At 43.5% G+C, this 70,893-nt stretch overlaps 4 protein-coding genes and 1 long non-coding RNA gene across 7 annotated transcripts in view; 3 read left to right on the top strand and 2 right to left on the bottom strand.

Moving 5' to 3' along the window:
* Window positions 1–21,205, bottom strand: part of APLF (aprataxin and PNKP like factor) — a 22,629-nt gene extending 1,424 nt beyond the window's left edge. The window contains exons 1-8 of one of the 3 annotated variants that reach the window (XM_086631879.1): window positions 21,105–21,205; window positions 20,299–20,450; window positions 18,905–19,031; window positions 16,106–16,284; window positions 13,148–13,287; window positions 7,368–7,493; window positions 4,213–4,259; window positions 2,512–2,550 (exon numbers count right to left, since the gene is read on the bottom strand). In XM_086631879.1, the coding sequence (XP_086488005.1) occupies window positions 2,512–2,550; window positions 4,213–4,259; window positions 7,368–7,493; window positions 13,148–13,287; window positions 16,106–16,284; window positions 18,905–19,031; window positions 20,299–20,397 (757 nt within the window). In that variant the 5' untranslated portion in view covers window positions 20,398–20,450; window positions 21,105–21,205. The other 2 variants (XM_086631880.1, XM_086631881.1) reach the window with 2 other exon arrangements.
* A 565-nt stretch (window positions 21,206–21,770) lies between these two features.
* Window positions 21,771–24,798, top strand: FBXO48 (F-box protein 48). The gene is made up of 2 exons (XM_086631098.1): window positions 21,771–22,085; window positions 23,454–24,798. Exons 1-2 carry the CDS (start codon window positions 21,804–21,806, stop codon window positions 23,613–23,615), a joined length of 444 nt encoding a protein of 147 aa, XP_086487224.1. The 5' UTR covers window positions 21,771–21,803; the 3' UTR covers window positions 23,616–24,798.
* Window positions 24,799–27,799: 3,001 nt separating this feature from the next.
* On the top strand, window positions 27,800–29,386 carry LOC147529318 (uncharacterized). The gene is made up of 3 exons (XR_015223005.1): window positions 27,800–28,007; window positions 28,139–28,268; window positions 28,358–29,386. It is a non-coding gene; the product is annotated as an uncharacterized LOC147529318 (long non-coding RNA).
* A 6,507-nt stretch (window positions 29,387–35,893) lies between these two features.
* Window positions 35,894–55,639, bottom strand: PLEK (pleckstrin). Its single transcript, XM_009983215.2, has 9 exons — window positions 55,493–55,639; window positions 51,668–51,823; window positions 46,304–46,485; window positions 44,983–45,074; window positions 44,060–44,244; window positions 42,301–42,405; window positions 40,118–40,201; window positions 38,108–38,177; window positions 35,894–37,222 (listed from the first exon to the last, which is right to left on the bottom strand). Exons 1-9 carry the CDS (start codon window positions 55,538–55,540, stop codon window positions 37,083–37,085), a joined length of 1,062 nt encoding a protein of 353 aa, XP_009981517.1. The 5' UTR covers window positions 55,541–55,639; the 3' UTR covers window positions 35,894–37,082.
* An 8,583-nt stretch (window positions 55,640–64,222) lies between these two features.
* On the top strand, window positions 64,223–70,147 carry CNRIP1 (cannabinoid receptor interacting protein 1). The gene is made up of 3 exons (XM_086631097.1): window positions 64,223–64,401; window positions 65,103–65,247; window positions 69,983–70,147. Exons 1-3 carry the CDS (start codon window positions 64,223–64,225, stop codon window positions 70,145–70,147), a joined length of 489 nt encoding a protein of 162 aa, XP_086487223.1.
* The last annotated feature ends 746 nt before the right edge of the window (window positions 70,148–70,893 follow it).

Genomic DNA, 70,893 nt, shown 5'->3' with positions numbered 1-70,893 from the left:
CTACTTTTATACTCACACCCTTTGGAATCTGACAAGGCTTTTAATTCACATTCACTTCTTTCCCGAGCCTCAGGTGCTAGAATGGAATCTGCTAGATCACTCGCCTCCTACGTTCTCAACTGGGATCCGCATTGGATAGTCTGGACTTCTTCTGAACATGGATTAAGGAGACAATGAACACCAAACGCTTCTTTCCTCAGTGGGGTGCAGCCTACCTGTTTCCCAGTTCAGTCTACTCTATCACGCTGCTTTCTGATCTCCTGTCCATCCACCTTCTTCACAATTTACATTTTGTGATCCAATTGCCTTCTGCCACTCTGTATTGGCAGGAATCAAAGACTAAGAAACCTCTGTTTACAAGAAAAGGATGCTATTGGCAGCACGTTCCCAAACTTTTCTAGACACCTTGTCTGGCAGTATTCTTTTCATCCTTCAAATATGTTGGCACGTTTAAACCAGTTCCCAGAGGAAGAATAACTCTGCTATTTCAAGAAGCCTTATCTGTCTGACTTGGTAGCGTCTATACAAAGCTGCTGCCATGGCAGCATTGCCTTCGCTTTATTGGTAGCTTTGAACCTTTAATGACTTTATTTCCACTGCTTCCTCATTTTGCTCTACATTCTATGCTCTACAAGCCTACGCTATCTCCCTTTTCCTTACATGTCCCCAATTCCTAACTAGCCATGGGCTGTTAATATTCCAATCGTGTGCTATTCTGCCCTTAAGCCGTACCTCTGAATAAAACCTGTTCATTCCTCCACTTCCCTGCCTCCAATTTTGGCAGTCTTATCTCGTCTAGAGATAACCTGTCAATGATCTCGTACAAATCATGTATCTGTTGAACAGTTCTTCCCATCTTTCATAGGAAACTATGAACAGGTAATTTTTTTCCTCAGCTACAGATCCCAGTCCAAATCATCAACGGTTATATTAACCATAAGCATTTCCTAGCAACCTCTGGAAACCTCAGGTCAGAGCTCCAGGCACCCAAGCTACACCTGTGGGGAGCAAATGAGAACGCCGGTACCCCTGTCGTCAGATCACATCCTTTCTATCAGTTTCATTTGTTCATCAGTAGTAATGTTGCTATTCCAGAATTATCCTGTGGCCTGATTAACATTTTATACTCTATAGCAACTCTCACCCAAGCTTTTCAAAAGCACTTACAGCATCAGTCGAGTTGCTCAAAGATACACAATTTGTGACAAAGATGGGGCTGGTACTTCCGTCACGGGATTTGGCAATACAGGCAGCTGACAAACATGCCTTGGAACACGCTAGCACACAGGTACGACCCTACCAAGCCCTCAGTAATAGCAAAAGCGCACATGTACGTTATAAGGAAATGGGACAGAAAAGACATTTCTCAGAGGCAAGGATCAAAGGAACCTCTTGCATTCACCCACAACAGAAATGAAGGCCAAACCACTTTGCCTAGAAAACTAACTACACCTATTTGTATGTTGATTTATTTTCTCTAGAAGGCAGACCTCTCCGTTTTGAACATTTCTTTAGGAAATGTCCAGCAACACCCTGGAGATCTCAAGGAAGACAAGCCCGTTCCCACCTCCACTTGATATGCAGCACTTCCCACACTCATGCCTTCTTCAGGTTAGGGAAAGTGAAGACAGCTTATCATCAGACTTTCAGACTGCTCTTTCAAGCTCACTTTTAAATTGTTTTAGAAAGAACAGGAAGCTTCACATTTGGAAGGTGAGACACAGAAGAAGCCCAGAAACGGACCTAAAGGATAGTTAAAACTGGAGCCTCTGCACCCTCAATACCTCAGTGAACATTGCTGCCAGCAGTCAAGCGCGCCACTGGGAAATGGAGGAGATAGTCACACACAGCATTACAATTTACATGATCAAGAGAGACTACAGCCTGCCTGTGCTACTCCATGATCCTCACTGATGACTAGAAACTAAAGAAGGAAGGACACAGATGTAGTTTACAGTGAAAGCTGCCTCCAAGTCAAAGCCATCAACCTTCTGCTACGCTTTAGTCCTCACAAGCCAGTATCTTACCCATCGATACCTCACACTAAGTTCAAGGAAAGCTCATCAGCACATGCACAGATGTCACCTGAAAGTTATTTAAAGGTCAAGGCAATGCAGAAAGAGCAGCTCCATGTTACAAGTGCGATCAATCTTTACGGGGAAACCTCAACTAGTTGTGGAGGAAATACTGGGTTCCTTTCATCCTATTATCACCCCTGTGTAAGGAAGGAAGAATCCATTTAGCCACAGGTGTCTCTCCTTCAAACATTTCTTTCTTTTCTTGTCTCCTTCCAGGGAAGTACAAGTATGCTTATCCAGGAAGCCTGGCACAAATCCGATTTCAGCACTACTACTTGTAAAAAAGCAAGCAGGCTTTTACTAAAATAACAACTACTTTCTCCTCAGGTAAGGATTATCAAGCATCTCCAGCACTATTAAACACCCAAAACCCAAAGCACATCAGTCATGTCCCATGCTGATGTGACCATTCATAACGTTAGAAAATACTCACCGTTCTTTGACATGCATTGTCGAGTCCTTCTGTCAGTTACTAAAGGAAAGAAAGTTATCAGTCAGGACAGAGTACAACCTTGCACAAGGGTTATTCAGAGAGGTTGCTCCAATAAAAGACTGACCTAGTATAATAAATGCTGCAATGACTGTGCTGTATTTATGAGCATAAAAACCTACTCTCCTGCCCTAAAAAGCCTTTTTTTGTATGGAATGATTCCTGAAAGAATACCCAGATGAACTGTTCTTACAATTAGGAACCATTCCATCTGTAATTGAGGCTGGTATTTTAATTAAAATATTAAATTCTTTAATATTAATTCTAAATTATTTAAAGTATTAAATTCTGTTCCAATTTAAGCAGAAAATTGGAGTATTTCAAATCATTAAAATATTATTTTACACTGTTGCTTCCATAAATGCAATTTCTCCTTAACAATGTCATAATCCTGATTCTTTACATTAAAACACAGTATCATTGCATTTCTGTAATTCCTCTGCTCTGAAGTATGGTTTACTGCACTGGGATTTCAAGGGGAAAACAACAAAATGGAAAATAAGAATCCAAAGTAAGTATGAAATCTTAAGATATAAATCTATACACTTAAAACGTATTTCTGTGTATGCATTTTGCTATGGGGACGGGAGAAACGCTACAGAAATATTTCACTGCAATAGCCATTTGAAATGTTGAGAAATACTTCAGTAACACCTAAGTACGTTCCTAGTTTTCATCGTGATACCCCAGCTCTGAATGGGGGAAGTAGAATACAGAGACCCGCTAGCATCACCATATACCATGTTTGATGGTAAATATACCATGTTTTACTCAGTAAAACCCTTCACACTCATGAAAACAGCCACTTGCCACACAGCAGTTTTGTCAAGAGGCAGGAGGCAGAGCGCACATACGTCACTTGTGTCTGACCCAGCCCAACTCGCCTCGGCTGAAAACCATTTAGAATCACAGAATGGTTTGGGTTGGAAGGAACCTCAAAGATCACCTACTTCCAACCCCCCCTGTCACGGGCAGGGACACCCTCCACTACACCAGGTTGCCCAAAGCCTCATCCAACTCGGCCTTGAACACTTCCAGGGATGGCGCAGCCACAACTTCTCTGGGCAACCTGTTCCACTGTCTCACCCCCCTCTGAGTGACAAATTTCTTCCTTACATCTAATCAAAATCTCTCCTCTTTCAGTTTAAATCCATTGCCCCTTGTCCTATCACTACATGCCCTTGTAAAAAGTCCCTCTCCAGCTTTCCTGTAGGCCCCCTTTAAGTACTGGAAGGCTGCTATAAGATCACCCCGGAGCCTTCTCTTCTCCAGGCTGAACAGCTCCAACTCTCTCACAGCCTGTCTTCATAGGAGAGGTGTTCCAGCCCTTGGATCATCTTCGTGGCCCTCCTCTGGACCCACTCCAGCAGTTCCATGTCCTTCTTGTGTTGGGGAAAGCAACAAATTTGACAAAGCAAGTGCAAGTTCGCAGCAGCCAAGTGACCTTCCTCACCACAGACAAGGGCAGCACCTCGTACTTCAGCAGCACAAGGCTGCAGGGTGATGCAGTCAGCTGCAAATGTAAGCGAAAACCCTACAGGAGCTGAAAACACTGTAGGCCCCATTTTTGGCATCTGTTACCAAGCTTTGGGGGTTCCCCACCAATTCCCCCCACTTTGAGCTGGATCAAAAAACTTGGCTTACCTGGAGGTGCACTGTGCTTGTATTCTAGCTTGTGCTGTGGGTTCTTCCTGCAAAGAAGAACACAGTTAAAGCTTTATTTGCCACTTTGTTCCACACTTCACGAGCCCAGAACTCCTTGCTATTTTAGGGATAATTTTCATTTCTTTAGAAAAGAACATTCTGTGACCAGTGCCCTGCTGAACTCTCTCCGCTTATAGAATGGAGGGTGGAAAAATATCAGGTTAAATAAGAGTTCCTCTTGTTGCAGCATTAAAGAAAAAAACCAAAACAGATGGGTGGTCGAAACCTAGAGACAAGATGGTTTCCCAAGTTGCAGGATAAGCTGCATTTCTTCAGCATAAGAACTACTGATCCCATTATTCACTCTCACTAAAAATGAAACCAGAACATAACTTCTGGATCATTAAACACAATGCAAACACAGCACATCCCAGGTCTGAGGCATTCAGGCACAGCTCCCACACTCTGAAACATAAGGCTACAAATTAAATAGTTTGAGAAAATGAAAGAAGTCGGAAAGAACCGCTTGTCTTAAAGATCACAGGGAGAGGCCACGGAAGGATTCTTCAGAGAGATCACTCGCTTTTGCAATATGCTGCTGCACTCCAGCAAGTTCAGGTTACAAGTTTGTATGTCTTCTATAAAAAATAGCATCAAAGCAATGGAAGAAAATTTAAAGCTGACTTACTAATTGTGATAGTTTGATGTGTGGGGGGGTGTTCTGGTGGCAGGGGAGGGGATTTGCTCCCTGTGCCACCAGATCTGAGTCCCATCCCCCCCGGGGGAGGTTGAGCCAAATCGGCGCCTCTGCGAATTGCCCTATTTAAGTTGGGACAAAGGGGCGGGAAGGGGCTCTTTGCTCAGGGGCGAGGAGAGGGGAGGAGGGCGCTGCCCTCGCTCCCGGCTCCCGGCCGGGCGGCCGCTCGGGCCCGGGCCGGCGCCATGTGCTCAAGATGGCGCCGGGGGAGCCGCATGGGGGACTCGGTAAGCGCCGCACTCCCGGGGTGCCCACCGGGCCGAGCTTCCCCAGAGAGGATTAATATCTAAGAGAAGACAACCACAACGACCGGGTCAGCAAAGATGGAGCAGGAGGAGGTGTACTGGAGCTGAGGCTTCCCTTGCAAATCGGTGTGAGATGGCAGGCGGCCCCCCTGCAGCCAGGGTGCACTCGGCGGAGCAGCGACCCACTCGCGGCCCGTGGAGAAACCCACGTCGGGAAGGAGATGCCTGAGCCCAGGAGAGGTCGTGGAGCAGGGCATGCGCGACCAGGTACTGTTGATAATGGGGCATGGAATGCACGACGAGGTCGTGGAGGCATCTGGAGACCGTGGGACGACCCACGCCGACGCGAGTGGCAGCAGCTCCCTAAGAGGCCGAGACTGGTAAAGCCTGAACTGGTGCGATCCATGGGGAGGATTGCAATCCTGCGGGCAGGACTCATACTGGAAAAGTTTGGGGACTTTGTGAGTAGGGGATCCACCGAAGCAAGGGAAAAATGGTGTAAAGACTCCTCCTCCTTTAAGAAAGGAGCGGCAGTGAACAACATGGATGAACTGACCTGTACTCCCCCATTCCCTGTCTCCCTGCGCCGCTGGGGGGAAGGCAGAGCCAGGAACGAAAGGAAAATAGGGGGTGGGGAGGTGTTGTTTTAAGATCGGGCCTTGTTTTCTCTTTTCTCCTCTCAAGTAACCGGTTTCGTCCCCTTTTGTCTTTTGTTAAGTAACTGTTAATAAATTGTTTCGGTTTATGAAGAAAGCCTGAGTCATGTTTTGCCCGAGACCATGGTTGGTGGGTGCTCCCGCTCGGTTCTTGTCTCGACCCTCAGTCCAAAAAAAACACGACACTAATGCTCATCTGTGGTGTTAGCATATTAGAGGCTTTGCTGAGGGCTGCAGGTTAAAAAAAGTTTCAATTACATTTATTTTGGGGCAGAAAATTTTTAAAAACTCTAACTTTGGAAGAAAACCAGTTCAGTTGTTCTCATTTTCGCTTCTGAAAAGAAGCGACAATTAAAGCCCACTCTTGAAGAACAACATACCATGTGACATAGCTTGCCACTTGAGGTGAATTTCTGCATCTGCACAAGTTTTTGTATACTTTACAAAATACCCTTGCTGTGAAGGCTGCCTTGGAAAAATCAGTCCCTTATTTATGTTTTCTTATTCTTCAAAGGACAGAGTAATACAGCCAGTCTTCAATAGAAAAAAATCTTATTTTCATGTCAAAGAACTGGTCACAAATTCACACACTTCAAGTGGATTTACTATTCTATAGCTACTGCCATCCCAAAGTATGTCACGGGTGCAGTAGAAGTGATACCCGAATAAACAATGGAAATACAGCCTTCTCCTAAATACACTGTACTGGAACAAAAAGAATTGCCCATTTCCATGTTTTTCTACTATCGTCAGCACCAGACCACTCCATCCCAACTCAAGGCACAGCATTTAATTACGCTCCCTTCAAGATTCTGCCCAGGCTCAGCACCCATTAAGGTTCAATATGCCCCCACAGAAGTGCTATTGCCTCAAAACGTATCCTTTGGTCCATTGTGTCAGTCACACAGCGCTCATTAAACGCTGCTAAATAAAAGCGTAACACCTAGACACGGAGAAACCAAGTGGAATACAACCACCTTTTCAAGAACATCAACAGCGCTGAAAGGAAACTGCAGTCAGCCATAAACTGGGTATTATTGCTGTTACCTACATTAGGCTAACAAACCAAACACCAACTAAAAATCAAGAGTTTTAACAAAAGCACAACAAATGCTTTATCAAAATTTAAACTAGACGTTACATATCAAGAACAACACGGAACAATAAATCATTGTTCATCTAAAGAACAGTTTACTCCATGTTGACAAGTGTAACAGTGCTGGTCTCTAGGTCGCCGAATAGGTTCCAAAAGTCAAGTTTTCACGTTCACTGGCTGAAACCACTAACAAATATTTTGCACAGACGTTGGTGCTTCAAGGGTAGCAGCCTATCCACAGGAAATTTCAAAAGGCAGTGACACTTTACAAAGAGTCATAATGAGAGGCTACGCTCCAGATTCAACATCAAGAATTACTCATTATTCTATTGTCGTAATTCCAGGGGAGAACAGTCTTAACCTGTAAAACAAGAAAAGCCATTTTGTACAGTGTTTCTTACCTATAGCAAGCCGTTCCGTATGGACATTCTGGCCGGTCATCATCATTATCCTGAGTTACAGTCTCCGTTTCATGATAGTCATCATCGTGAGGGTGACTGAACTGCTGAAAGTGAATGGGATTCTTCCTGCAAAACACAAATACACATCGAGACCTGACTGTTCCATTTAAACACGACAAGTGAAGATAAGAAAGGTGCTACTGAATCAGTGACAACTCATTTTTCTGTGGTTGCCTAAAGAGGAGCTTTTAATGGTTAATTTTACGCAGAATGCAAGACCTACTTTCAGCACAACACAAAAAGTTTTGTCTCTGCACAGGCTGTAGAAGAGGTTAAAACATGAATTTTTGTATTTGCCATCAGCTTTAAGTTTCTGACCTCCAACACATACACAATCTACTGATGTAGTCATATAGCATTAATCTCACTCCGTGGCCAACTTACTCAGTTACGACTCTCTCTGGAGCTATCCAAGTATGAGAGAAACTTCTACTTGAAGTCTTAGCTCTAAGTTGGAAGGGCCAACACATGGCAGCCCAAGAACTGCAGCACTGAAGACTCCCCACACCCTTCAGTTATCGCATATGAGCTTTGGGCCATCTGTCTCAACTATTCTTTCTCTTTTGGATGCAAGTTACTGCTCACTTTAATACTTCCAATGCCAGCATATTATTCCAGATGGAGCAGTCTATTGGTCATTATGCTGATGAGTTTGGTTGGCTACCATGACATCTTATTTGAAATATCCAATTGTAACCATGTCAAAAGTTGTACCATCAGACACGGTAGTTCAACTACACCCATGTTAGTGACGTGAGCACATCAGCAGCATCCAAGGCTTTGTGCTCTACAACACTTGCCATTGAATCCAAGGTGAGCAAGCAGTGAAGACAAACATATGCATCACGGAAAGAACATTCCTTCTGCTTCTAGGCAGTATGTTTGCATACGCACCATACAACACAAGGCAGCTATAAACAACACTACTTAGGAAAACTTAGGAAAAAGTTGGCTTGACAAAACTTCTGCAAGCAATGTTAACAAGAACAAGGAAAACCAGGTTACAACTTGAGGGGAAATTCATATAACAGAGCAAAACACACTGCAAAAATTATGTCAAAGCAAACACACTAGTACCAAAAGCAAACATACTTTTTCCCCTACCATTTCTTTTAGAGACACTTTTTCCATCATAATATTTGAAAGCATAGACTGCAAGATATTTTCATAAATTATTTCCAAAATATCTCCACAGAAGACCTCAGTGGTTTACCACACTGATTCCCAGAGTACAAAATCTCCAATGTGTTTGTGCAAATTAGAAAAGTGAACTGCTTGCCTCAAGAGAGGGGAATGACAACTTTAAACAAGCAAGCTCAACGAGCAAGCTGCAGGTAAACTCTCCAAGGAGCTCCCACTTATCAAAGACAAAGTCGTGCTTGACAAACCTGATAGCCTTTTATGAGGACATGACCCAGTAGGTCGTTGATGGTAGAGCGGTGGATGTGGTCTATCTTGACTTTAGTAAAGCATTTGACACAGTCTCCTACGGCATCCTCACAGCTAAACTGAGGAAGTGTGGTCTGGATGATCGGGTAGTGAGGTGGATTGTGAACTGGCTGAAGGATAGAAGCCAGAGAGTAGTGTGCTCAATGGGACAGAGTCCAGTTGGAGGCCTGTATCCAGTGGAGTCCCTCAAGGGTCAGTACTGGGACCTGTATTGTTGAACATACTCATCAATGACTTGGATGAGGGAATAGAGTGCATGGTCAGCAAGTTTGCTGATGACACTAAACTGGGAGGAGTGGCTGACGCACCTGAAGGCTGTGCTGCCATTGAGAGAGACCTGGACAGGCTGGAGAGTTGGGCAGGGAGAAATTTAATGAAATACAACAAGGCCAAGTGTAGAGTCTTGCATTTGGGTAAGAACAACCCCATGTACCAGTACAAGTTGGGGACTGAACTGTTGGGGAACAGCACAGAGGAAAGGGACCTGGGGGTCCTGGTGGACAGCAGGATGACCATGAGCCAGCAATGTGCCCTTATGGCCAAGAAGGCCAATGGCATCCTGGGGTGTATTAGAAGGGGTGTGGTTAGTAGGTCAAGAGAGGTCCTCCTCCCCCTCTACTCTGCCCTGGTGAGGCCACATCTGGAATATTGTGTCCAGTTCTGGACCCCTCAGTTCAAGGACAAGGAACTGCTGGAGAGAGTCCAGCGCAGGGCCACAAAGATGATGAAGGGAGTGGAGCATCTCCCTTATGAGGAACGGCTGAAGGAGCTGGGTCTCTTTAGCTTGGAGAAAAGGAGACTGAGGGGGGACCTCATTAATGTTTATAAATATGTAAAGGGTGACTGCCATGAGGATGGAGCCAGGCTCTTCTCAGTGGTATCCAATGATAGGACAAGGCAAAATGGATATAAGCTGGAACATAGGAGGTTCCGCTTAAACATGAGGAAGAACTTCTTCCCAGTAAGGGGAACAGAACACTGGAACAGGCTGCCCAGAGGTTGTGGAGTCTCCTTCTCTGGAGATGTTCAAAACCCGCCTGCATGCGTTCTTGTGCGATCTGATCTAGGTGGTCCTGCTCCGGCAGGGGGATTGGACTAGATGATCCTTTGAGGTCCCTTCCAATCCCTAACATTCTGTGATTCTGTGAATGACAACTTTAAACAAGCAAGCTCAACAAGCAAGCTGCAGGTAAACTCTCCAAGGAGCTCCCACTTGTCAAAGACCCAGGATCCCTTGGATCTCTTTACACAGGTGACAGGCTTCTTGTCCTGCTCTTTTCTGCTCGTTTCAGCAAACTCCAGGGTGAGCAAATACAGTTTCACTAGAAATCATTGCAAGATTGCATTGACCAGTCACTTACTCCACCACAACTTCTCAGGAAGTGTCACTCACACCAAACCCGGGCTGGCTGCCGACTCCTTTTCCCCTTTAAAACTCAATGCCGGGAAACCCAGCCATTTTAGAGGGTACTTGCTTTGCTTTCTAAATGCACAGAGCCAGCTTAGGAGCAACATTAGCAAGAATTTCGGGTGACTTGAGACACAATTCATCTTCACAAAGGGATGCGGAAGCAACTAATGGTCTGTGGAGCCATGTTTAGATTTATTGCTACAGTAAGATACGTATCACATCATCGTCACCCAGGAAAGAAGGCCTAATAGCTGTCATGTAGCCAATCTGGTGTATTTCAGGAGACAGCTACTTCCTTCCAAAGTATTACTTTGAAACCTATGGAGACTACACCAAACAGCCCTTCTTGGAGGAAAAGAAAAGAAGAAAAAGAAAGTAGTAAGGGAGGAAGGAGGAAGAGAATCAAAAGGGTCTTGATGTACGCTCCCTATCACAAGGCTTCAGTATTCTTTGGGCCAGTGGATGACGCTCCTCAAATTAGCCATTACCTGGGAAGCCTCTTAAACCTGTCCTACTTCAGACACTCAGGACTAGTAGAAACATTGCATTTTATCTTACCCTTACCTGGATAAGTTGCACTTATTCCACTTCTGAGTGTTGTGGAATGATATCCAATAAATTAAATACAAGCAGAGAAGTGCATAGCTTCTATTAAGCAAGAATTTGCTCTTTTTCCAAAAATCTAAAGCTTATTCCTTTTATTAAGGGTTTGTTTTGTTTTGAGGTTTTTTACATTTTGTTTAGACCCAAAAGATTTGCGTTGAAAGAGCACAACATCTATCACACCATAAGTCACACTCCGAAGTTAAACAGTTTCACACCAAAACCTCACTGCGCAGGAACATGTTATCCATTTGATCAAAACAAAACCACAAAGCTTTACTCACACAAAAATTAATCAATTTAAAGCCTATTTTAAGGACAAAGTTTTATGAGAGAGTTGCCTTCTCATAAACAGACTTGCAGAGTTACTGCAGCTTTGCCTTCACAGAACCTCTGAATTTGTGTACTCACGCTTTATGACACAGAAAATTATGCAAATAAACCTGAAAGTTCTTCAGAATCAATGCAGGCGTCTCAAGCAGAAGTGGAATATTGCTCAGTGAAATCTTTAAGACAGTTTTTCATCTATGCAGCCACCAAAAGACACCTAAGAGCTTTTTCTAGAGCAAGTTGAACTGATTATGTCAGAATCCCTGGCTCTTCACGATCACGTGCAGAAGACCCTGCCATCTCCAGGGCTTGTTTTTGCAGCTACTAAAGAAACTGGTAGTGCAAATGTAATGAGTTACCAGCACTAGTTAAAAAGTCGTGACATTCAAACCGGAAGTTATGCCATAACTGTGCCTAAGATGATTGTTAAGCTCTAAAGCACAGGTCTTGCTAGAAGACAGGACTCGAGACCGATCAGCTCCCACACTGACAATCTTCAGGTGAAAAAGAAATAAACCAAAGAAAAGCAAAGTGTTCAGAAGAATGCACATACACATCCAAAGGCTGGTTGAGTGCGCCCTGCTTTGACAGCTATGAAAAAGATTTACACACACCCAGACAGCAGAGCACTGTGTTGCAGGCTAGCAAAAAGACATAATTGTGAACAAAAAATGGGGAGTTCAGGTCTACTGCAGCCCTTCTATGCAGGCCTTGAAAAGGGGGGCTGGCTCTGGACTTATTTTTAATTCCCTATTCTTCTAACTTTGGAAAAACAAGCAGCAGACAAGAAAATGAACATCAGACAGTATTCCAAGAGCACATTCCTTGACAACTCACACAGTCAGAACATGCACAGAGCACTTTGCCTCTGGGTGGGAACAGTAGCTCCTTTCTATTTGATAAAGCTTCAGGCTACCTCAGAAAGAGAATCTGCCACTGAAGGATAAGAAGAATCCCTGGAGCAAGAGGCGAGCATCAAGCTTGATTCATTCAAAAGCAGGGTTTTCAAATTCATAAAAGAAGAAACTGAATAATTTTTTGTTACAAAATTATTTCCTAAATGTTTGATACTTCATCCTTACAAATTTCTAACAAAGCAAGGTTTTTCTTACCTGTTATCTCAGAGCATTCTTTTGTCTTACAAAGCACTACTTTCCCAAAGTACTCATGCCAAACGTTTTACAACAAAGATCCAAGAGGAAAGGTGCACGTGCAGACTCCTGTTCCACAGGACCTCTAACTAAAACTTGCCTTCCTAAACATCACGAATCCTTCAACATCTCAGAGCATTACATCAGCTTAACCCCCATCCAGGGGAAAACTTGTCAGAGCAAAATTCAGAGTAACTGGAGCAAACTAGAGGCTGCATTTCTACTACTGGATCAGCTCAACTGCCTCACAAAACACCTTTGCATCCTATTCATTAAGGGCCAAAATTGAGAGATGGGAAAGAAAGCTGCAGGAGAACTGCAAGTCTGATGTGTTCAGCAACACAACAGCTTTAGGCTTTGGATTGACACGCTTCTCTGCGGCATTACGCACACCAAACATGTACAAGAACCCATTCACTTGTGCTTGCTTGTTTTCTAAACAACCTGAATGGTTTTCCTGCTGCTCAAGTCCCTGGGGCAGGGAGAGGGACAAATAATGGACCTTTGTTTCTTATTTCCTAGAACGTTTCACCTTTTAATATGCTGAACTACTTCACCCTTCGTTTGTGTTATCTCGGCAGCTAGCAAGACACCCTGGCTCCTCCTCTTATGCTTTTAAAATGCTTGTTACACTATTTGTTTCTCATCAGTCCCTTGTTTACCAGAAGACTTTTTTCAAATCAGAGCTTGTAAGGACTTCCCTGTTTTCTCTTCCATAGCTAATACATTTCTTCTCAATAAGAAGTTATCTTAAGCTAGTTTTACTTATGCTCTACCTGTAACAGCCTGTTCCATACATGCAAGGTGTCCTCTTAGGCTTGATCTGGTTGGAGCTTTCTGCAGCATCTGCACTTCTGGTTGAATCAGAAATCTCAGTCTCATCATCCAGATTTGCATCAGGCTCAGGAATCCCTTCCTGGGCACAAAAACATTGGCAATACACTCTGCAGAATTAGAAGCTTTAAGGTCAAACTCTGCCTCATCTCATCATTCTAGTTTTAAAAAAAAAAAAAAAAAAATCACACAATCACAGAACAGCCCCGGTGGGAAAGGACCTTAAGAGATCATCTACCTGCTCCAGCCTTTAACATCATCTACTCCACTTTCTAATCTCAATTTAGCTGCTAAATACAGCTGCTGAATGAAAGGCTCAAGTTGTAACACACACACTCACACACTTTAAAGAAAAACTTATCCTAGAGCTCTTCTTCTCAGCTTCCCTTCCCTCACAACACAGTCCGGCTCCTCTCTCGCCACCTCAGTCTCTGAATAGTCCACGGACTTCAGCTTCAATGAACTTTTAACTAAAAGTCCTGCTCCTGAAAAGGGCATGGGGGTTATACATGGGAAGATACAGTAGACTCTAGAAGAATATACATTCCTATACAAGAATCAGTTTTAATTCCTTAAGTATCCAGGTATATGGTATATATGTATCTCTCTCTAATATGGGGGATATTATATATATATTTATCTCTATATATATTTATCTATATGAGAGATATATAGGAATTCATGATATATACCTTGAGTTTAATCCCACCCCAATGTGTCTAAAATGCTTCAGCTCATGGCTCTAAATCATAAATAAGTTTGTCAGTAGATACCAATAGCCAAAGATTCCACTTTTGACAAATACTGCACTTCAAATTTAAGAACATGCATAGTTGAAATAAGAGACGTGCGCTTTCCAAAAAGAATGAGATACATAGCCAAGGCAGGAATATTGTCCTGAGAACTGAGACATTACCTGGAAGCACACCTATATGGAGTGCTGAACTACTTTGGTGCAGTACAGAACTATCCAAAGGTCTCACCTCTCTCAAGTTTATTACCTAGGTTCCCCCTCCACTAAATTTATACTTGGTTTACATGGATGTGTTTGACAGAGCTTGAAAAAAGTCACCTGGTGGTTTCTTACTTGATTTTGTTCCTCTCAATGCAAGCCTCAGAAAACATTAACCAAAACCAGAGACAATTACATTCGAGCAACGATGTGATTAAGGGCAAAGTCAGCATTAACATCAAATGTGTCTGACAGCAGCATATTTAGTAAGTCAGCTCGTAGACAAAGATGACTCTTATCAAGACTCCCAAAAGAAGGCTCAGCAAACAACTGCAGCTTAGGAAGTAAGCCTTCATTTGCAACAGGAGGACTAAATTACTCTAACTTGTCACTCCCACTTGTGACTTCTCTACCACATACTTCAATCCATTGCTTATATTGTATCTAATGAGAGTGAACACTTATTGTGACAACTAGTTAAAAAACAGGTTGCAATCAAGGAAAATCAGAAACAACAGCACTATTGGCTCTGGTTATAAACATCCATACGACCTCATCACTGTCTGGCAGCTGCCGGCACTTAGAAGAATTAAGATTGGTTTTACTTCCCACTGTACAGCAGATTTTCTCAGTAGCCTTAAATATGACAGCTTTTGGTTTTGATATCAGAATTTCAATAATTTAGAGCTCTCTATTACTTTTGCTTGCATGAACCCATTATTTTCTCTGCAAAGTTCTGAAGGCAATTTCTTACACTGTTCTCGAGAGAAAAACGATTTATGAAATTATTAGGAGAAAATAAGTAAGGCTTCATACTTACAAACTGCTAAATGAAATAATTCATTATATAGTCACTCACCTTAAAATCTGACAAAGAGAAGACAGCACTGCAGCCGGTATTAATGTACCCAGCCAACAAAGCTCACCACTCAGAACACTTTCTCAGATTAAAAGATCTGATCTACGTCACATCAAAACTACCCTGAAAGGTATGCTCTCCATGAGTAGGTCATTTCAACTAACTTTAATTAAAAACCAAAATCAACCTCCAATTGTTTTCAGTGTCAAAACCAAAGAAACATACTAAATAAACAGTCGTATTTTAGAGTATTTTATCAGATGCTATAACACATTCAGGCAATTCTAACGCTACAGATTAGGAACATCTCCCCAGGTTGTTCACTTAAAGGAAAAGTCAGTGAAAGCCTCGCTTTGCTCTCACTAGCAGATGTTTTTTCTTTGATAACTAATCCTCCCCTTTTCCTTATTAGCAGGGTGCTACCAGTAAGCATTTGACTGCCTATAAACGCAGCTGCACTTTAAAGACACACAGACACACTGAGCAGCTGGACTGAAGTGTCTGTTCACTCATTGCCATATCCAGTTCGAAATTTCGGATTACTTTATTTTCCTTTCCTGTTTTTGACTCAGATTTTGAGAGAGTGGAATAAGTGCACTACCTGCTATCTTTCTTCAAAACGTAGCAGTTGCTAAGCCACATGCCATAATTTTCTGACCATAAAACTTAACCAACTAGAATGGCACTAGTTTGGGTTATGCCCAGTGTCACATTACATCAGCGTCACACCATCACCTATCCCTGAAGGGTTCTCGGACAAAGAAACCACACACCGAGCCACTCCTAGGACCAGTACTTTGGCTCATGTCTTCCAGCCTCTTGCTGTAAAAGCTCAAAGTGTTACTTCTGTGGCACATTTAAGTCCTAAATCTCACATCCCAGGAAGGAAGTGCAGAAAACCAAGCCTCTAAAGGCTTCTAGGATCCTCACAACAGAACTGCCTAACAGACTGGCATTTCAAAACAAATCTTAAACAAGAAATCCTAAGCAGAACACAGTTACCTCGTAGACCCAACCTTCAACATGACATTGCCAACTACATTCTCATTTTTTGAAATACCATGGTTCTGCTCTGAGCCAAAAAATTACCTGAGATGAAGGGACAGGGATGGAAAGACAGCTTCTTTTCCCTTGATCTTGCTCTTCACCTCTGAAATCCTCCATAGTTTCTTCAGAAGCTAATCTTTTTTTCTGCTGCACATTTACTTCTGATTTTAATGACTCCACATTACTCTCTCCCGTTCCTTGGCCTTTTTTCATTCTACTACCTTAAAAGAAAAATAAAGATATGCTTTTGGAATGCAACTTTTACACTGAAATCCTGAGCACATTAGAAATCTAAAGCTACATCAAAGCAGAACACTGGGCAAAAAGCATGAGAAATAGCAACAACTGCGCACGTGCCGTTTCAACACATTTTTCACTTCCTGCTTATAGCAGTAAAAAGTATGTTTTAGAATGATGCAGATGCTTGAGGGGGAAATTTGAAGGAAAACCATAAAGACGTGGCAAAGAATATTCTGGACTGACTATATCAGTACAACTGACAATTTCATTTACACAACAGGAGCTGATCAAGTAAACCAAATGTCCTAGGATGACTTTTACCACAGATCTTTCACGTAAATAGCAGTTCAGACTATCAGATTATACATACAAACATCAATTAATTAGGACATGGCAAAATCAGGGTATGCCCACTTGCCTACTCAACCACACCATGGTTGATTATTCCATCAGCCAGTAACCAACAAAGATAGCAAACGTGCCTCTCTTTGGAAACCTTCACATCCCAGAAAACATTAATTTCTCTGTACTGAAGTAGAATTTTCTGGATGTACAGCTAGGAGGCAGCTGGGGCCATTGTTACAGCTTGATCTGCTGCAAAACACATCCAGAAGGAAAGCGCTCGATGCCATTTTGCAAGACTTCAAAAACTCTCCCTCTTGAAAAAATACAGACGTGCCAGAGACATCTGTAGGAAGCAAGGAACGTTTCCAAATGGTAATGTCTGACTTCAAAACAACAAATACGTGTTCCCTTTCCAGTAGGGAGACATATAGAAGAGAAACAAAAGGGCAGCCTTTTTACTTTACTCTCTACCTTTCCATCCAATTCCACCCTAAAAAGATGCAAACTATTTTACGATTTTAAGGAAATAGGAGATTTGCAGAAGAGATTGGTTGTTTTAGTAAAGTAGCCCATTCTAGGCTGGAATTATTATCTGACATAATGAATTTTTAAACGGATCTAACAGTGTTTGTGCGTATCCCTAACTCCCTCAAGGTCAGGCCTTCAACAACACACAGATACCCCTTGCCCACAGAGCTCCAAATCTCAACATCTACATGATCAAAATGTTCAGTCTTTGAAACAAACATTATATACATGTATATAATAAACATTATTATTTGTTTTTTTTCTCCACAGTACTATAAACTCTACTCCCCCACCTCACAAAAAAAAAAAATCAAAAAGCAACAAAAAAAACCCACAACACCAAAACATAAGAAAACAATCACACTAGTGCAGGACTCAACACAGCCAGCTGAAGTCCTCTGGTGCATGTAATTTTTACATTTGAGGGAATAAGACAGCAGGGAACAGTCTAGAGGGGGGGAAGGGCAAAAGTAAAGTTTCTTTTGCTTGCTATAATTTAATCAAAATTATCTTCTGAAGAAAGCAATAGGTAGGGTAGCAGATGGCATATGACAGAGGTGTTTAAAGCCACAATTGCCCAGGTCAATCCATCCAGACACCTGCGTTCACTGGAGAAGATAAGAAACAATTGGTCAGACACTACATGAAACACTTCTGCAGGCCTGCTCCCACATCAAGAACCAAATTTTTCAATTACACCATCTCAGCAGAAATAGTAGGTGAAAAAAAGCAGCATTAAAGAATAGTTGTTGCACACAGAGGAGCAAACACACACACACCAGTCACAGTTCATATACTTTGACTAATAAAGGAAACTCAGCAGTTAGCACCTCAACCACCTCCCACCCCACCACAGAACAGCAAGCAGTTCCATCAATACGAGTCATCAGAGCAGTAAAAGTCTTGTGAGGATTTTATCAGGGAACATCTAAAAGGCAGTTTTAGAAGTCATTACAAGCTCCCAGGACCAAAGCTGAGCATGCTAGAAAGTTTTCTTGGGATTGTGCCAACGCAGCACCCTTGTGTCTCCCATTGATAGTGACCAAATACAGTATCCCACTGCTGTTCCTGCTGATACACAGCGGGAGAAGTTTATCATATCTTCACCAGTTTCCTTTTGTGGGAAGGACAAAAGGGAATGCAACACTATTTTAGCCTCATACTTGTAAGAAACTACTATACTGCGATCAACTGCTCCTCCTAGGAAGAGACTTTGGATTAAGCGATCAAGTTTGATTCATTCACAATTAAAACACACACCACCGTCAAAAAAAAAACTCACCTTTAAAACCTGTGAAATTAGAAAACTCTAAATTTAGAAGGGCAATACATCAGTGACTTAAATGTGGAGAAGGCTCGGAATTAAAGGTACAGAAACTACCTAGAATTTACACACTAAACAAAACAGGCCAGTTCATAGCAAAGGGCTCCAGAACATTGGATGTTCAACTGTTTAGAAAAGAGTATATTACCTGGCATTTAAAAAAAAAAGAGACACAACCAAATAAACAAAACCAAAAATAAAATCAACTAGTCAGAAAGAGCTCTGTCACAACCAGAGGACTGATGACAAAGGAGACAACAGAAGTCAGTCTCTGTCAGTTGCGAGGCATGGAAAGAGAAGAAACAAGTTACTACTTTGTACCACCACCACTATAATTTAAGAAAATTATATCAAAACACATTGAATGTGTATTGGTGTGCAAACACACTACACAGCAAACCTACCTCCTTTCATTACAGGCTCAGAAATCCCCCGACCCAGGAGATCTCTTTCCAGCATCCAAGATGGAAGCACTCTCTTTCTTTGAATAGATTTTGACTGTTCGCTTTCATGATCATCAGAAAGAAGAACCTGAAACGATATTTACCATTTAGTTCCTTTTTCCAGCTACAAAAGAGGTGGAAAAACTAGAACATAAGTTTGTACAGTTATGTCCTTCAAGCACAGCATGAATTACTACCCACCTTCTGAATGGTGCCTGTTGCCTGAAATTTTTTTTACAGTTCCTACTCACTCAGAAAAACATCTACAGAAACCTTTATTCAATTAAAAAAAAAAAACCAAACAAAACAAAACCAAAAAAACAACCTCCCTAGACCTTTGGAATAACTAACTAAAAAGTTATAGACTGAAAGTTTTATAGATGAGCTTTATCAGCATCTTGCTATAGAGTTTCTGCACATAGAAACAAATCAAAGAGGAGATTTAACAAACAAATCACAGAACAGTTTGGGTTGGAAGAGACCTTAAAAATCATTTAGTTCCAAACCCTCTTCCATGGCCAGAGACATCTTCCACTAGACCAGGTTACTGAAAGCCCCATCCAACCTGGCCCTGAACACTTCCAGGGATGGGGCATCCACAACTTCTCTGGGCAACTTGTTCCAGTGCCTCACCACCCTCAGAGCAAAGAATTTCTTCCTTCTATCTAAACTAAATCTGCCCTCTTTCAATTTAAAGACATTGCCCTTTCTCCTATCACTACACACCCTTGTAAAAAAGTCTCTCTCCAGCTTCGAAAACTCCATTTTGCTAGACAGAACGCTGGCTGCCTTGGCAAAACTGGAGGGTTATTTATCTGTGTGTTCACATGGACCTTAACAACACAACCCCATCACAGCTGTACAGTTCCAATGACATAGGCTGCTAGTACACTACAGACAGAGCCAGCAGAAGGCATTTACAGTCCATCTGTAGGCTCTCCAGATATAAGTTTCAGAGGCTTTTAGGTTGGTTGAAGACGATAATTCATTCCCCTAGGCCTTCAGAGGTAGTTACTGATACAGACCAGAGACCCAAACTGGACTTTGTTCTGCAGTACTGAACCCAGCCACTGTATTGGTAGTTCAAAACATTCCTGTAGCAACAGCGATTTTTGTATATTCCAGAGAACCAGTTACTACAGCAGAGTTAACATAAATATACAACAGAAATATATTTATATACTTGTATAGCATGCAATTCCAATCAATAAAACAACAGATACAGCTAAAAACTTCACCAGTTTACTTCTCAAGGGGGAAAAAAAAAAAAAAGGTTTAGAAAACACAACGCCTTGACTTCATTTTCAACACATGCTTACAAATATTAAGTTTAATTAAAAAAATTAAGCACCCACCAAACCTCTGGAAGTAGCATCATTTCTTCTCATTTTTGCGGATCCTTGTATCTCAGAGTTGGAAAGTGCCGGTTCTGTTAACGATGGACTACAAGACATCTCAACAGGATGAACAGTTAGTCCTTATTCTGCATCAGCCTCCCGACTTTTTCCTGAGAAAAATTAAATTTTTGCTAGTCAAAATCATCACGAATATAAACATGTACTTTTTCATTTAAACGTAGAAGTTGGTCTGAACGTCTGCCACTAACACACTTCTAAATTGAATGTAACACACTCTTACATCAACTTCCAGACGAAATAAACGTGCCTTCCTTTCCACCTTCCACTGAAAGGATTTTGAACCAAAGATTCTCCAACTGCTGCTGACCCCTGCTGTACTGTGTTTTGTTTTCCTAAGTATGTAATTTGTACACTAGTCGCTGCCATAAAACACTTCAAGCAAGCCGAAATTACAGTTCGGAATTTGCTTCACCGCAAATCTGTGCAACTCCTCAAAACCTGATTCCAAACTCTAAGTCAGGTGACAGCGTCAAGACACAGATTTCGGAATCGGAAGCCCACTGAACCGGGCGCTGCTCGCGAAGCTCTCACCAGAGGCTCCGAGGGGACACCACGCATCGGGTGCCTGAAGCTGCTTTTAAAACCCTCAGCTCGGAGCCACCACGTCCCAAACGCTTTTCAGTCGCGACACCGCACTGAAACTGCTTTTTTTTTTGTTTTTTTCCCCTTCAACGTTATGCCTTTCCGACGGTTGACTCACTAACACGAAAGATTCGGGGGAAAACGTCTAATTCCTGCCGCACCCAGCGCCACTCGGGAGCCACTGCTGTCCCTCCCACAGCTTTCGGGATGGCACCGGCGGAGCTCTTCCTGCCGCCCTGGAGAGAAGCGCCGGAGGCCGAGATCTGCCCGCCGCCGCCCCCCCCCCCCTCCCCCCCCCTTCCCCAACGGGCCCCTCCAGACGCTTCTCGAGAGCTTCCCGCTCCCCGCGGGCACCCCCCGCCCCGCGGTGCAGCACCGAACCGGGTCCCGGGGCTCCGGTTCGTGTCCCTCTAAGCACAGCGGATCCGGGCATGAAACCAACCCTGACGCCGGGGGGGGTCTCCGGCACCACCGGCGGCGGGTGGGGGGGGCCGGCCCGCGGCGGCGCTGGGAGCCGCGCCCGTCCCCTCACGGAAGGGCGGGCGGGCGGGCGGGCGGCAGCCGCTGACCCGGCGCCCGCGGCTCCGCTGCTCAGGGCGGCGCGAAGCCCCAGAAGCACCGGCGCGCGGTCGCCGCCTGATAACGCAAATCCTACGTCACTCGTCGCGTCGAGCCCGAAAAGCGGAAGATTCGGCTGAAAACCCACCGACGCTCCGAGCCCCGCGCCGTGAGGCGGCGGCCGGAAGGCAGCGACATGCCGGCGGGCGGAGAGGCGGCACCGGGCGCTGCCGGCAGGGGCTGCCCGGAGGCGCGGCGGCCGCGGTGACGGGGGACGCCCTCCCCGCCCCGAGGCCGCGGGGATGGAGGAGGAACGCTCCGCAGCTGCCGGCCGGGAGAGGGGAGGAGGAGGAAGAGGAGGCGGCGGCCAGGCCGACTTCGTGACTCTCCTCCCTCCCGAGGTCAGCTCCCGCATTTTCAGCGACCTGGACGTGGAGAGCTTGTGTCACGCGGCCGTGACGTGTAAGGGCTGGCACCGCGTCATCGAGAGCAACGACGGCCTGTGGAGACACCACTGCTTGAGCGTGAGGGCTGTCTGCCAGCGGGAGATCGACGGCGACCGAGGAAACGGGTATTCCTGGAAGGTAAATTTAACGTCGGTGACGTAAGGTCGGCAGCGCCGAGGCTTCTAAGATCGGTAAGAGAAATTACATCAGCGCTTCGCAGCTGGCTGAGGTTTATGGCAGCTGCTGTAACGACAGCGTGGCTCACCAGTGCACCCCAACAGCTGGGCATCTGGTTCAGTACACGGAGATGAAAGCAAGACCGTCCCATCTCCTACTCAGGACCACCTCTGGCTGGCCCGGCAAACTCCCTTGTGTCCTCATGCTGCCCCACTGGTCCATGCAGCCTCAGTGATGCTCATCACGTCAAAACCCGCGCAGCCCTAATGTGGAAGAAAGCCCACATGCCAGTAGACAGGGTTGGGGGGTGGAGAAGACGATGCAACGCCTGCTAGGGAGTGCGTGCTGGTATTCTGCTGGTGAGGAATGACTGTGGAAACTCAGCCTGGGTAGCTCTGCCTCAATATGGCTTGAGCACCGTACATCCAGGAGAAAAAAATGAGGTAGAGAGAAGCAAATAAGCAGGAGCTCTGAAAAGCTGTTTTGAAATCTCCCCACACACTCCAGGTTACAGCTGCTCTGAGGAGTTAGGAGCTGAACTTGCTGGAAGATCTATGACTGTCAAGTCCAGCCTGCAAGCCAAGGTAGATCAGGAAAGGAGTAGTTTCACAGTTACTGCTCTGGACCAGCCAGAGGGTGATCCCTAGCTCATTTTAGCTAGTTCGTTTGAGAGCAGAGGGATGGTGGAAAGAAAGAAGCAGCAGCAAAAAAAAAAAAAAAACAAAACCCAAACAGTTCTAGACTCCCACATTTCAGTAGAGTTGTTCCAGTATGAAGCAAAGCCATGAGCTGGTGGTGGTTGCCTTTGAACGTACAGATCTTACTGCTCTTGCACAGGAATTTCCAAAGCTCCCTGCACTAATTCTCTATTTTATCCATATTTTTGAGAGGGGATTTGAAGGAGAAGCAAATACACACCAAGTCAGCATTTTCTGGCACTAAAAGGTTGACTGAAAAAAAGAATCCAACCAGCCTGCATTAAGAGCCCAAACAAGAACTAAAAGTCACAAATAACCTAAATAGGGAGAGAAAGTGAAGCGCACTTCTTAGAGTAACGAGGAAGATGAATTCCTGGTTTAGGATTTTCATCTTTACCCTCAAAGAATTGAGGCAAGAAGCGATACTCTCCCCAGCTTAGAACAGAGGAGATGGAAGTAGACCAAGGTCTGCTGCTTGGCAGCAGCACACCTTCCTCGGCTTAAGAGTCTAGATATCCAAAGACATATTCCAAATCCTTTTTCTAGCGTTACGCTTCCAATGCAAAACTTATGTCAAATACAACTTAAATCGGTTCATTTCCAAGATCTGAGCTGTCTGTTTTTCCATCAGATCACATTACTGAGAAACTACTGGAAAAGCAAAGTGAAGCAAGAATGGCTGAGCGGGAAATACAGCAACATTCCTTCACAAAACAGCTTGCCAGAGAAAAGCATGTATCCAATGGATGTCGACACATGGGGAGAAATCCTGGAAGCAGAACTTGAGAGATGAGAAACCAGTGCTGGTTCTTGCAACTCAAGAACTGTCTATCAACAACTCACAGACTGCCAAACTGTAAATATTTTGCCGTTCAAAAGCAGTTGTGTTTGCAAACATATGGTGAAAGTTTCTCAAAAAAATAAGTTACATCTTTTTTATTTGCACTTTATCTGATTAATTTTCTGTAAAATTCTAAATAAGACTAAATATTCAGTTGTAATTTTATATTTAATGTTCTGCTGTGTTATCAAGAAGATGCTGATTGTACTTTCAATTTGCACTTTTTACTTTGGAAGAGATGACTTTTTTTTAAAAAAGAAGTGTGTTTGACTTGAAGTGTATCATGTCAGCAGCACAACATGAGAGCCCACAAAGGAAGGCTGGGGAAGGGACAAATCCAGACATTGGAAAGAAAAGAAGAGAACAAGGCAGCCACCTCAGGATCAGCAGAACATCCCCAGTGCCCATCTCAAGGGACAGAGCCCTCACAGGGATCTTTTCTGAACCTGCATCCACAGAGGTGTTAGTGCTTGGCAGCACTGCGTGTCCACTGCCTGGCTGTGGGATTTCTGGATTAGGACTCAGATCCAGACACCAGGCAGGACTGAAGCAGCCATTTAACTAAAGGCCGCCCTGCCATTAGCATGACATTTTGGTCATTTGCACGACAAGGAGTAGAGCAAAATTTATGACTTTAAACAAAATAACTCAGGTAACCATGCAAGATAACACAAGTTCTTATATTTTGGTAGTCAGGCTGAAGGAAATTCAGAAACTTAGTTATTCCCTATGTGATGATCTCCCATCACACAGACCGTGCTCTACCAGCACTGATTTTTGGCAGACTTGAAAAACTGCTGCCAGTAAAAGAGGAGATGTCCGTCTTGTTACTCAACATAAAAGTGACTACAAAATCAATTTATTACAATTCTGTTTGAATATCACCTTTCCCTACCTACTTTGTACTAAAGAGTAAGTGGGAAAACCCTGGGAAGATCCCTATTGCTTGAGGTATTCCTACAAAATTCAGTCACCAATCCGGGACCAATTTTCTATAGGAAGACTTCTACCATGCTTATGAAACTTAGCAAGTGTTTTCAAATCAACTTCGTCGGACTTTGGCAGACGACTTTCTGGCCACGTAAGGCCAGAAGCGTCCTGTCATGAAGATAAGGTTCAGTGGCACCAGATTGGGCTCCTGTTAGATACAGTTTACTGAAAACAAGGTCCAGCCCTTACCTTTGATGGGGCCCAGTAACACTAGATGGTGCAGTAGAACAGTTTGAAAATACAGATCATCGTCCTCTGGGCTAAGATCCAGTAGTGGTTTTTGTTCAATGGTGCTGGTGGTTAAACAAACTGGTAGTTTAAACTTGCTTGCAAATTAATGCAGTTTTATTTTCTCACAGTTATTTAACCATTGCAGAATATCTGGTGAAAATACCTAGTATTTTTTAACTCCCCTTTATTACAAGTGTCTGGGCTCTCAGGCTGTTTGTTGTAGGTGCCCATATCTACAGGCCAAGAAAAAAAAAACCATAAGAGCCAGGTGAAACCAGTAATTCTAAAATGCTTTCAAGAACACTATGTTACCTGATCCCTTTTCTAGTTTGGAGCTTTCAACAGATTCCATCAAAACTGATCCACTTTCCTCAGCCTCCTATGCTTTCCTCATTAGGAAAGGTTTTCAGTTCGTAAGCACCAATGCTTTTTCTAAATCAGGAGTAGCACATCTAATTGAGGCACCTTTCTCATCGACATCGACAATGTGTGACGTGATGCAATGACTGCATAATGCTTCTTATACATCATTTGCATGCATTCTGTATGGGTAAGTGTTAGTCTCAGGATCAGGACTCCACTGCACTAGGTTTTAGAAAGATGCATAACATCTCTCTTTACTGCCAAAAAGAGATGAATCTTTTCTTGTGGGACAACTACTATATTAGCCAAAAATGGATGCAGTACCAAAAATTCACCGAAGCTTCTGCTATCACTCTGCTGCCAATCATGGCTGAAGTGTAACAGAGTAAAAAGCATTGCTAAGTATAGTGCGTGTAGCACAAAGCTCAGTGAATTGCAAACACTGCTGCTTTTATTATTAGCTGTTCTGCTCTAAGGTTATATCTAGTTAGCTCAAACTAAAAAAACCAACAAACCAAACCCAAAAACACCACACCCCCAAGCACAATAGCTCTTCCACTGAAGGTGCTGCCTCGCTCTCTGCCCACAGTATCACGTACCCTAAATTTAAAGAGCTAGAAGCGAAAAAAAGCTGCATATAAAATAATAATGAAGAAAGTAATACTAGCAGTACATTCTCATCACCTCAGAAGTGCCCAATTTATTAATCATAAGACAGGAAAAGCGCACAATAATGGATCTAGTCCCTCACCCAGCCTCCTCCTGTTACCTCCCAGTCTCTTAACTCCGAGATGTTTATCCCCTCTTTCTGCTCCTTTCCTGCCTCTCAGCTGTCAGTTCTCATATTTGTCTCAGGATGCAATTTTTAAATAGAATACTTTTTCTGGTGTAAATCCTGACACAGAGCTGTTTCACTGTGCACTTAGCTATAGCTTTCCCTATTCTCATATGAGCACAGGAATCACCAGTATCTGCCATGTCTACCTCTGTCCAGATCAGGTGGCTGTGCCTCTTTAAACACACCAGGAGTTACACACTCAGCTATAGAGTCAGATAAGGCCTGGACCTTTAATCCTGGAGTAGCAGTGCCATAAGTTTCTCATGAAAATCTTTACTGAAAGAAGAAGAACACAAGTATTTAAGTACAAGTTTTCATGAAAACAAAGCTTTCTTCCCCCTCCCCACTCTGAGCATCTCCTTTTAAGGGTTTTAATTCCCCCTGGAGATTTTATTACATCAATTCTGGTCTTCTGTTCCCCCACTCCCTGCCCCTGCACCACCTCTCTGCTCTGCTGTAGGCTGGATGTGCTCTCTTCCCTTTAAAGACACCCCCTGCAGCATCCATCACTCCAAACAGTGGCACTTCCTACACCAGTTGGCTTGGGCTCATCTCTTTCCTCTCCTACCTGTGAGCAAAAAACCTCTGAAATGCCAGCAAGAGGAAGACCATACCGGTGGCTAAATTAGCACTAATGCACAGGTATCCTTCCACAGAGAGCATCCCCTCAGCAGCTAAGGCCACACATGTAAAATCCACCTACCACCCCAGGACATGCACCAGCTAGCCTCACACCTAGGTAGCTGGTGAAAACATTTTTCTGCTCCAGTGGCCAGCTCTCTTACCCGTAAGTTTTTGAGGAAGTGGAAAGTTCTACTTTAGCAAACCCCACTGACCTCCCCACCACATTCACACATCACTTCTACCCTCCTACTCGGAAGGTGCTAGCTGTACAAAGGTGCCTGAGGCACCCATCGCCCAGGCACCCTGTTAGCCACATGGTCTTTCTGCTGTTCATCTTCCTGCCTGCCCAGCTTTCCTAAGACAGAGGTGCCTTTCGAGAGAGCGCGTGAAGCTTGTGTGGCGCAGAGCAAATAGGATGTCCTCCACCCATATGCCCCAGCTAAGCAACACGGGCTCAAACCAGCCAAGCTTCTGGGATGAAAAAAAGTTTCCCAGCTGCACAAAATGTCCCAAGCTGCTGCACACAGCTGGACATCAAAATGGTCAGCACTGAAGCTCAACCTGAGGTCCTCCAAGGTTGGTGTTTTATTTCTGCATTTCCAAAGCCACCTGTGGTGTTAGAACCCTCCTTTCAACTACTCAGTATTGTAGTGCTCCATTTTGGAAGGGAGGAGCCGACAGCGTGGCTTTATTTCATAATGGCGCAGGATGTGGCTTTGGGCCATTGCCATTAACAGTCAGACTAAACGAAAAAGAAAGCGCGAGATGTTTAATCACCACGGACTTTTCATTAGACCACTCAAAGTTCAAAGCTAATTTTGTCCAGAGAAGTGTTTCTCCCGAAAGGCAGGCACTAACGTTTCACGTCTCTATCCTGGTCATCTCTGGAAGGCACCAAGTGACAGAGTTATCCCAACTAGTGACAGAACAGTTGGGCTCAGGACTGAGATCAACTGCTTCAGCCCACCAGCACTGACAGAAAGGTACTAAAGGCATATAGATGGGAGGATGTGGGGGGCAGGCGTGGTGCTATTTTCTCTCCAAATGAACTTGGGTAGAGGCATATCAGATTCCCAAGAGCATCCTGACATTTTGCAGTTGTTTTTCAGCATATTGCTTGTTTGGAAAAGGTCTGTCCCCAAAATCATGGAAGAAATCATCTGTTGCATTTAACACTGTGAGTCAGCAGAAGCTTCTGATCAGCACAACGACACTAAGAATTAGGGGCTGGTGATGGTTTGGTTTTTGTTTTTTTTCAGGCCTCAGTGCTAAGGGCTCAACCAACTTCTATCATTCTGGTAAGCCAAAAAAAACCACAATCTACAACTGTGAGTAGAAGGGGGAGAAGGAGAAAGGTGATGGACAGCAAACTCAGGGGTCTTGGGGGACCTACCAAGATGAAACCTGAGAGGACAATTCTATGTTCCAGGACAGCTGCCTGCAGCCACCTCTGACTCCTCAGAATCATCCTGTCCAACACCACCACCCATGTCCAGCAACCGTGGATTTACAAAGCCAGGAGGGGAATAAAAAGCAGCCTGCTAGATTATGCAAATCAGGTACACTAGCATTTTTTGATTCACATTTTAAAAAATTGTTAGAACAGTGCATGCTGGTTTTAATACACGGTCCTGAAAATTCTTAACAGGCAAAGGAGCTGCTGCTTGCCAACACAGAGGTGTTGACTGCATACGCTGTTTTGTTGCTGAGATGCCAGACATAGGAAGCTCCACACAAAGACTTCTCCAGATGCCACAGGACACCACTAGCTGTGAGATAATGTGTTAGCCTTGGCACTAAATGTCACTTTTAAACATCTCTGATCTCAGAACACCAAATACAAAAGACTACAAGATGCTACCAGCTACCTATTGGAGGATTTGCCTTGAAGGCTGAATTGAAGGTGTAGGTTGAGCAAGTTGGGAACAGAAGGAAAACGTCAAACAAACCATCCACCTTAAGCCTTTAATCCTAACAGAGGAAAAAAGAAAAGTTGAGAAAGGCAAAATAATTTTTTTTTGCAGCAGTATCTTACAGCTAATAATTGAAGTATGACGATACCCCGTAAGAACTTTACTCATCTGTTCAATTGAGGGAATATTTCAATAGCTTCCACTATTTTTCCATCACAATGCTAGAGAACAAGAGCCCTGTACAAGTTTAGCTACGAGATCCTAATATGTAGGTTTTGCAAGATACAGTATACAGCCATTTGACAGTATAGCAAATAACAGAAACACGCCTCAAGTTTCATCTGGCGTGGCTGACCAAACTAATCAGCTTTTCTAACGCACCTTTATTTTTGAACACCACGAGTCTGTAGACAATTTTATCACTAAATTTCACTGCTCTCTAAAGTCATTCTAACATACAACTCTTATCAACACCTGTACTTAGAGGTATTAACACTGAAGACTCTTCAAATGCTTAAATAGGGAGAATATAATGGCACTCAGTACCCATAAAATAACCAAAAATCTATACACAACATGTAGGTATGAGGAGACAAAAGGGCATTTTTGCTATTCTAAAGGAGTGACTAAAGATCACATGGTACGTTGTAGCACATCTAAAAATATCACTAGGCATTTATGTATCTGAGTTCCACTCTATGAGGCTTAAAAAGCAGACCCACAAGCTCTCTTTTTAGATTAGGAAGTTTAGTAAAAATAGCTTTAAGAAGGGGGGGGGAGTGGGTGGAGGAAGAGGAGAAAGGGGAAGTTGAAGATGTAACTTGAGGAAAAAAAGCCTTCAAGTAAAAATATTTTTTAAAACCCCACAAACCACTTTATTTTACCACTTATGCTCCAGAATGATGAAATATTTCCTTTCATTAACCAGAAAACTGCATAGCAGTGTTAAAAACCTAATATAAACAACTCTTCCTATTATTCAAAAATATCTCACGCATGCGTGTTGATTTTGTTACTGTACTTTCACCATCACAAACTAGGGAGACACACAACTTAAGCCTTCAAAAGCAGGACACCTACATACACATATGGCAGAAGCAACAAGGACAAAAGAGAGAGGTTTTTGTTTGTTTTTTTTTTTTTTTATACACTCGAGTGCTTAAGAAAAGATTTTCAGACTTTTCCTTATGATGTGGAAGCAGGTCCATGAAAAGACTGATTATACATTGATTTATATAATTGATACTCTATCAGTCTGCAACAGGTTGTTCTAGTATATTTGATAAAGGGGTTAATGGCAATACTCTAAGAAGAAAGTTCTCTATGTCCTTTTAATGTCTGGGTTTGAGGATGGGCAAGATTGAGGTATCTAGTTTTGGAATTTTTTAGGGTTTTTTCGTGCCTTTTTTTTTTTTTTTTTAATTGAACTAGTCAATCCTCAGTTCCTCTTCCTCTCCCTTGATCACTCTGGTTTATTGATATTCAAGATTTTGGTGAAAGACATACCGAAGGCAAATTTTAAAAAGTTACTAACACAATTTCCATCCCTTTCAACTGCTGGAAGCAAAAGCCCTTTAGTTTCATCAGCATTCACCTTGGATTCCTTTCCTCTCTCGTTCTCAGTCATCTTTTAACGAGATGGAGAAAGAAAGGGGAACATGTTGCCATCTTAAAAAAATGCAGAGTCTATGCAGGAAAGGGGAAGAGTTTTACTATACCCCATTACACTTACAATGGCAGTCCAATGAGGTACGAAAAGCAGCATTTTCCTCAGCTTTCATACACAGTTTTACTCTCCCTTCAACCAAACTAAAAGGAAAAAAAATCAGCAATCTATGAGGACCAGAAACAAAGCGTGGAAAGCCACAGTTCTGGTTGTAAACACAAAGCAGGAAGTCCTATGTTCTAATCCAGGGAAGAAAAAAAAAAAAAAAACCCACAACCCAGAAAACCTCATTTTGAAACCAAATGAGCAGCTCTATTTCAAGAAGTCTCACAAGTAACAACAAAAGAACCACCCGGTTTTCAGTCAGAGATTCAAGGGTGTTTTTTGTTTGCTTGGCTTGCAGATCACCAACCCACCATTTTAAGAGGTAAAGCAGCTCCTAAAACACCTTCAAAAGGTGATGAAGTAACCACATTCAAATTATTCTTCATGCATCAGATTCAGACTTAAATTATACCATCATCCCACACAACAAAACTCACAGATACAGATGGTAGCTCCCTTCCACGTTCATTTTGCAGTCAGCCAGGACCAAGTTCCATTCTCATACCGAAGCTACTTCCACAGAGCTGGCAAAAGACCTCCTTGTCTTTCACATTCCAATCCAGTGACTGCTGAAGTCAGGTGGGAGCACTTTGCAACAAGGCCCCTTTGAGCAGCTGAGCCACGTGTGGTGGGCAGGCAAACTCATCCAGAAAGGCACCAGCACTTCACCAGTCAGAACAATGACCCTGTCTCCACCATTTATTTTTTTTAAGTTGTCTTTGTGCTCCTTAGTGTCACACAAATAACACAGAAAGATAGGAGATGGATATTCAGCAATCACACTCCTGGGTAGCAGAAAAAGGCTAGGAAGCAAGGGAAAGACTCCTTACTCACTGTCAATGCTGTCACAAGAAGCAGGACTGAGATTTCCATCCTGTGTGTTGATGTTAAAGGGCAAACATCTGACACTTTATGCATCAAGAACTGCTCATCTTACAGGCTAATATAATATAATTATGCAATTACTTAATTGATAATCTGGAAGCAATGCTTCAAAGCAGAGGCTGTGCAAATAGCCTTGCATTTTATTTTATCCTAGCTTTTGAAAACAACCTCTTGCATGTTGTGGGATTTTATTAACATGTAAGAGCATATATATTCCACTTCTACTTACATAGGACAAACTCAGCATAATACATTTACTTAAAAATTATTCAAATAGGTAGGCTAAAGAACTTGGCCCTTGTTATTACATGGTACCTGCAATTTTCTCAGGCTGCCAAAACTATCAAATCCAAAAACTCCTCCAAGAGAGGTGGCTGGTGAGAAGAAAGGACTAGAGAACACATCTCCCTCCTAGCCAGCAGAAAACCCAAACGGGAGAGAGAAATGTGAAGCTCAGCTTCAAGTCTTCTACTGCACACAGAAGTTCACTCTGAGCACAATCAAACCTCTACACATTAACAAGAAGACCACAGCTCCCAAGTGAGAACACATGCACTTTTCAAAACTGAAGAAACATCACAGAAATATCAACTACCAAAAACAAGCAGAGGACAGTTATCTACTCATTTTGCTTTTTAAAGTTCCTCCTATAGTCTCCTACAGTTTTCAAAGGTACAAGTTGAAAAAACACAATGAAAAGAAACACCACAAAAAAACCCATCAAAATCCCACCCTACTAAAATGTTTCTGGCTCTCACCAAAAAGGTTACCTAAAGGAATTTTTCAGGATTCTTAGTTTTGATGCTACCCGAGCCTGAACTCGGAACAAACGGAGACACATTACAAAGAATAAAAAGTGCTTATCCAGAGCCCTGTGAAACAAGTTGTTTAAATTTAAAATTACTTCCGAAGTACCTAACAACAAATTAAGAAGAAAAAAAGTAAATAATTTGTGTTTAACATTTATAATAAAGTGAACTCTAAGACAAAGACAGAAGCAGTATTACTGCACTGAAGATTTTTCTGCAATATTGCAAGAACAAATACAGACTTTTGTTTAAGAGAGTTTTGACAGTACACACTACATCATACCTCAGAGACCTTAACTAGATTTTTCCCTTTTTATGAACAAACTTTCATTAAGATTCCTCAATAAACCGTTCTGTTACTAAAACTACATTTTCAGTAAACCTTTAATACTTCATTATACTTTCAAATAAAAAGCAAAGACAACACACTGCAAAGAACACCACCAAAATAACTACATTTAGCAACAAAATAATACTAACCTTCAGAAGAAAGCTACAGCGTAGGGGAAGCAAACAGCTCTTAGAAACTACTGCTAGAAACACATCGAGACAGAACTACCTCCATATGTGGTGTTTATTGGATTATAAAAAGGAACACCTGTAGCTGAAAGCTTGTTAGGCTGTTGCAGTCATCATGAATGTTATTTTTAAAGTGTGTGTGTGTGTGGTTTGCCTTGTCCTGTTTCCTTTTAAATCGTGGAAGAAGGAGCTCTGTGTCTACATGAGTGGTTTTACAGATGCATGGTTAATAAATGTTCCTGAAAGCCTGACTGCAGTAAGCGTGCAATAAGTATTCCAGGGGAGTTCAGTATTCCAACTGCTCAGTGCAAGAAGTGGCAAGTCAAACATGAACCTAGGAGGATCTTTGCAGTAGATTGTATCATACAAGTCTTACAGTAATTGAAGATTATAAATATATTCCTTATCCACAATGGCTTATTTTGCTGTCCTTTTGTCTATGAAAAAAGACTAATTTATAAGCAAGAAAGGAACTGATGTTGCTGCAGTAATTGCTGAGTGTGTAGAAAAAGTGTGATTTTAAATAGTTAGAGGATGAAAACAGGTGGAGGAAGCACGGCACATGAAGGTCTGCTCTTCTACTTTTCCTCTTTCAATTAGTTGTTCCTTGTACTACGCCCGCTCTCTCTTCTCTTGTGCCGGCATTCAGGATATATGCCTCTTGCTTCCATGCCTTCTAAGTAATTAGGCTGGCCTCATCATCTATGCTAGACTTGTAGTTGCTTTTTAATATTGAATTCCCTTGGACAAGATCTGTTTAGTATCTCTAGAAATTGTAGTGATGTATAACTAACTTTCCTTTTTCTCATATACAGACATCTGTTACAGTAGTTCTCACCACCTTGTCCCAACTCCAGTAGCTCTCTCCTTAGCAACTTTCCTAACCAGTTCAAGGGTTGTGACAATTGTCATCATCTCATGCACAATTCCTAAGATCAGACTGCTGGTGGCATTCAGGTACCTACTTTGATTTGTAAAAGCACCGCCACGAGTTAGGAAACCAAATGTCTTTGAAAACTAGCCCCATAATAACCCTGGTCCCAATTTGTCCCTTGTGAAGAGCTTATCAGAGAGAAAGATCTGTGAAATACATTGTTCTTCTTGTCAGGCCTTGTCTGAAAATGGACTAGAGCACATTTACCCTGGAACGCAGAGCTAATTATTGATGTCAAGAAATGTGTGAGAACCTGACTAGAAGGAAGAATAGTTTGGAGTCAACTCCCAGTATCAGTCTTGGGCAAACGAAAGCATTTATAGCAGGAAACATAGGCAGGGTGGCAGTAGACACACACTTCCAACCTCCCTGTTTCTGCCAAGAAGCAGAGACATCTACAAACCCTTGTGATCTATCTTCAAAAGAACTAACAATGAGGTTAGAGACCCTATTGACATAGTCTGGTACAAACATCAGAGCTCTTCCACAAGTACACTGACTAGCATCATCTACCAGAGAAAATACTGTTCATAAGTGGGCAACTGTACACTTGACTGGTGTGATGATTTGATGGCAGGGGGGGCGTGTTTCTGGTGGCAGGAGCTGGCCACCAGATTGGACTCCCATCCCCCTCGGGGTCTGAGCCAATCGGTGCCTCTGCGAATTGCCCTATTCAAGTTGGGCCAAAGGAACCAGAAAGGTGTGCTTTTGTCCCAGGAGCGAGGAGAAGGGAGGAGGGCACTGCCCCTCGCTCCCTGGCCCCCAGCCGGCCGGGCAGCTGCCCACGCTGGAGCCGGTGCCACCCGCTCAAGATGGTGGTGACGGAGCCACATGGGGAACTTGCGGAGCACCCCACTCCCGCGGTGCCCGCTGGGCCGAGTTCGCCCAGAGAGGACTAAGACCTGAGAGAAACGGCCACACAGACACCAGGTCAGTGAAGACGGAGCGGGAGGAGGTGTGCCGGAGCTGAGTTTCCCTTGCAACCGGTGGTGAGACGGCAGGCAGCCCCCTGCAGCCAGGAATGGACTCGGTGGAGCAGAGACCCACTCACAGCCCGTGGAGAAGCCCACGTTGGGGAAGAGATGCCTGAGCTTGAGAGAGGTCGTGGAGCATGGGATGCACGATGAGTAACTGTTAATAATGGAGCATGGAATGCATGATGAGGTCGTGAGGCATCTAGAGTCCATGGGACGACCCACGCCAGAGCGAGTGGCCACAACTCCCTGAGAATCCGAGACTGTGGTAAAGACCGCACTGGAGCAATCCGATGGGGAAGGATTGCATCTTGGGGATGGGACTCACGCTGGAGAAGTTTGTGGATTTTCTTCGTGAGTAGGGGATCCATTGGAGCAAGGGAAAAGGGTGTAAGGACTCCTCCTCCTTTAAGAAAGCAGCAGCAGTAACAACATGGATGAACTGACCTGTACTCCTCCATTCCCTGTCCCCGTGCGCCGCTGGGGGGGAGGTAGAGCTGGGAACAAAAGGAAAGGGGGGTGGGGAGGTGTTGTTTTTAAGATCTGGCCTTGTTTTCTCTTTATCCTCTCAAGTAACCGGTTTTGTTTCCCTTTGTCCTTTTTAAGCAACTGTTAATAAATTGTTTTGCTTTAAGAAACTGAGTCTGTTTTGCCCAGGACCATGGTTGGTGGGTGCTCCCTCTGTTCTTGTCTCGACCCTCGGTTCTTTTATTACATCTTTTCTCCTCTCGATTTCACTGGAGAAGGAGTGAGAGAGCAGTTGTGCGGAGTTTAGTTGCCGGATCAGCCTAAACCACTACAGCTGGGCACAGGGGAAAACGACAAGGTCAAAGACTGGTAAAACTTTTTAGTTTTATTAAAAATTGGCAGTTGCATTCCTCCTTTGCTAAGCTGAGCAAGTTTCTCTTGTTTGGCGGTGTGGGTTTTTTTTCTATTTTCCTGTGCCATAGGGTATTTTTGGGTTAGTCAGCTCTGAAAGCAAAAATAAGCAGCAACCACAAAGCAGTTATCAAAAAAGCAGACTGAGCAAACAGTGTTATCTTTCTTCCACGAGTCCTCCTGACTCAGCAGGACAGACCTATCACTTCAGTGACCCTATCAGCTGGTGTGAAATACGGGAAGCACCTGCCAGAAGCCAACTTCCTCTGGATGTCTTAAATGGACATAACAACACAGTGTCTGCCAGCCTGCTGCCCTGCAAGGCTGTGTTTTCCTTGTGGTATTCAATACTAAGGCAAAAGACCTTCAGGCTCATAAGCTCAGACACAGGTATAATTAAGCAGAACTGAAGAAAAGCTTTAGTTATAGATTTATTTTTAGACTGAAGAGATCTGAATAAGAACTCTTAAGGATAAGGCACCTTATTAGAGCTACAAAGAGAATTTAAAAAGTTACGTTTATTTGCACTCCAAAACACGAGTCTGCAACACGAACAATCTACGTGCAGAATCTGACATGAACTTTCAGCTCCCACTTCAAGTTTAAGACTTTGATACCTACAGTCAGACAAAAATATAAGGATTGATCGGGTAAACTGACCCTGTCCAATAATAATGTTTATTTCAGTTACAGCAAGCAAAAGGTTTCTCTTATATTACTAAGGCACAGAACCAAGGACTGAGTATTTTGCTGGAGGCTGAAAAAAGATAAATAAAAACCTGAACAAAATCACTTCCATCAGTAGTTCAAGTAAGTAGCCCATAGATCCTTTCCCTTCTTCTGCAAGATTCTTAATTCAAATACAGGTCACATACAGGAGTACATGACACCCTACCAACTGCTTTGGAGATGTAGATGAAGGGAAAACCATGGTCCTAGAGCAGATTCTTGTGGAGAAATTTAGCAAAGGTCAAAATCAGGTCATAAAGTGAATTGAGATTGCTTCAGGTTTGACATACCATGGGAAGAGACTTTTCCTGCATAAAAGCTCACACCACTGTCATTGAGTTATACTTGCTTTCCACATGGTGTTTCCATAGTTGTCTGCATTCTTCCCTTCCTTAACACTGAAGCATTATAAAGGAGTGGATCAGGTTTCCAAGTGAGTTGATTTCTTTCCTTAAATCCATGGCATTACTTGTGTAGGTGAACATGGCAGTAGAAAGATCACTGGCTGGTAAAGAAGAAAGTGTAAAGTTTGTCTTGGGAAGACTTTGAAATATCTGAAGATACTGAACCACAACAGGCTGAATGGTAGGTGACTAGCTGAGCTCCTTGCTTACAGTCAGTGACACGACTCTGTCCTCTGTTAATGGTGAATGCTCATTATCCGCTGTGGCAGCTACCTTCTTAAGGCGGACTGATTAAGAAGCACACACTAATATAGCATGTTCTATGCTATAATTCAGTAAAATATTTAGTAAAATATTACCATAACACGAGTAGAAAATCTGTTAGTTTGTTAGTGCCCACTACAGAATTGAAAACTATTACCCACCCTCACCCCCACCCACAAGCCTTAGGACACCTTTTTGGATGATACTGTTTTCTCTCAGTGACATGCTAAAATTCTTGTTTTGTTTTGAGTAACAAATTTCAGTTGTCTGTCTTCTTGCTGGCAGATCATCTTCACTTTCCAGTCCTGGAAACTGCCTGAATTGCTTTGATCCACTCTGTACGCTCTGCGGATGAGGCTGCTTGCAAGTAATAGTGGATTTCATTTGCTGTGATGATTTCAAAGAGGATGTTGTCGGCGTCATACTTTTTGGCTATGGGGAAGAAATAAGGAAGTTAGCTATGAGAGAATAAAGTCTTGTATTTACGATGTTTCTTCCTTTACACACTGTAAGGGGATCTCTGTCCTTTCTACACCTGTGCCTGGTCAGGGCTTCGCAAACAGATTGCAAGATTAGGTCCATGAGACAGGTCTCTCTCAGAGAAACAACCCATGAATTCTGCACATTTCACCTTTAAGAGTGAGTGTCTGGTTAATTAATCTCCAATCATGGAAGGATCTGCAATCCTGCAGACAGGTCATATTCCCCAAACTCTCCCATGCTTTGCCAGCTACAAAAACAAATGCTTAAGTTCATGTCACATCCAGAATCTCCAGTTGTTTTCACATCTGCCAGTGCATCCTACACAGGTGCCGAGATGCCAACAGACTTAAATGCTGGGTATGATAGTCTGCCTCTCCAGTGGAGAGGAGAATGCATGGAATGAGTGTTTCTTGTTCCTTGCAGCAACACTTAACCATTGCTGTTCCCACAACTTCTAATTCTGGGAGGGAACAGAATGTGAACAGTAATAATTTGTTGGCATTTGTAACATAAAGCTTCCATCCCAAGTTCATGAACTGAAAATCGCAAACTGAGCTCACTTTGTTTAAGGCCAGTTATCCTGACATAGGGATGGCATCATCCTTTTGACAAGTCTTCTCTAAACAACTGATAAAACACAACATCCCTTGTTGCTACCTTTACCACAGTATCCTTCTCCAGTAATTAAGACAGCAACGGAGAGCCTAATCACTAGAAGAATTACTGAATCATTGCACATAGATTGCTTTTCAGTAAAAACCAGTTGTGATTTCAGGTAGATTGAAAGAATGTATCAAAAACTTATTACACAGCTCATTCAATATGGTTCCTTACAGTCTGGCATATCTTCCACTGCAGTCACCACAGAGCCTCTCAAGTGAATAGCTCCTAGCGGTTCTTCTCCCTGGTGAGGACATGAAATCAAAATGAAATACAACACTTCTGAAACTTTTCACATGTTAATATCCAACTACAACTCCAGAACAGAAACAAAAACATTTGCTGACTTGGCATGTCATCTGGGAAACCAGAGAATCCTCAGTCTGTGTGTGAGGTAGAAGGTAGGGGGTGTGGTAGGGGGAACATCTGCAAATAAATAGGACATCTCTCTTGGGATTTGGAATTCAGAGTCCGCAGAGTATTTAGCATGTCCTAAACAAAGGTACAAGAAGAATATAAGCCTTGTGCCAACTTTAACTTTTCCTTTGATGTCACAGTGAATAGAAAAAAGAGATTAGTTAGGAAAAGAGTAAATGTTAGAAGTACTCTTACCAAGCAGCTATACCCTTATTCACAATGTGGCCTCTTGTGCACTTCAGGACTGTGATAGTCAAAGAAAGGTGAACATGCATTTTTGTTGGCATAAGTCTAAACGAAGCAGTGCCTATACAATGACACACCTCAGTCCTTTGGGAGGGGAAACCAGGAATGGAAAAGGCAAGCTGGGAATAGAGGTCAAAAACTCCTCAGGGTTCATTCTCCAGTGTGTCTAGCCTGCCTCTGTCAAGGGGAACAGGCACAGCGTAAAGCACCTGTAACCCACAACACAATGGCACTACTCCTGCAGCAATGCAGGACAAAATAAAACCTGTGGGCTGAATCTACCTGAATGCCAGCTTTTGTGGGGCAGGTTTTGACAGTGGCAATGCCCCTTCCTTCCTTAGAGCAGGGTTTGGCCCATTAGGATTACACAAGAAATGGAACACCATGTCTCAGCCGGACACAGAAAATACCTCGATTATAAAATGCAAAATGACTGTACTGTGTTAATTTGAGCTTATGACCTCGTTCATTTGAGTCAAGTGAGAGCACGCATTAATTCTAACTAATTAATCACAGACAAAAGGTGAGAGCACAGTTCAGTGCTGCCTGTTCCCAGGTCTGGGTGGCACTCCTGTCCTCGTTTTGACTGGGACAAAGTTAGTTCGGGGTGTTTTTTTCAGTAGCTAGAAGAGCTCTGTGTTTTGGTTTTAGTCTGGGACCCATTATGAGAAGAATGTTGATAGCACACTGATATTTATAATTTGTACAGAGACATCAAGGACTTTTCAGCTTCTTGTGTTTTGCCAGTGTGCAGGAGCACGACAGGCTGGGGAGGGAGCATGGCTGGGACAGAGGGTCCACAACACCCCTTATGATTTCAACTTAGACTTAAGATTGAGGGCCAAATTGGCCAATGGAGTATTCCACATCCTACAATGTCATGCCCAGTATATAAAGAAAGGTTGACTGGGAAGGAGAGCTCTTGCTCTTCCAGAGGCTGTTTCCAGGGCTCTCTTGGACTCTTGGAGTGCTGTCTCTCTCTTGCTCTCTTTTTGGGCCTCTCACTTGTCCAGGATTGCAGTGTCAGGACTTATCTGTTTCAGGATAGTTTGCCAGGACAGGACAGGCATTGGTCACCAGGTGGTGAGTAATGACACTGTGCATCACTTGTTTGTATATATTATCGCTATATATATCCATATATTATCATTATCACTTTTAATTTTATGTATTTATTATTAAACTTTTCTTATCTCAACTCACGAGACTCCTTCCCTTTTCTCCTTTCTCTTCCCCATTCCCTGGGGGTGGGGGAAGGTGAGCAAGTGGCTGTGTGGTGTTAAGTTGCGGGCTGGACTAAACCATGACAACTTGCCACCCTGACTTGGCAATCCCAGAAACCATCCTCCCTTCTGCTTTTCCAGAGGGTGGCCAGGCAGCGCAATCACAAACAGCCCCACTGTTCTGCTTGGTCTTCCTCATCACACATTCCCATGCAAATACTCCGTTCAGATATTTCGACAGGAAAGCAGCTTTAAAACAAACAGGGAAATAAACCAAAGATGACCAAATGCCTCTTACTCCAGCAGGATCATAGTAGTGAAGATATGCAGGGTCCTCTCTTAAAACAAACTTCCTCACTTTCCAGTTCTTCCTCCGATGACCCTAGAAAAATTCAAAACCAGCAATGTCATGAACTGCTTTGCCTGCAAGTGCTTACCCTCACATGAGGGTAAAAAAAGGAAAAAGATTAATATTTTGGACAGGAAATATTCACTGGAGTAGGACTTGAATCTGGGCTTTCTGCATCCCAGTTTTGCACAACTGGGTTATCATGCTGGTTTCTCTTTTTATTTTTCGTACAAAGAAGAACAGCTTCAACATGGGAGATTCCCCTAAACATGTCTCGTAGTCTGGTAGTTATGACATTCACATGAGGTCTGCGATAATTGGCTTTAAATGCTTGCAACAAAATATGACTGCAAAATGTCTTGCAGGAAGGTACCTTGAACTACTGGCAAGAATGAGCTGAAGGTCCTTCTCTCCCTGTGGAGAGAACAACCAACAACAACAAAAAAAGGCTTATCTGGCTTAAGCATCCTGGAGAGAGGGTTTGTGGCTGAGAAACACAAGCAGAAATAACACCACCTTCTGATATGGATGTAGATGCCTCATTGCCTGTTTTCAAGACTGAAATGATGGGGGGGGAAAATCTAGATCTGCTGAAAGCCTTCTCAGCCGAAGCAGTGACGCTTCCAAGCAATGATCCACAACTCTGAGGGTGACCAAATCCAGACTAACACTGGTGGAAGACTGTCACTAATCACTTCCTCTCAGCATTTCAAAATATTAGTTTCTCAATTAGCTACGCTATTTGCAAGGAAGCTCTTACTAACTAGGCAGACGTGTACGTGACAGGGTAAAAGTTGGCAGAAAGACATGTATCTGTTTCTTCCATTGCTTTTGAGTAACCTGATTGAGCAACAGAAACACAAGTGAGCACCACCAAAAAGTTCTTAGTCTCCTAAGGAATATTTTAAGAGTGGAGGTTCAGACTTGATATTAGGAAACATTTCTTTACAGAGAGGGTGGTCAAACACTGGAACAGGCTTTCTAGAGAGGTGGTCGATGCCCCGTGTCTGGCAGTGTTTAAGAGGCATTTGGACAATGCCCTTAATAAGATGCTTTAACCTTTGGTCAGCCCTGAAGCGGTCACGCAGTTGGACTAGATGATCATTGCTGGTCCCTTCCAACTGAACTATTCTATTCTCCTCTCCTATGAAGACAGGCTGAGAGAGTTGGGGCTGTTCAGCCTGGAGAAGAGAAGGCTCCGGGGTGACCTTATAGCAGCTTTCCAGTACCTAAAGGGGGCCTACAGGAAAGCTGGAGAGGGACTTTTTACAAGGGTGTTTCGTGATAGGACAAGGGGCAACGGATTTAAACTGAAAGAGGGCAGATTTAGGTTAGATATAAGAAAGAAATTCTTTACATTGAGGGTGGTGAGGTACTGGAACGAGTTGCCCAGAGAAGTTGTGGATGCCCCATCCCTGGAAGTGTTCAAGGCCAGGTTGGATGAGGCTTTGGGCAACCTGGTGTAGTGGAGGGTGTCCCTGCCCATGGCAGGGGGGTTGGAACTAGATGATCTTTGAGGTCCCTTCCAACACAAACCATTCTATGATTCTATTAATTGAAGAATCCTGGTCTTGCCTTCAGTTTACTACTATCTGCTTGCAATGGCCTGAGAAAGTAAGGATCTTATAATGACATTCACTGTATTGCTTAAAGTTTTGCTGGAAAGGAAGGTATACAGTTATCTTCCATCTTACAGATGGGACAGGATCAAACATTAGAGACTGAAAGGACTCCTCTGCTCAGGTATGCTGAAAAAGACTGTGAAAACTTGCAACTGAATCCAGTTGTGTGTCCAGAGGGACACCGGACTGGCAGCCTTTTTGCTCAAGTTCAGTTCAGCATTGTACCAGTGACTTGTCACATCTCCTGCTTTAGCACTCTTTCCTAATTAAAACTATAAACTGTCTTATTTTGTAGTAAGAGCAATAAACCTTGCAACGCTGGACAAAAGCCCTGCTGCCATGCTACAACAAGCACTCTTTGTGCAAAGGCAAGAGTGACAGAGACGAAACTTGTCAAGTGCAGAGATGGCATAGGCTAGTTTTTCTCCTCTCTAAAGCTTTCAGGTGTAAAACAGTAATCTTGTATCCATGCAACATCATCCCAGTGACATGATGGAACACAATACTGACCTGTTTCAGCAAACATCCTTGTTTGACTACTATTCCTCTGAATTCTTCTTTCAGGATCACATCATCATCACTAGAATTTCCCTCGCAGAAAAACCCACTGTCTGGCTGCATGACCACAAGAGAAAATTCAGAAGTTACACAGCTGCTGCATATTTATGCACACATACAAATCTGGCTTCTCTTCAGCTTCCCTCTACCCTGTGTTTTGCCACCCAAAAAAACAACCCTTCTGCTGGAAAAATCTCCCAGAGAAGTTGAGGAGCTCCCCAAGCCACCATGGAAGCATTTCAGTGTGAGGTAGGACTATGCCACTGGGTCTCAGGGCATGTGAAGAGAGCTGGAGCATCTGTGTATATGTCAGTGCCTCCATTCTCCATGATGCTTGGTGTCACATCTCCTCCATGATGGACAGGCTGCCTCAATCGCACAATGTCACAGGTTTTTAAATGCACAGACAGTAGTTCATATGAAACAATGGCAGCATAGCCAATACACTCCAAGCTGGCCATCCCACACTCAACACACCCTTCCTCTTCCTCCATTCATCACAACCATCTAGAATTTGGGAAGAAGAAATGCTCCATCTAGGCTGTCTTTTCCAACAACAAGAACTGGCCTCAGTGTTTTAAATTCACAATTTTCTATAGCTGTGATGTTGTGATGTGTGCACTGAGCACAGGCTGTCTCAGGATCCATGCATCACATCCATTCCACGCTAGACAAAGTGTGATGCTAATTACTGAAACTTTACACTGTTCAAATGACATAAATGTAGGCAACCTTTTGTATGGCTTAGAGTAAACATCTGTGCTGCTTACTTGTATGATAGCAAGTCACACACTGAGCTGCTGTGACTTCCCCTCACCACTTTGGTATCAAATCAGACTAGGAACAAGCTGAGAGCTAGCAGAGTTGGGCTGCTAGAAGCAGTGTCCCAGGTAGCCAGGAATTGTGATGGCCACAAGGCTGCCTTCACCAGCAGTGTCTCTGCTTGCATTGCTGCACAGGTAAAGTCTCCCTACCACAGACACATTCTAGGAAAACAAATGAAGTAAAGGAGAGTCAATTTGTTGAAGTCAAATGATTCTAAGTGGTAAATATAAACAGAATTTTAATAGTCAAGCATTTTTACTTGACAGAAGGTATACTTTTTGGTTAGCATAAGTTCATAAGCCAAACAGCTTTAAAATAGTATTTGAATGTGACATTGCAAGTTCTTCAAATCAATCTACAGAATATGAAGCAATAAATTGAAAAGGTTGGGTAAGCTACCCAGGACAGGTCTTATTGGGGGATATTAAAAACTTTCGCTTCTCTGCCCACAGGCAAGCTGTCGAGTCAGATGCACTGAGTCGGATTGGGTGGCGCTGCACAAAAATGGGTTTGTAGCTTGTGCCACTCTGAGAAGCTCCATGATAATGAATTACTCTTCCCTTCCACTGAATCATTAGGGGAACTGGTGGCTAAATTCTGGTCACTGGTGAAATTATTGGGAACAAAGTCGGAGTTAAAAAGAACCCAGCTTGATCTCAGCACTCAGCTCACACTTAGAAGGGTGCCAGAAAAAAAAAAAAAGTCCTACTTACGAATATTGAAGTGAGCCAGTTCCTTCTGAGTACCACATAGAGAAAGACAATTAACATGGATTTCTGTACAATCTTTCCTCCAGGACTTAAGAAACCCAACAAGAAGCCTGAGAAAAGTAGAGCATCGGCAAGTCTGGGACAATAGGAAAAAAAAAACAGAATACAACACTCACAAAGTAATAGTAGGCATCGCTGAGATCTAAGAAGGGAGTGTCTGACAGTCCCTCAGCAGCAGCCTTGGACGTATCCCCTGCAGGCTGTAGGTAGCCTTCACTCAAGAGGGAAGAGGCAAGCATGAGACCTTCTTTGCGGTTTCGGATGGAGTTGCTAGACACCAGCCAGTCAATCACAGAGGTACCTGGTTACAAAGAAACAAACAATATCAGCCACAAATCCAGACAGATATGAAGAAGCCTAAAAATAAACAAGGCAACAAACCTACTCCATCTATTCATCAATCTCCTGAAAGATGTTCTTAGTGACAACGCAGAGAGCTGATCTAGAAAGGTGCCTGGGTCATCCAGTGAGGTAGCGCTGACCCGACTAATGGCAGGGGCAATACAACTCTTGAACACTGTACTTGAGGGAGAAGAGAGCTGGGAGAGGACACAGGGCTGAGCTGGGAAGCCTGAGACACAGGGACTGGAGAACTACAAAGGACAGCCAAGCCTGGAGAAGGCAGTCTTCCAGGCTGTTATGATACTGACACAGTGCTGTTGAAACAGAGTGACTTTCAACTCTAGTATGCACAGATTTCACTTGGAGCAGGACAGGAATTCAATGTGACACAGTTTGTTGATGAAAAAATGCAGAAAGGAATAATTCTTCTGGAGTTAAGTGTTTCATGCAACTTTCTACAAAGATCTACTTCAACCTAGGTAGATTTCTTCCTCCTCTCTTGCTTATCATGGCCACAACTGAACACCTTTTCAAGCTTCATCCTTTGAGCACCTCCTGTGTTGGTCAAGAAAACATCTGCCAGGTTTTCTTCTCAAAATTCTCTGTGCTCTACAGAGCTTAGAGCTCTTTTATCTATCTTCAGCCTCTCAGCCCTGTGCTCCCTTTATTGTAGGGAAAAGAGGGACGAGCTCCTTACCTGTAAAGCAGTGATTGAACACTTTTTTATCTTTTTCCAATTTCAACTCCTTTATTCCCTTTTCAGGATCTTTCATCGAGAGGTACAAAGCACTGTGCATAAAAAGAACCACAGACACTGTTAGCAAATAAAAAGCTTTAGCTCATACAACATCATTGTCATACAATATCATTGTCGTTCACAAGGTCTTCATGTTTTGCTGGCATATTGATCTCTGCAGAGCTATAGGATGACTTAGTTTCTTGAAAAATTTACATTGCAAAGCCTGGAGGCCTCACTACATCACTGTCGCAGCTGCAGGAGCAGAGTGGGGAGTGCACAAACGGCTCACCACATCCCCGTATTTTGAGAATGGAACAACTTGTGGTGACTGTAGTGTGAAGAGAGGAACACCCACTGCTGAGGCACCTTCCCAGGGCCCCACAGCCTCACTGCTATGTTCCCCCAAAGGTCCTTGGCTGAGCAGAAAACCCATCGCTGTGACATCTCCAAAGCCTGCATGCCCTCAGAGGCCTTAAGTAACCTCAGTGACCCCAGTCTGACTTTCTTCCTCCCACTCGCTCTTCATTTGCTCGGAACTCTTGTTCCTTGGAGCTCTATAATGACAAGGAGGATGAATATTAAATGTCACAGGCTAAGTCCTTTGGCCTGTTAGTCAGGGTGGTGCTCTGCTGAAGCCTATGAAGTCAGATTTAGTGGGATCTTGGCCCCGTGCAGTTTTACTGTCTTGTAAGGAACACTGCAGGCTCATTTGTATCTTAGTGTTTACTGCTTAGAGGCAAAAAATAAGTTGTCCTTATTTTTTGGAAGTACTGACAAACAGATGGCTTCCTGTGCGTGCCCTTTTCTTTTCTTCTCCCTTTGCCAGTTCCAAGTTCTCTGGCAGGCACCACTCTCCTCTCACCATCCAAAAACTAGGATAACATCACTGTTTCTCTGGAAAGCAAACAAAAGGCTTAAAATATTTTTGCAATAAATTATATATGGTATGAAAATGCCTCTCCTGGAAGAAACACACTTTGGCTTGGGTCTCCTTTTGCACTGCAGTGTGCTCAGAAATCTCCTTATCAGCAAAATCCTTTGATAAAGAAGCATGTTTTGGTAAAAGATTATGTATTAGAAATGATCTTCCCAGTTTTGATCACTAGCTGATTTCTGCCACGTCTTCCACTCTGAAAATGTTAGTCATGCAGAAAGGAGTCTGAGGAAAACTAGAGAGGCAGCATGGGCAGACATGCTCATAAGCTCTTCCGGACTGAGGTCACATATCTGGCACACTGTGGATGGAAGTAAATGAGGGAGCAGAGCTATGAGAACAAACCTCAGGTTGATTGTTTCAGGCAGTCTGATGGACTTTCTCGTGGATTTTCTGGCAAACCTTTGGCCTCCATCTATGCAACGAATTGCTTTCTTGATATCCCGTACCCAGGCATCTCTTTCTTCCAGGTAAGCGGCTTGAAAAAAGTGGTCCTGCTGCTTGGCTGCAGTGAGCTTGAAGACAAACTGGAATGTTTTTTTAAAAGTTACTTTGGTGTAGCCAGTTGAGCACGTTTAACCTAATACCACCACGACATACAGCCTACCTGTGCCTAAGGGACTATGGAAAGTGCCTTAGAGCCACAGTTAAATTAAAAAAACTCTGAAGAAAAGCATGAACAAGCAGTGCAGGTAACTGATTCCTTTTGTCATTTCCCTGTGAGTGGTCCTGACGCTGTCAGTACAGCCAAGGTGAGTGGCACTGATATAGCTGCTGATTTTAACTTTTGCTGGGAAGTTCAACACAGCTGAAAGGCTGAAGTGCCCAGCCCTTGCAGGCTGACAGTGGGTGTAAATTCATCTTAATGCTTATAGAGATGTGGTCAGCCTGAAAGAGGAAAAAAAAAACCCTCATCATGTTGCTCAGCTACTGATTCACCAGGGGAGAGAAGGTCACAGTCACACTGTAGAGTAGCTGAACACATTTGCAGCCTAGAAACCTTTAAGGGCTTGGTAGGAAGATGATATATGCAACTGTTGACTACACCTCATGATCACTACCTCTCTAAACACACTAAGAAAGACTATTTCCCAAAAATGAGAAAAAAACCTTTTTTAAAGGTAGCTCAAAGCAGAAAAACATACCAATCTGAAAAAAAACTCACAAAGTTCACACTGTTTGATCTCATTTTCATTCAGTGATCTTTTCGGTGGAAAATCTGGATCCAATGACCCATTCAAGAGTGTTTCCACTTCCTCTAAAATATAATTCCCCATAAGTGGAACTGTAATTTGTTCCGTACTTGTATTAGAAAAAATACAACGGGTTCTGACTCAGCAGGCATCTAAAAACTACAGGCTGATCAGCAAGCAAACAGCATGGCTTTAGGAGGGCAAGTAGAGACTATCATCGGAGAGCAGAGCAAGTCCCACCTTCAGCAATGAAATCAAAACACTGAACGAGTCTACCAAAGCCCATGTTTGTAAATAGCATATTCCCAAACATCCCTAATAGGTGTCTTCCAGATTGTTGCCAATGGGGAAAATTGCAGAATTCCCGCTGACTTTCATGGAAGACAGATTTCAAACTTACAAAGCAGTGGGTCCTCAAAAATCTATTTCAGACAGAAAAACAACTAGTTCTTATCTGACATTTCTTATCTTATATTTCCAGCAACACCCATCTTTTCTATCAGGCAGTAAAGAGCTACATCCTGAAAATCAATGTACAGTGCATGTGAAAAGCAAACAGACAGATCTCTCCAAATCCCAATATCCAAGGGTCATGCTAACACACCAGATTAACAAAATGAATTATCAAAGCATTAAAGGAAGCTTTTACCAAAGGAAAAATCAGCATTCTCACAGTCAAAGAGCTGAGAAGTAACATACAATGAAATGCTAAAGAAGAGTTTTCATTTCCAGTACACAGAGGAGACTGGGAAAGCTCTTTCTCTTAACTTTAGGTTTTAAAAAGCTAGACCACTAAGCTAGACATCCAGGCTTCCTCTGAAATTGGTGAAGAGATTGAGTCTCCAATCCTAAAAGCGACCAAGTCTCTCTCTCATGATGTCTATCTGTGCTTTTTAGAAAATGAGACCATTAGATTGAACTCAATGCCAACAATTTAGATATTTTAAGTTAGGACAAATGAGTCTCACCATGAGCAACCATACTTGACAATGCTGTCCACAGGAAAGCCATGGGGGAAAAGAGAAAGCACAAGTATAGCAGAACTACCATCACATTAAGCAATGATCAAACTTCACATCAAGAACAGCAAACAGTGGTGAATGCATTTTGTAATAAAATCTCAAAATATGCAGTTACAGCCTCTTCTGAACATGTCTGTTTAACAAATCCAAGATTGCTTCCTTTCCCCTCAGCACCTGCTTTTTGCAATGGATTTAGTAAACAAAGTGTGTTGGTGATGTGCCCTGAGGTTTTAAGCTAGGCCCTGATGCAGATACACAAGCCGATTCAAAAAGCTGAAATCCAACCAGATGACTATAAAAGTCTGCTCATGGCTCAATAGTCCCTGCTCCAAACTGGACTCAAGTGTGTGAGACTGGACTTAAAACTGACCAAGTGAGAATTACCCCACTTTTCACCCTACAGAACTCCTACCCTAAAAATATACTTTCATTTCTAGCCATATGAAGTAAATGTATGCAAACCACCAAGAACCAGAATAATTCCCATAAGAGGAAGAACTGTGTGTTTTGGAATGTAACCAATGAGAAGGCAGGATGGAACAAAGAGGCTTTGGATTCAGTAGTACAGTAAAGCTGTAAAACATAAGATACAAAAATCAAGACACTACAGTTTCAAGGAATACATGTAGAAACTTAGGTTTAATCATATTGGGCGGTAACCACTTGTAAGAACCACCTCCATGATGGCATTGCTCATATGAATGAGCATACTGCAGTTTTAACTGTTAAAACAGTGCAAATTTTAAGAGGAAAATATGTCTCCAGGGCTCCTGGTCTGTGGACTTGCAGAACGATCTCACCAACTCGATAAGGAGGATCTGCTCCAACAACTGCTGAAGTCATCTGGATCATGTCCACTGACTTCAGCAAAGTCTGCATCACATCTTACTTAGGAAAAGGTGTTTTGACTGCCTGAACCCCCAAGTCTGATATACTTCTTTTCTCTATTCTCTCTTAGAAAAGCCCCCCTCAAACTAAAACGAAACATGATGTAAAACAAAGCACGAAGTAAAGCTCATTGCAGTCAAAGGAACGATCCTCAAAGACTTCTCCACCCTTCGATACAGATGCAATGCATCTTCTGCAAACTGGTATGTCCTTTTGAGCACGTGAGGATCTCTCTCACTCTGCCTTCAGCAGACATTGGATACTTCAGACCCCTCTGCCTATCTTGCAGAATGCGCATACACTGGTGAACTACCTTGTCATTACTGTGTAAATATATTAGTGTTACCGACATTTCCAAACAACTACTATAGCCCAGTACTGATGTCAGTGCCTCTGTGGGAATTAAAAAAAAACCTACAACCCTCCCCTCTCAAAAAAAAAAACTTTTTGGAAAGAAATGCTTTGTGAGCAGAACTTAATTTCTACCATTATAATGTAGGGTCTGTGAGACTCTTGAACGTAGTACCCTTCTCCCCACGCATTATACCCCACGTATAGAGTAACGAGTGCTGTGCTGAGGCTTGTTAATTAGATAACGTAGGGACGTGGTTTCAAATCAGCAGAACTAGAACCAAACGTGTGCAGATACACTTAATTTCTGTTCCTTTGTTTGGTTATTCAATGTTCCTGTCCCGTGCTCTAGTGCCTAGCCGTAATTGTGCTTCACCTTTATTATTTATGGTTTACAAAAGACAAAGCGCTGTAACAAAGAGCTCCCGGCCGGCGCCCAGGCAATGCACTGACACACAGCCATGCTGGCTGAAGCAGAAGCTCAGATCCAAAGCTGCAGAGGTTAAACAGTAAGGTTTTCCCAGCCATGCCCAAGGGGGGCTCAAGCAGGACCTGTTAGTAACAAGGAAGAGTAAATGGGCTTGATTAGCAGTTAATCTCAAACTCTTCTCAATCCTTAGGACAATCGACCTTGCCAGCTCAGGGATCAAAAAACCTATGATGGGCACGGAGTGGGAATGCATGATGATGCAATTCTCTTTCCAGTCATGATAATACAGTCTCCTGTGGACAACTGCCAGTAGCTAGATAAAGCTAGGAAGAGCAGATAGCTCTTGATGATCCTGGTCTGGGTGGGATTTGCAAGGTAATGGCCCTCTAAACCCTTTTGTTCCCAGGAGAAGGAGCCATCTACAACTTCTTGGACTCAGCACAGGATTAACAGCAATCTTTAATCTTTGCCCCATCCTTCTATTGTCCTGCCTCAAAGAGAGCTTTTAAGAGACCATTTTCTTTAAGAATAAACTTTTTTTTTCTCCATATAAACATGGAGTCTGCACAAAGAAAGGAAAAAAAAAAAAGAAGAAAGAAAGAAATAGAAGAAAGAAAAGAGGAAAGGAAAGGAAAGAAAAAGGAAAGCCAGCAGGTCCAAACCTGACACCAGTGACCCTGACTCCACTTACCACAAAACCTAAGGACAGGCATAATTCTCCTCACTTCACTCATACGAGAAAGTGAAGCTTGCTCTCTTCTCATGCACTCTTTCACACTTTCTATTTTTCTAGTGCTCTCAGAGACTTCTATCTGTAGTCAGGCATCCTTGTGGTACACTTCTTTAAATTGTAATTGGATCATCTTCCAGATTCTGAGGTATCCCTTTGTCAGAGATGTTCCTGGGGGTCTAACACCTATTTGATGAAACTGAGTTGCTGAAATAACAAACGACTGACTAAAGATATGATTCTTTGCTCATACTAGAAATCTTGTTTTACCAAGAGCTATTTTTCAGGAACTCTCTAATAAAATATGTATCGTTTATCTTCCTGTACCTTACTTTCTGTCAAATAAGACTCCGAATTTGCGAATATTGTGATCTGTGTGTTTCACTGGGAATTGGGACCTCAATCTGCGCACTCGCTACCCTCAGCCTTCAAGATCCCAAATGTGCAGGCAACATTTGAACTACTTTCTCTAAATCAGTTTCTACACTCTCTCTCTGAGTGTAGATATGACTCTTAGTCACTTGCAAAAGCTCTATAAGTAACAATGCAGCATGTGATTAACACAGAAGTGTGTGGGGTTGGGTAGTCACCAAATGGCAATAAAAAAGTTTGGAATTACAGCTTTATTTGGGCATTTGTGTCACAGCATTTATCTCCTTCCTGTCTCAGCAAGCCAGTTGTTGCTCTTTGACAATAAAAAAAAAATGTTTTCACTACTCATTAAACAGTTTCCCAAGTCATTATTCTGCAGCAGCTACATTTACATTTAACACAGGAATTGTGCCATGCAGCTGCTAAGTGTCCTCACAACAATATAATTTGGCTCTGCTCTCCAATAAACTCAAGAGATTAAAAAAAAAAAAAAAGGGAAGAAAAAAAAAAATCACTTTCTGAATTGCTCCTCTTCAAGTATACTGAAGTTTTCCTGAGCAGTTGCACCTTTCAAACACTACACAAATCTAAGCCTGCTTGTGACCTTCTAAGATAAGTGAGAATCACCACTAGGATAAGCATAAGGAATTTCGAATCACTGCTTTTGTGCGCCTTCAGGAATATAAATATACTGTCAATCATTGTTATAAAAACGGTACTTACCATTCTTTTGCCAAAATCTTGGCATGGGCTGTTAATAGAGCTTCCTTTTAGTGGGACCATCCCTTTGGGGCTGTTGTCAGCCTTCCGCTTGTAGAATTCAATTCCGTCTTCTAATAGCACGACCCACATTGGCTTCCAGGTATTAAACATGCTGCCCTGCATCAATAAATCACTGTGTTCATTATGTTCAACAAATCACTCTCCACACGATATCCACTGAAGATATGACCTTCCAGGGAGTGTCTGACTGATGCTAAAATAACTGTAGTTAGCATCTCAAGGGGAACATGCCACAACTGCACCGATCTTACTATGTAGCTAAAAAAACGTTGTTATTCTTCTGACCAGCATTAACTTCCTGTCGTAGTCACCCCAGCCATGAGTTTTTCCAAAATTGCATTGCCTGCCCCAGCAGGTGTTTCTTTCCCATACCAGTCTCAACCACTGTCTTCAAGATGACATAGTGGCAACATTTTCAATAATCCTCAACATTTCTGGTTGTGAACTGGCACATTAGGACTGTCTCCTTAACTTGGGCATCCTGTGCTGTATTTAGGACTTGATGCTACGATACAGTTGAGACTTGGCTGCCTGATTAGAAATTATCTGAGGTGTGTGCTTTCTTGACATATAAGAACAAACTTGTAAGAGTAATGAATAGTTTAAGGGCCTGAGGCTGCAGATCTGCAACTCCTGTGGTGAGGAATTCAGGTGCTTCATTTCATCTTTTAAAGTTTTTACTTCCTATTTCTGAAACACAGCTGTTAGATGCAAGAAATACAGAGAAAAAGATAGGGCCAGATCCTGCATATAGTGAAACACAGAAACATAGTAAAACTCCCAGGGACTGGGAAAAAAGCAACCAGTTTCTCTGTGTTGAGCACAGTTAACTGCTAGAATTACTCAGACTGTTGCACTCTATCTAGATGACCTCTCTGGTCCTGCCTGCCACCAGCTTCAAAAGCGGTCACAGTCCTAGACACCCAAGTGACTTACCACTCAGCCAACTCAACATTTAGATATGCTGAATCCCAGTAGCTCCTCTGAAGAGTTTCCAAAGCACAGCCAACATTCGTGGGCCCCAAATCAGAGGCCATCTTCAAAAATATTAGTTTCCCTTGCTCTTTCTGTTACAAAGAGGGACTTAAATTTATCCATCCACAGCATCCCTGCCCTCCTCAGACCATAGTGGCTGAGTAATGCTAAAGCTGCAGACAGAAGCAAGGCAGGCACCGTGGTGCTGTGCAAATGACTTGTTTTGATTTGTTAAACCTGAGAGCTGGGCAGAGTTGGTTACATTTGCATTTTGTATTTCTGCAGGAGTGAAGGGGTCAGAAACATACCGAGTATTTTTTTATTTATTTATGATTCCTCAAATGAACCCTTTGTCCGTCACATCCTTTTTTGCTGCCCGACCTTCCAAGAAAGGCTTTTTGCACTCTGAATCAGACTTTCTGTTCAATTACAGGGTGGAGAGGGAAAACTGTCAGCTGAAATCTTGTTAAGACCAGGACCCACTTCCAGCCTCTGCAGCTCCCACTGGAAGCAGAAGGTGCCCCACAAATGAATGCTACCTTCCAAAGGAAAGCCACTGCCCTGCAGTTCCAAGGAAACTCAGCTAAATAGGCGACTACCAAAGAGAGTCTCATCTGGGTACTCCATATGGATTGATTGTTGTTTTCTTTTGATTTTTTTTTTTGTTTGTTTTAAATAAGCCATAAGAATTTACTAGTTTTTGAGAACCCCAATTGACCCAATGGTTGATTTTCTGCTAAGAAATCAATTAAGATGATGAACAAAGACAAGAACCATTGCAATTTCCTTTTGTTTGTAGGTTTACCACAGGTTAAAATACTTGTGCTCATAAACAGACAGAAGACCAGGCTCTGACACGCCCTGCCAATGGAATCCACCATGGAGCAGTGTTAGACTGGCAGTCTCAGATCCATACCATCTGCAAACCCAAATACAGTCACACTGTTCTCACTTAAAACATCTCATGAAAGACAAGCAAGCAGGATGATGGATTTGATTTTCCTGGACTAAAAAAATTAAATTGTCACACCTACTCCAAAGACTGCAGATAACAGAGAGGTGTTCATTGAATTGCTCTCTGAAATCATCAACCACTTTAAAAAATACACATAACGTCCCTTTGGTAGGACAACTTATTTTTGTAACATCTGCAGCACTACAAGATTAGAAAATTAGCTGTTTCTTATGCTCAAAGATTACACAAGGTCCCCAAAATATACAAACAGAGGTTTTAGCTGACATAAATCAACACTGAAGTCTGAGCCCACATTTACTGGAGGTCACATTGTCCCAGCTAAAGCATTGACCCCCAAGCACAAGCACTGTTCCCCAGCCTGATGTATATATCAAGAGGAGAAGGCCAGCGACAAATAGCCTTCACTCTGCAAAGAGAGCTGTGCTGCATGGATGACTCCTTTGGGAGGTCAAATCCTTTGTTTCACTTTACAAGCATAAAGGAAAAGAGGAGCATATATAATTAGCAGGTAAGGTTAATCAGGAGCATGCTCGTCCTAGCTGGAAGCTTGGGTTGTGGAATTCACGGCAACCTCACTGATATATCAAACTGCTGGTACCAGTCTGATCTGTTTCTTCTGCTCCTTTTGCCCTCCAGCCCTTCCTCTAGCACAATGCTGCTCCTCACCACCAGCATAAGCTCACTTCTGCAAGGACAGAGCCACCCACAAGACTGGCTGTTCAAGGAAATGGGCACATTTCCACTTCCCTCTCGCCATTGCAACAGCACCCAGTAGCAACTTTAGTAGTACCTACACAGAGAGACTTTTTGGGGACCCAGCACCCACAAAAATGTGAGGGACTAGCACATCTGTATGCATCTTTTCCCCAGCATACCCAGCCAAGCATTGGGATTGTCCCAGGGTTGAAGTTCACAGTCATTCTCCTGTCACGGAGGAACATATAGCCACTTGCTCTACAAATCAGGCCATTAGAACTAAAGATCTGCAATCCACACAGCACAAATTTGGTGCTCTCCTTCCTCATGACAGCATCACTGCAACGTTGCAATTACTTTAAGAACTTACTTCCTGTCAGTTTCAGTGGAATTAAGACTGAGGAGTGGCCTCTTCACAACACTGGTCCCAGATTAGAGATCCCTCCAGCCAGCTATTCTAATGAGTGAAATTCTCATTTTGATGAGCACAGACACCACAGGAGAGAGCTCCTCTCTTGCTCCAGGACTGACACTGTTTAGGTAGGCTGCTTTAAGCCAGACTGGTCTCAATAAGGTTTTAAATAAAAGTCAAGGCTTTATTCCACCAGCTCTACCACAAAAAAACTCCACAGCAGAGGTTGCTGTGGAGTAGTGACTGCCTTCCCAAAGAAACGAAGTGCCCATGGCCCCATACACTGTCTCTAGGCCAAGGTGATCCGACTCTTTAATCTCACTATGCTTCCTCGATGCTTAACTCGGCGATTGAGTGCGATCGAGTACGTTGTGGCCATTTCAAGTTGTTACCTGTTTTGCCAAACTTCCACTAAGGGCATTAGGTTACTTAATGAAAATATAAATCTTTTGATCCAGAGGTACATCTGAGATACATGCAAAATGCCTTTCGTAGTATTCTGACACGACATAACTGCTAGCAAGTACCTCTATAATCGCTGACACCACATTGTTTTACTGCTCAAGGACTTCCGTTCATTTGCCGTTCTTTTTGGGAAAAAACGATCCTTTTTTTTAATAACTGAAACCAAAGTATGTTTCCTCACACCTCTCCACCTGTTCAGAGTTAGCTTCCTCCTCAACTCAGCCCAGAACTGTCCACCTACCTTCTTAACCAAGTAGCCCTCCCTTATGCGCATCGGTTCTCGCTCCATGTCTCAGGCAATCCTGCTCTTGGGCCTGTCAGCACCGGCAGTTGAGCTCCTCTGGCAGCAAAGTCTGTGGGCTGGGGTTTTTACAGTACAGCTGTGTCACTTTCACAAGTTCCTCTGCTAATCACATGAAAACAAGCCCATTTCCTCTTACAGAGCAAGAGATAGGGAAACGCACAAGCACATGTGTATTTATAGTTTGCCTCTGACAGAACAGGCAATAGCCTGACAAAATGCTCAACTCCATCAAACATGGTCAGCCTTGATAGCAGAGTCCTGGGAAATTAAATAAGCATTTTAGCGCCCAATCCCAAGAAATCAGGCCCACTCTGCAAACACATGAACCCTAGCAAAACGATGAACGGGCTGGCGTACTGTGTTGCTGCTTGGTGCACGCCAAAAGGATCTCAGCGACAGCTTTCCAACTCACCGGTTTTGTCACTGCATCCCTTCATTCCATCTTTGAAGTCTGACTGCCAGCGGGTGAGCAGGTGGGGTCTGGCAGCCAGCTGGAAGGCCCTCGCTTGGTTAATGAGGATGCGCCCTCTGCTGATGGAAGAAATTTGTTTGTCGGAGTTGCTCAGGTGCCGGCGTTTGATGCTGATCAGACCAGCGCATTCCATCAAGCACCACAGAACGCCACTTTCTTTGAGCATCTTTTACTTGCTGCAGAGGCCATTTGGCTGTATTTGGTAAAAGATAAGGCAAACCCATAATTTTCCAAAAGTTGATACATACCAGAGTCACAGCCTCTCTTCTCCATACAGAAAGAAGGGTGGTGGTATACAGGAGGGAATAAGGAGGCTGCTGCATTGCCACAGGCAAAGTATTCTCCCATGCACAAGACTCCAAATCACTTTCACAGCTGAGTCCATCTGGACAAGGGCTGAGGCCAGGGTTACTCCATCTGTCACCTCTGTCACTTGTAAAGATCCCCAAACAGGGACTTTTTCTGCAGGCAGAAATTCCTGCTCTCCATTTGAGACTCCGTTTGTCTCAGCCTTTACTGAGAAGTACACAGAAGTCTGACAAGATCTGTGATAGAGGATCAGAAGAAGAGCCCTCAGAGCCTTTCTCTAGCCATTCCTCACTGATGCCCATTTAGTGGTTCTCCCACAGATGAGATTTCACTCCTTCCTTGGTTATCTACATTACAGCTTCAATATTCCAACTGCTGAATATTTCTCCTCGCTGACAGAATTAAGATTTTCCTTTCCAGACCTTTCTCAACTAGCTTCTGCTTTCATGATCCCTCCAGTCTCGTCTTCAAGCTGAGCACCTGTGTGTACCAGCAATCTCAGGCTATACACTTTTCAGTGCATTCTGTCCAAAGCATACATTTTTGTGATACTTTTATGTATTTTATATTGTTTGGATTTAGTTTCTTGAACCTAGAGAGTCTCAGTATGTTGTTCCTTAAATCACACTATTGTGAGGATCGGATTGCTATTTAAGGCCCTAGTTGCTGACCAAGGCAATCATCCATTAGGCAGTTTGCAAATCAAAGATGTGATACATGCTTTCCAATTCTCTGGCTGTCAAGTATACTTGACATCAGCCAACAGATCCTAAAATTGTCAGAGAGACAGAAACTCACGCATAGCTAATAAAAGCTTCATGCTCTTTGGAAACCTAGCTAAAGTTAAAATTCATCACTAAAAAGTGATGAGAAAGCTTTGCGTCACATTTACACTAAAGAATCTGCCTACCAGTCCCAGAACCGAGAATGAATTGAAGATCCATTCCACAGTTGAGTTGACCTAACTGAATTTCTGAATTATATTTCTGTGAAGTCTCCCTTCATTTCCTATAAGCCTTAAAATGATGTTTGATGGACTCAGGAGCTTGTAGACTCCTCCTCTATAATGTCTTTTTTGGTCAGTAATTCCTTTCACTTTAAGCAGGCAAATTGCTTCCTTCTCTTCCCTTTCATTCCAGAGGTTCCATCTTTGCGAAAAGGTATACTTTTTTTTTGCTTTGATTGGATAACCCAAAAATACAGGTCAGAGACAACAACAATTCAAATTAAGTACCTTTCATTGCATGACTGGAAGCCAAACTACCCCTCTACTAGCCTCCTTAAGGCCATAATGCTAGAGAGCCTGGGGAGAGCATTAGAGACCAAGAACTGGCTCACAGTTAGCTCTTCCTTCTGTCTCTACCTTGCTGCCCTTCAGGCCTGAGGAAAGGAAACCTGTTCCCCAGCTGGAAGGGCTTATGAAGAACAAAGACAAAAGAATCTGCCAGCATTTTTCTCCCTGCAGGCAGCCTTTCCACAGGTTTTCCTGCTTGCTTGCTCCTGCTGGTTCAGTGTTTGTGTTGAGTCAGGATGACATGGCCCTGCACAATAAATTGATGATATCAAATGTCCAGGGACAGATCCTCTTCAATAGAGCACCTATATGACCTTACACTAAAAAGTGGTTTAATGTGAACAAAAAAGGATGCTGAGTCCACAATTTTGCAAAAGCTCAGTTTCTCATTTACCTGCATGAAAAGCCCCTGGAGGTGTGAAATGCCAACTCTAGACATCACGGCACCAAGCCAGTGACTCCAGAATTTACCATTAGCTACTCAAGCAACTCAGTATCAAAGCATAAAATCACCTCCATCCAATACTAGCTGGAAGCAATGACTTTTACAACGCTTCTATTCTCTATATTGCTTCTATCTCATCTTCAAAGTTCAGCTATTCCTTTTGCCTTTCTACCTTATGTGTCTGGAACAATCCTTTTCTTTTAACTGTGAGGCTTGGTTTCATTTATCACACATCACCACAGGGGAAAAAGCACTTCATCTTCCCCCGGGAAGAAACGTGCTGATCAGCCAAATTATTCATGTGAAACAAAATGGTCCTTAACCATACAGCAGCCATGGCAGAAGTGAGGGACAGCCTGGACTGCTGATGGATGTCATCTCTGTGCAGCCATTCCTAAAGAGCAGCACTGGGCATAAGAGAGAGGAAGAGCTGTATTTCTTCTAGCTCTCCAGAGGGAAGGATAGAGCTTTGTCTGGCAGAAAGAGACAGTAACCTGCATTGTGGAAACTTGCTATAACTTACCTTGTTCTCCCCATTTTTGTCCAAAGTAGGTCAAAGTGTATGATGCTGGATTAACAACATTTGTCACGATAGCTCAATCTGCAACAGAGCTGAATATCTTAGCTCACTTTACTGGTGAGTGATCTGTTCTTGCCCAGGAGATCTTGCTGCTGTATTTCCTCAGAAAATTCTGCGTTTTTTCTGCTACTTCAGGGTCCACTCCTGCAAGCATTAAAAAAAAAAAAAAAAAAAAAAAAATTGATTGATCACATTTATCTAAGCAAGGGATCTTGGGCGATTACACCGAAAATCAGAGCCATATCTTTGCAAATAAATGTGTCAGATGGAAGGAAGACAGGCGATTTCTCAGCTTGTTACATCAGCTTCACTGCTCTCTCTACTAGCCCTTGCATAGCTGTTCTTCAAACATGTTTGCTGTAAATGCCATAAGCCCACTCCATCTGCAACAGAGCACGAGTTCTCTGTAAACATGCACCTCTCCAGCAAATTAAGCTGCCTTTCCAGGGGAAATTAAGTCAAATGCTACATGCTCAAAATGATTGTCTACACTGGAAAAATAATATACACAAGTGGTTTGGCAAAGGGGATAAAGACTCAGTCTGGCTTACAGTTCAGTAAAACCCTTTCTCGCTTCTGTGCGGAGGCAGAGGTGTCAAAAGAATTACAGTATTAAATCGAGAGCTGGCAGGTGCAAGTCTCAGCACAATTCACTCCATACAGAATCACACATATGGCTATTTTTAGCGAATGAGAGACTGGCTTTGCATCCACTCCTTGAAGAGAAACCCCAAAATTGGAACATTTCCAAATTTAGCACTGTGTTAAGAAAGTAATCGGAGAGGGGCGAGCATGAAAAGACTATTACAAGTATTGTCCATGTCACCTTGGAATCTACATGCTGTGGGTTGGCTGTCACAAAAGAACCACCTTGTTCTGACCTCAAGGCACGTTTCATATACTTAATTATTGTGGAGCTACGCAGCAGGATTAGTGCATTAAGTGGGAAGGCCTGCACAAATGGCAACACTGAAAAGCTTATGCAGTTGACATCATGCAGAGAGTGATCATATTAAGTGGATGCAGCCAAAAGACCAAATGGACTTCTCTAGAATGTTTTCCAGACAAATTGGACCAGCACAAAGCATAGGCTGGGGCTTGTCTGTGTATAAGCTCTGACTTTTCATTGGATGCATCCAACCTCACCTTGAAGTACTTACCTCTCCCCTGCAGTAGTTCCCCACCAGTGAAACGTGCAGGCGATGTAGCCGCAGGGGGGAAGGCCTAGGCACACGAGAGAGGTCTTGGAGGATGAAGCTGCAGTGTGAGAAGACATTCCCAGTTCTGGGAAGAAAAAGAAGGACAAGAACAGCTGAGCGTGCTGGCTGCAGCTCACTTGAGGGACCTCACCACTCCCCGCAAAAGCACTAAGGGGTTTGCCAGGGCACAGGGAGGTGCTGCAATGTTCCTGCCCCAAGGGAAGGGAATTCGCTTAATGTACCTTACTGACTCCAGACAATAGGCTGGGAAGCCTCAGATGCCAGGGGAACAAAAGGTAAATTTGAAGGACTGGAAAAAACAAAACAAAACAAAACAAGCTGTTTTGCACTTTACAAAGACATTAAAGATTCTAACCCCCACCCCTCAAATGTATGTGTAGAGAATGGAGAAATAGACACAAATTTATCTCTCTGCTCCTGGAAGGAAATTACTGCTGCAGCTTAGGAGAAACTAGACCTGGTCCGAAGTCTATGATGATCTATTTAGCTTTGAATCTTGTAAAAGTCAGCACACTTGCTCTGTGCTCCTGGCAAAACCACACTGCCTCCTTCTTCCTGCAGGTATTTTGCTCCCCACAGAATATCAAGCAATTAATATCAGGTAACTGCAGCAGCCTGGGGGCTGCAACCCATAGAAAATCCCCATGGGGACTGGAAGAGCAGAGGTTTCTCTAGCCAAGGCACATCCCACCACCCTCTGTGAGGGAGCAGCCCATAGCATCAGGCACCTCCACGGGGATGTGCTGAGGTCAAGCTAGGCAGTCAGTCTGCAGATCAGGACCAAGAGCATCCATAGCTGGCTATGTCTGTGGCAGAACTGGAGACCAGCGCTCTTCAGCATAACTCAGGAAGAGACTGAAAGCCTAGGGCTGAGCTGAAATAGGGTCCATGGGCAGAGGTGTGGCTGAAGGCCCCAGGTGAGGCTGGTCAGATCCATTAAGGTGCGCAGTGACAAAACTAACCTCCCAGAAAGACTTAGCACAGGCAATGCCTCCCCTGATATACACTGATAAAGAACATCTGGTAGGATCAGATAAGTAAACACACTAACAGCATGCAAAGTTATCAGATTGATAAAAAGCAAGGCAATGCCCACATTCAAAACTGCCTCATCATAAATGTTCTACTCTCGCCATGTTTCACTTTCACATGGTAAAACAGTTACCCAGCCTATGCACACATGAGCCATAATATGATGCTTTTTTAGTTCTCCCTCATGTTTGCTGCTTTTTGCCATAATGGTCTGGAATAAAGTCACAGCCCGAGCTGTGTCCAGACAAAGATGATCATTCAGGCAGAAATAATAAGGGGAAAAAAAACTCGTTATAGATCTGACCTCTCATGTACTTGGGAAACTAATTGCAATCAATGTCTTCAGCTACACACAATTTACTGCAACATGATATGTCTGGCCTGTGAGGTGAGTAAAACTGATCCCTGGCAATGGCCATTATTCTTCACACACCACTTTAAGTGATACTATCAGATTCCCCATGTGTAAGGCCTCTGAGATTTTGTACTGAATTACATTTAAACTTACAGAAGCGGGAAATGCCGCAAGAAAAACTTTCAACAACCCACAAAGTGCAGCAGTTTCAGCAGAATATAATGAAAATGAGAATTCTCTTGCAATGAGCAAAAAAGACAGGGAGAAACGCACATGTGGTCGTCTTTTGTGGAGCTGTTACAAAACTTTGACAAAATAATCAAGATTTAATCAAGTAGAAAAGTTAGATAGAAAACTGAAAAGTAAAACGTATAAGTTAGGATTGTTAAGTCTAATGAGTAACTAGAGACTTCCCTAGGAAATTACTGGATCTTTCTATGTATTGTTTTAACCCAAGGAACCACGGATACCTCATCACCCAGCTACGGCATTTTTCTATGCTTTGTTTTAAGAAGTTAAGGAGACTGTCACGGACACCAGTTATGCTGCTTGGAAACTCCCTTGCGCCTTCCCATCTTAATTTGAGTATCAAGGATTCTAATTAGTAAAATTAAGTAGAACGATTGTTATAGAATAAGATTATTGATAAGGTATTATAGCTAGTAAAACCAATCACTTTAAAGGTCAAATTTTAGGCAATTTTATGTAAAAGAACTTATGTAACAATGACTCAACAAAATAAGTGTATAAAAACCTATGGATTTTGATGCTAAGGTGGACACGCTTGGACGGAGCTATCCCCCGTGCCCCCCAGCGCTGGAATAAAGGAGTGCCTGTTTATCTGCTTTGTGGAGATGAATTTTCTCCCCAGCTGCTAGCAGTTTTACTGGTAACAGAGCCATACTGTTACAAGATACGTGTCCATATATAGCAGCTGCATCCTCATCTGAAAACCTGTACATACCACTTGATTGCCTGATAACTTCCAAGACATTTTCAAGACCATTCATTGTTGACCTAGACAAGGGTTGGAAGGATTCATTTGAACCACTTTTGGTGTCTCCTTTCGAGGATCTTTAAAGTCAGCAAAGATCTTTGCAACAAGTTGAGTTCAGTGTATGATTCATGATGAAAAGTTGGCCCTCACTGCAGATAAGTAGCTCCTGCAACTTACTACTTTATTAGATGCAACTACTCTTTGATTAGGTACCCTTTGACAATATAAGAAACTTGGGTGACTCAAGAGCCCAAAAGATCCTTCCCATACATTGATGTTGATAACGCTGCTACTTCATCAAACACAGGAAACTGTTCGGGTTTTTTAACAGCGTTTTTTTCTCTCTTTACTGTTCAGTGGGAGAAGCAATGACCGCACTGTGTAACAACTTCCCTATAGGAGAGTCCCTGCTGTCAGTGACTGCTATTGGAAGAAGGATGCTACTTACAAAACTCATCATGTACACAGTTCCGAGAGGCAAGGATCATGCCCTGCCCTTATCTTTGTTGAAAACTTGCTGGCTGGACACATTATGAAGCCCATTCTTAGCTGGATACCTAACCAAGGTAAATAAAACAGGTTTGGTTTTTTTTTTCCACAGGTTAAGTTTTCAGCAGAATGTATTATTTTGCTTAATTTCACAATAAAATTAATTCACTAATTAACTTGCATGCACAAAGAAATGCAGCTGGGTAATGCTGTATCTTCCATTTGACTTAGCAGTACTACATCTTACCACCACGTGCACATCCCATCTCTAGAAAAACAAAGAAAAGGTCAGGTCCAGTACAACGTGTAGGTGAGCTAGCTGTGAAATTGTCGTAACAAAATCATCAACCCTGTCATAATGTCCAATCAAATAAAAAAATATATTTGTGGCCCAAGTCCTGTGTCAGCCATAAAAATACTGCTGTTCTAACAGTAAACAAACACAAGTAATGGAAAGGATGCACAAATCTTCTGCTCCTGGGTTAAAAGCAACCTCTAACTGTCAGATAGGAATGAGACCTGCGGAGACTTGGAACTATGGTGCAACTTCCAGTTTCAAAGATCTTTCTCCTTGAAGAAACGGTACCAGCCACAGGTAAAGAGTAGTATCAGACCTGACGAAACGAGATTTGATCTGATATTGCAATTACAGTGGTGTGTTTGTTGTTGGGTTTTTTTTTTTTTTTTTCTATTAAAATAAGATTGCTATAAGTCAATAAAAATCCCAGTAGAAAACCCGAACCAAATAATGACGTCGGCAGTCAACTTCAGGGCGCAAGAACCTGACTCTCGGTCTGGGCACGGTGGCTCACAAAAACCTTTCCCTGCTCAGGGAGAAGAGGCACAAGCTCTCTGCCCTCCCCTCCCTCTCGGGCACCTCCGGCTCCTCCGTGCCGCTACGCAGACGCTTCAGCCCACCGCAGAGGGCTCGCTCGGCCCGCGGGAGCCGGCTCCTGGCGGTGCGGGATCACGGGGGGATCCGGCGGGATCCCCGCGCGCTGCCCGCCGGCGGCGGAGCCCCGCGGGGCGCGCGCTGCCCGCGCCGCTGTCCGCGCCCGTGGTGCTGAACGGCGGCGGCGGGGCGGGGCCCGCCCGGCCCGGGCCCCCCGCGCTCCCTCCGGGACTAACGGCGGGATTAAAACTGCGGTAATCGGGGACGGATTAATTCCCTGGAAACCGGCTGCAATCTGAGCGGCTGCAAACGTCCCCCAATCCGGGAGATGGGGCGGGGGGGGCGGAGGCATCCACCGCCCAGATGCTGCGCCGCGATTAGGGGGAGGGAAAAAAAAACACCGAATATATCATCCGCCGCTTTTGGGAAGGGCTGGGCTGGTTGGGATCCGTCGGCCCCTCCTCTTCCTCCTCCCTCCTCCTCTTCCTCTCCCTCGCAGCCGCGCTCTCGTCTCCCGGCCAGCCGCCTTCCGCGGAGGGGGCGAGACGAGCGCAGAGCCCGCAGCCCCCGCGACGACGAGCCATGGGCGACATCCCCGGCCTCGTCCGAATCAGCGTCTCCCTCAAAATCCAGCCCAACGACGGGGCGGTGTATTTCAAGGTGGACGGGCAGCGCTTCGGCCAGAACCGCACCATCAAGCTGCTGACCGGGGCCAAGTACAAGATCGAGGTGGCCCTCCGGCCCGGCACCGTCCAGGCCACGTAAGCGCAGCCTCCCTGCTCGGGGCGGCTCCCCCGCCCTCCCTCCTTCCCCGCTGCTTTATTTTTAGAGGTTTAATGTTTTTTCCTGGCAGGCTGACAGCACGGGGTTTCCGTGATTTCTCCCTCCCCGCCCTTTCGCTTTGGTGGCCCCATTTCTAGGTCCCTGGCCAGCTGTTCCCGGTGCTTTGCCCGGCTGGCTCGGGAGAGAGGCCGGGTTTGGGAGTCGCTTCCTTCCCTCTCCCTCCCCTCCCTCTCCCGGAGCTCTTTCAAGCCCAGCTCCTTTTCTCCCTCCTTCCCCGCGGTTTGCCCTAGAGGCAGAGGGAAGAGGCCTCTGGCATGTCAGGGATGCATCATGCCCAAGCCTCGCTGCAGCACCAGAGAGTGGGACCAGTGAGGACGCAGATGAGGAACCAGCTCTGGGTGGAGGGGCAGCCCTGGCGAAGAGATTTGGACTAACCTCTCCCCATCTACTCGTAATCAGATCCCTCCTCCCTTTCCTTTCTACACTTTCCCTGGCTGACTGCAGAGCCCTGGCATTTTTCAGGAGCCCCAGTGAGTCAGCAGCACCTGCAGGTCTGCTAAAATCCCCGAAGCATCCCTCAGCACAGAGGCTGCCAGGCTGCAAGCCCGTACACTGTCTCTGAGCTGCCAGGGAAGGGGCATGCAGGGCTGCTGAAAGGCTGGATCTCGTTTCTTTCCAGGACAATGGGCATCGGGGGCGTCAATGTCCCGCTGGAGGAGAAATCGAGGGATGCACAGGTGGCCTCTTACATAGGAATCTACGACACAGAAGGGGTGCCCCACACCAAGAGCGGGGAGAGACAACCCATCCAGGTCAACATGCAGGTATGAGGTTCTCCACACAGTGGGAGCCTGGCATGGGAAGACAAGGGAGGGCAGCAGAGGGTTGACTCCCAGGGAGAGGTGGGGAGGTGAAATATTCCAGAGCAAAGTCTGATCACAGCTGCTGCCCTCCTCTTTGCTTTGCATCAGCCAGAGCATAGCTGGAAAATACAAGCCCTCCTTCCCAAGGGGAAGCCAAGAGAGCAACAAAGGCCAGGAAGTAGGAGGGCGATTTCTAGAGACCTGCAAAGCCCTTTGGGGTGTTGCAGCAGAAAGAAACACGAGCTGAACTTCTTGCCTCTTCTGCAGGACATATTACAGACTTCAGGCCACTCCCACCAAGGTCTCTGGCTAGGAATCCAATCCCAAGCCCTCGGCATGCAGGGAACCTCCTTTTGCCTGCCAGCACTGCCAGTTTTTTTTGAGCAGACTATGCCCCAAGCACAAGGGATGACTACTCTCCCCTTCACCTGTCATCTGTAGGATGCCTCAGGGCCTGCCAGAGGCTGAAAGCATGGGTGAGAACACCACCCCCTGCCTCCAAGCCTGTCTTCTCACTTTCTTTCCCCATATACTTCCATTATCACCTTATCTCTGCACCTGCAAACCTAAGTTCTTACTCAAGTGGCTCCTCACCCCAACCTTAGAGAAGCTCCAAGGGCCAGAATCAGCACATGCCATGGCCCCAAAGTGAGATGACAAAGGCTCAAGCCTGTAAGGCAGCAGAGCTGACAGAAGACTGGAAAAACCTCCATAGCACTTTTTGAGTAGCGTTTGGGGTGCAGCAGGAGATTTGTTTTGGCTTTGGTTTGGTGTTTTTTTTCCCCTCTGCTTATTACAGTTGAGAGGCATTCCTGCTGTTTACTCTATCCCTCCTGTACCAAAAAGGGGAAATGAGGCAGTAAGCCATCTTCATCTGAAGCTCTTTCAAGGGTCTGTTCCAATTTGTACAAGTTTAGGATCATGCCAAGCCCATCGGATTTTGGCTTTTTCTTACATTTGCTCACTGCACTCAATATTTCATCTTGATCTTCACTATTTTTTTTCTGGAATCATCATTTAGCATGGCAATCCCCTTCTGAATAAGAACTGTAACATCTCCATTTGGAGCTTCTAATAATTACAGCATGTGTAACTTAATTTTGGAGACCCATATCACATTAACAGTTACCACTTCATCATCTTAGGTTAATAAGACTACCATGAAGCATTTGTCCATGTTAATCGCTTTTCTATAGTCACCTCCTTTTAACACCCAGGAAAACCAAACACCCAGTACGACTTCTCAATCAGCCGAACAAGGCTGCTGGATGCCACTGTTGAGTATTGCAGTTGTATTTCACAATGTCCTTATACCAGGAGGTGAAAGGACATTGCTCCCAAAAACCCATCAGCTGCTCTGACTAAAAACCACCAGCTGCTTTGACTAGGGCATCTCTATTTTGGTAGCCACACGGATGGTACCCTCAAGCATAGCACTGATGTGAACGCTGTAAATCTGGAAGGTTAACTTTTCATACGGAGAAAACCAAGTCAAGTCACAAATGAAGTCATCCCAAGAAACGCAAAGAGGGTCTGATTTTCAGATACAAGCTCCAAGCTGGTTTGTTGCAGCATTAGAATGAGTAGCCACAATATTTGTCCAAACAGTGGCTTTTACAAATCAAATCCTGAGATGCTAACCGTGAAAATAACAGGATTTGCAAGTAGGTCCTCAAGCCCTTTTAGGATTTGATCTTGATAGATCAGTTCTTCAATGCAGGCTTAGATGTCCACAGTTGATACTTTTAAGTATCAAATACAGGGAATTCAACAGGGCTTTAGATGTTTAACTCATCATTTAGCTGCTTAGCTATACAGAGCCGTAACAGATTTAGAGAACAGCCTCAGACACCTCGGCCTGAAAACTGCTTCTAATACCAACTTCCTGAATCTTCAAAACTGGGCTTACAGTACACAGCTTTAAATTTTCCCATTTCCTTCTACTATGAGGAACTTCTGCCTCCACTTCCTTTTCTAGAACAGGCAGGATCCTGATGCCTCCTGCGAAGATAAGGGCACTATTTAAGGCATAAAATCTGAACTCACATTAGAAATAGACTGTGATGTCACTCCTGCAGTTAAAAATCGGTCTGATATTGCCAATTTAATGCATAAATCCAGGAAGTCCATAAGAATTTACTTCCCATCTGCTTTAAAACTTTAAACAATTCTTTGTGCTCCTACTCTAACTGGCTGGTAGATGTCTTACATGTATAAACTATGGCTGTGACAGGTGAAACAGTAATCCCATTTCTGAGCTCCAGAATCTGAGGATGCATTTGTTACCTGAATGCTCAGGTATGCACACTATCCAGAAACTGCTGAACTGCAAATGCTGTAAACTAAGTTAGAAACCTCACTTTGGATCTCATTTTATTCTTGGTTAGACTAGATTAAGATTGAATAAAGAAGCCAGACCTCCATTCCCACAATAAATAGCCATCGAATCATCCTAGCATGCAAATTCAGAGGGAATGATTAAATCCCTATTCATGCCTGTAGCAGTGGATGATAGAGAACAGCAGACAGGGAAATAGGCTTCTAAGCCTGACCTACAAAGAGCAGAGCCATCTCTCCTTCCTGGGAAGCCTGTATACAGGCCCAGTGGAGAAGCCAGGATCCAGCTGCAGGAGCCACAGGAATTCAGGGGAGCTCTGAGGATGCAGAATGTGCATTATGCCACAGAGCTGCTGCATCTGCTAAGTACTGGACTGGGGGGTAGGCACATGGCAGTAGAAAAGCTCTGCAATAAATTCTTTCCTTCTCCTGGAATCCACAGCAGCCAAACTACTCAGAGCAGCTCAGCAAACTGGGTCATTGGAGGAAGACAGAATTTGTTTTCTTGTCTTGTTGGATTCAGATCCTCCATACATCAATGAAATGAAATGCTGCTCTTGTATCATATCCCCTTCTACAAATGCTATTAGAAATGCCTCTTCTTCCTCAGTTTCCAGACTGAGGGTGGCTGATGCTCCTCTGACAATTTCTCTGTGTGGATTGTGCACGGTAACATCCAGTGTGCTTAACCTCTACTGTCTTACATTATGAGTGTATCGGGATTATTATCAGAGATGATTAATTAAAAAAATAATCCTTAATTAAGGTTTTAGTTGCTGGGAGAGATAAGATAGCCTATATATCTGATTCTCTTTGTCAAAGGAAGTGGCAGAAATATTTCAGCCTACTCCTTTAAGGTAACGCTTGCAACTGGAGCCAAATAAAAACCTTCCACTGACAGCACGCAGCAACTCCTGCTGTTGTCAAGGCTAAATTTAAGTTACCACAGTGGGCTGTGGCAAGGCTTAAAGCAATGTCCATTGCACAGCAGCAGCTTACAAACCACATCTTGAATTAAAAAATAAAAATGTACGTCCTTCTGGAAAAAAAAACAGATACAGAAAGCTCTGCTTGCAACTCCCTGAGTCGCTGTGTAGAAGGGCTTTCACACTGACTTTGCAAGTGTAATTATAATAAGCAGATGATCAAAGGTCAGCTCCCAGGCACATGATGAGAATGGAAAATAGTCAAGTGAAGGAGCTGTCATTGAAGCGAGCGATGGAAATATTTAAAAGGAAAAAATGTTGAAGAACAGAGTGTTGTTCAGTAGCGCTGAATCCACTAAAATCTTCTAACAACATAACACAATCAACAAACCATACTACTGGGCCAACAACAATGCATATAGGCTTCATCCCCACACTTTGGACTCTCCACAAGGTCTCAAGGCACAGGAACTCAAATTTTACATCATCATAACTGAAGTCATGATCTATCCTTGTAAGCTTCATTCACAGGGTTTTTCTGATACTGCAAGGGTATCTAGCAATGGCTTCAAAAAGTGAGAGATTTTATTTTATAGAACTTAGTATAGCCATAGCCTCATTCACTTGAAAGCTACACATGCAATCAGACAACCTGCAGTCAGTGTCTCACATCCCTTCACTGTATTACTTATCTGCTAACGTGCTGATCATCTCCTTTCTAGCCTCTATTACTCATACCTAAGTTTGAAAAGCTGCACTATCACAGTGCGACTAGCAGTTACAGAAATGCACAAAGGAGAACTTCTGCTGCTGAAGTTTTGTGTAAAATGCAGAAAAGAATCCCAGAGAAGGAGTAAGTGGTCTTTTACCAGCATGTCTCAGTCAAGACACTGCAGACACAAGGTTAGGAAATACAGACATTAAAGATTTCCGATTGAGCAAAAGAAGGAATCTTCCCAGTCGTAACTGCAGCCTCTAGGTATGGTACAGAGGTGAAGTGATGGCCAGCATCAGTACAGATCGCTGCTCCGTGATATGCATATACAAACCACTTTGAGACCATCATGCCAACTACTGCTGTGGCATCTTACAAAGGATTACAGCTTTGATTCTTGCTGTTGGTAACATTTTACCCATATGAGAACTTGAACATTTTTACTCCCTTGCCTTTCCCAGATACCAGTGCAAGAGGACAGTACATGGAGAATCTGGTCCTTCATGTTTTGTGTGTGCCTGGGCACAAAAGACTTTATGACTGCTAGAGCAGGCTTTACAGATCTTTGATTTATTGACTTGCGGAACAGTAACCCTTATATCAGCTGGTTTACATCCTGCAGTTTAACAGTGTTGTTTAACAGTGTTGTTTCTCATTAAGAGGGAGAAACCAATAAAATAATCAGCTCACTAACACTGATATTCCCTCTTCCTCACAGTTTAACGACATTGGCGTTTTTGAAACAGTCTGGCAAGTCAAATTCTACAACTACCACAAACGGGATCATTGCCAATGGGGAAACAGTTTCGGCAGTATTGAGTACGAATGCAAACCAAACGAAACGCGCAGTCTGATGTGGATCAATAAAGAGACCTTCCACTGAAGAGATGTGAAACCAATACTGCTGGACAATCTCCCTAAAGAAAAATCTACCTTTTTAAACCAGCAACAAGCCTTAACCAAGGCATACTGTAACATTGCTTTGTTCCAGAAGGTTCCAACAACTATGCTGTATATACAGGTGGTGCCACTAAAATCTTTGCCTATTACTGTATTTTAAGTTTACTATGGCATCTGCTATATTCTTTATCCGTCACCCTGAGAACACTGTAAAGTTCATGGTAAAGAATATCTGATAGTTGGATAGAAAGTCATACCATCATAATATTGTCGTAAGTATTTGGATTATGCCCACTAAACAGTTCCACTAGAGGTAACAACTTTTGTAAGCTGTTTTGCTTTATTGCTTAGAATTTGGATGCAACATCTCATCAGTGATTTCTGTATTTATATTTGTGTTTGCTCCTAAATCGGTGTGCTCCTTCAAGCATTTTGTCATACATGTCATCCCAGTGGACAGCAAAAAGTGCAAATTATGGATATTTGTAGGTTTAGCTAAATGGCAGCTACTGCACTGTTGATATTGTGTTTTCATGCCAGGGGATTTGGAAACTCATTCTCCCTGTAAGATATTCTGTGAAGTTTGCTAATTTACTAAATCTCTCAAAATAGGATTCTTCATTAAGTTTCCCAGTCTCTGAAATAACTTTAGGAAACAGTATAAAATGTGCTAACCTGAATGAAGGAAAAGCAGCTGTGGTATCAAAACCATCTAACAACATGGGTAAT

Source organism: Tauraco erythrolophus, chromosome 2 (assembly GCF_009769465.1).
Source record: "Tauraco erythrolophus isolate bTauEry1 chromosome 2, bTauEry1.pri, whole genome shotgun sequence".
NCBI lineage: Eukaryota > Metazoa > Chordata > Aves > Musophagiformes > Musophagidae > Tauraco > Tauraco erythrolophus.
The sequence above is the reverse complement of the archived record's forward strand: the minus strand, read 5'-3'. Positions and strand labels throughout refer to the sequence as shown.

Excerpts from the sequence above, each read along its gene's own strand:
- PLEK (XM_009983215.2), bottom strand. The coding sequence starts at position 55,540 with ATGGAGCGAGAACCGATGCGCATAAGGGAGGGCTACTTGGTTAAGAAG. Across the intron at positions 51,824-55,492 it reads AGGGCTACTTGGTTAAGAAG|GGCAGCATGTTTAATACCTG; the intron begins GTAGGTGGACAG and ends TTATTGATGCAG. Across the intron at positions 42,406-44,059 it reads GCGATGCCTACTATTACTTT|CCAGACAGTGGGTTTTTCTG; the intron begins GTGAGTGTTGTA and ends GTGGTCATGCAG.
- FBXO48 (XM_086631098.1), top strand. The coding sequence starts at position 21,804 with ATGGAGGAGGAACGCTCCGCAGCTGCCGGCCGGGAGAGGGGAGGAGGA. Across the intron at positions 22,086-23,453 it reads GAAACGGGTATTCCTGGAAG|ATCACATTACTGAGAAACTA; the intron begins GTAAATTTAACG and ends TTTTTCCATCAG.
- CNRIP1 (XM_086631097.1), top strand. The coding sequence starts at position 64,223 with ATGGGCGACATCCCCGGCCTCGTCCGAATCAGCGTCTCCCTCAAAATC. Across the intron at positions 64,402-65,102 it reads CCCGGCACCGTCCAGGCCAC|GACAATGGGCATCGGGGGCG; the intron begins GTAAGCGCAGCC and ends GTTTCTTTCCAG. Across the intron at positions 65,248-69,982 it reads CCATCCAGGTCAACATGCAG|TTTAACGACATTGGCGTTTT; the intron begins GTATGAGGTTCT and ends TCTTCCTCACAG.